Raw genomic sequence first — 71747 nt, 5'->3', positions numbered from 1 at the left:
TCTGACCCTTAGTTGATGATAACCCGACCTTAAGTCGATCTTGGAGAAGTAGCTTGCTCCTTGCAGCTGATCGAATAGATCATCGATCCTTGGTAAAGGATATCTATTCTTTATGGTAACTTTGTTCAGCTCACGGTAATCAATGCACAACCGCATTGATCCGTCTTTCTTCTTTACAAACAGAACTGGTGCTCCCCAGGGAGATGAACTAGGTCTGATGAAACCTTTCGCCAGCAGTTCATCCAACTGGGTCCTTAGTTCTTTCATTTCCGTTGGCGCTAATCTGTAAGGTGCTCTGGCTATCGGAGCTGCTCCAGGGATGATGTCAATTCTGAACTCCACTTGTCTATCTGGTGGCAAACCAGGTAGTTCTTCAGGAAAAACCTCGGGGTATTCAGAAATGACAGGAAGATCCTCGATCTTCGGCTTTGGTTCTTCAATTATCACTTGAGCCATGTAAATTACACAGCCTCTGTTCAAACACCTTGAAGCTTTAAGCATAGATACGTCTTCGGGCAATCCGTAATGCGTATCACCTCGAATGGTAAGAGATTCACCACTCGGAGTTTTTAAAACTATTTGCCTTTTACCGCAAATGATTTGGGCCTGGTTATGGGATAACCAGTCCATGCCTAGCACGATGTCAAAACCCGCAAGTTTGAAAGGAAGTAGAGATAAAGGAAAAGAATGGTTCCTAATGGATATTTCACATCCTTCTAGAACAGTAGAGACGGTTTCTATCGTGCCGTCTGCTAACTCTACTTCGTATTTCACGTCAAGGGTTTTGATTGGCATATTTAGTAGTTGGCAAAATTTCTGGTCTACAAAGGACTTGTCAGCGCCAGAATCGAACAGTACTCTAGCAAATATATTATTTACGAGAAAAGTACCTGTAAGCACATTGTCGTCCTTGACTGCTTCCTTTGCATCCAAGCGAAAAACTCTCGCATTTGTCTTCTTAGTCTCTTCTGCCTTCTTGGCATACTTCGGGCAATTACTCTTTATGTGCCCCTTTTCATTACAATTAAAGCAGGTTGCATCCTTTATCTTTTTGCACTCCACTGTCTTGTGATCCTTGGACTTGCATAGTCCACAGGGTGGAGTCCTTTGTTGCGACTGTGAACCAGACGCAAACCTACACTTCCCGGAGTGAGGTTTCTTGCAGACCTTGCAGTGAGGTCTTCCATCAGTTTGCCCCTCCTTCTTTGCCTCCGACCCTCTCTTGCCTTCACCGTTTCCACGGTGCTTTTTCCCAGACTTTCGTGAGGTATCATCCTCACGCTTTCGCTTTTCAGCCTCCTTGCTCCTTTGTGCCCTCAGACGGACAGCATCAAGTGTAAGAGACAAGGAGAGGTCAGTAACTGACCTGAAGGTCGTTGGCCTAGAGGCCTTTACGCTGGCCTTGATCGCCGGCTCTAAGCCCCCAATGAATCGGGCAATCCTTCTAGGTTCTGGTGTCACAAGATATGGCACCAGGCGTGACATAGTGTTAAAGCTTGTCAGATAAGCTTGACAATCCAGGTTTGTCATCACTAGTGAGACAAAATCAGCCTCAATCTTCTCAACCTCGTGCTGAGGGCAGTAGTTTTCTTTTATGAGGGTAATAAACTCCCCCCATGACATTTTGTACAAGGCAGACTTACCTGAAGCCTGCACCAGAGCTCTCCACCACGCCAGGGCCTCGCCCTTGAATGACTGGGACACAAACTTAACCACGTCCCTCTCAGCGCACCCGCTGATGTCCACAATCGTGTCCATCTCGTCCAGCCAGGTGATACAGTCAACCGCGCCTTTCTCCCCTGTAAATTCACGGGGCTTACATGATACAAAGTATTTGTAGGTGCAACCCTTAGCACTAGACGCATCAGTATATTCTCTATCGCGGTGAACGCTGTGCTCAGTAGACGAATGCTTGTCGTCATCTTTCTTGGGTTCAGAGGGTGGTTTGGAGTGTGTCTTTGGTTTAGAGGGTGGTTTTGACACAGATCTGCCTTGAGACTCAGTATTTTGACGATCAATAGCTGCCTGGACAGCATTGTTGATCAGAGCCTTTAGCTGTGCGCCTGTCAAATGTACTGACGCATTGTCGTAGTCATCTTCGTTTGTGTGGCTGTTCTCTCCATTGGGATCCGCCATTGTAACTTGAATCTGTTACAGAAGATAACAAAATTTTAATTTAGGAGATTATTATATGATTGTCTTTTATGACAATTTGTCAACCATGGTACAAAGACCATATTTGGTTAACTTATTATTTCATTATATATTAGGATCTGAATATCTCCTATTTCAACTATATAAATAGTATTGGCGGCATAAAGCCTAATCATGATGATGTTTTATAATATTAGCCGAGATTTCATAGAATCAAAGGCATAGAGAGTTGAACCGTAGTTCTTTTATCTCTTTCTGACAGAGAGTCATAGACTACCACTGCCTTTTGTCTTTATAAGACAATTATTATGGCCCATAGGCACTACACCTCTAATGGATGTCTTAATATGGTTGGCCCGTAGGCACTACATCACTAATGGATGTTTTAATAATATTAGCCCGTAGGCATTGCATCACTAATGGATGTTTTAATAATACTGGCCCGTAGGCACTGCATCACTAATGGATGTCTTTATAATATTGGCCCGTAGGCACTGCATCACTAATGGATGTCTTTATAATACTGGCCCGTAGGCATTGCATCGCTAAATGGATGTCTTTATAATACTGGCCCGTAGGCATTGCATCACTAAATGGATGTCTTTATAATATTGATCACCTTCATTGGTGATTTAACCCACGATCTATATATCATTTAGTTGGGTTTTGAAATCCTCAAAGGATTATTGTATAAGAATGACGTGCGTGATTATAACGAATCACATCTGCCATGAATGTTAACATGCGTACAGGTTAACAGGGAATCAGAATCCTTTCAGTTAGGTCGTACCATCTTGACCAGATCTTAACAGACCCCAAGCTAGGTTTTACCTTGTAAGATTCTTTATTTAGGCAGATCAATATAAAAGGAATGGTTTTGATTTATTATTTTTTTTTTATTAAAACAAAACTCATAACATACATTCCAAAATTTTCAAATACAATTACATATTGCCCTAAACGGGTCTTTTAAATCGTACATACCTCCAGAGAGGTTTTAAAATAAGTGACAAGTCCACGCAGGGACTAATACAAGATAGGTGTCCATGCAAGGACTAAATATAGGTTCACGTAGGGACTGAAATATGATAAGTTGTCCACACAGGGACTTATTTTAAAGTAGAAATTACAGTAGTACAACTATTAAGGGCTAATGGTCACGTTTCTTCTTTTTGCCCTTTAGTAGGTTCGCCAAGCCCTTGAGAAATCCTCGGTGGCTTTTCTTCTCTTCCTCGAACTCTCTCTCCACACGATCTAGTCGATGGAGTATTTCTTCCTGTTCAGGAGGAGAAAATCGTGGTTGTGGCGCTTGATGCGGAACTGGAGGTCTGGGAGGTATTGGATACCCATGAGCTGAGTAGTCCGGTGGTCCCATGTTTCCATGTGCTCCGTCAGGGTAGCGCGCATTATATCTTGCCGACACCACATATGGGTCGCGCTCATAGCCGTAGTTGTATTGGGCTTGTGACGGTTCAAACGGGTTGTAAGCCGTTGGACCCGTATAAGCAGGTATGGGTTGGTCATACCCAAATGGTGGCGAATTTCGTGCAGTAGGTGCGGAGTTCGCTTCTTGTATAGGACTTGAAGGTCCTTCTTCTTGTAGCGGCGGATAGTGGCTACTACTAGAATGTCGAGGAGTGCTGAAGTGCATACCTCCTCCTCCTCGTGTAGACATACGAGCATTTGTCCTCCTACGCCTCGGCGGATCAGGTATTACTGGTTGTGCCGGCGGCGGAGGTGGTGGCGTAACTGCCTCAAAGCGTGAATCCTCAGAGGGATCCTGTGGATGTCTCGGTTGCGATGTCTGATGAGATGGTGTGTTGTACCACTCATGTCGGTCAAACAAGGCCATAAAGCTGTCTGGGCCTTGATACTGCGGACCATGATATGAAGATCCATCAGATACTTCTATCGGATGCGTGGGCGTACCACGAGCTGGTTCAGTTGGATCCTCATCTTCCTCCATGGGATCTTCAGAAAAATGGTCTTGTGGCCCTAGTGGAACAAAACCTGAAGGTTCCTGTATGTAGTCAGCCGGATTAAACTGAGCTACGTAGTATGGAGTAGGGTCGTCATAATTCCGGTGCGAAACCGAACGTTGTAGAGGTATGAAGGAAGGTTGTGGGTTGTTGGGATTATTTTCTGAATCTGGCCCAAAGGAGTGCCGGTAGGATGGCGTCGAGCTGTGCGAAGTGGAATGCCTCGCGGGTTCGTAAAGATCTCTTCGTCGTTGTGGCTCTTCGCTTCGTGTCATCGAAGGATGTCTTGTACCAGATGGTCCAGCTTCTTGATCGTGATGTGTCACGATTTCTCCTCGGCCTCTTCGTCCCCTTCCTCTTCCTCGGAATATAACAGGTGGCATTTTCCTGCTCCAAAACTTATTAAAAATCAAATCGAAAAATAAAGACAAAAGGGAGTATTAATCCGAATTTGTCCTAAGTTCTTGTCTAGACTCAAGTATGTGCAATTGTGTCACTGAGATTAAACACAATAGGATAGTGTTTAATTCACTCAATGTTGGCTCTGATACCAACCTGTCACACCCCGATTTCCTCGTGTCTCACCGGTGGGCCCGGTGGGGGATTACCGTGACGATGTTGGCAACAATATAGTCAAACCACACAATTATATAATGCACAGCGGAAGCATAAGATAAATATATAAATTTCAACCTCTGATTGTAATATCAAAATGTATTACAGGGTTGATTATATCCACAGTGGATCGTAAATAAAGGTAAAGTAATTGTTCCATCAGATACTGCAATCAAGCTTGCGAGGCTTATCCCGACGCTAGGGAGCTAATACCAGCCAATTACGTTTAGGTACCTGCACTTAATCTTTTTGGGGAAATACGTCAGTTTACACTGGTAAATACATTCAACTGACACATTTGAAAATGTTTATTAAAATTGATTTGAATGCACAAGGCACAAACTCTTTTATAACTTGGGAAAATTCATAATGATCTTGTGAACGTTTTACATGTTCTTTTATGCGTTCAGTAGCCCGGGTCGTGCCGGGTTAAAGATTTATAGACACACCACGTTTGCGTAAAACCGTAGTATGAAAACCAACGGCTACGTCTTTTAATTTTAATGTCGACACTTTATACCGGGTGTACGCCTACACCGGGATGTCGATGGTCGTGGCCATTTCGTAAAATGATGCCGAGGATATCCGGGACAACGGTCATTAAACCCCCCAAAGGATTATAAGCAACAAAACTGTTTAAATGAGCCGATCATATTTAATCAATTAACCACCTAAGCGATGGAATTATATAATGCTCAATCAAGCGGTATTAATATACCGTAACCCAAGCCCATATAGGGGAAATAAGTCAAAAGTATTTACCTTTGCAAGTATTAATCCTTAATTTAGATCAAGTCACCGATAGCTTTTACTGGGGCTCCTAATCTGGAACGAAGGTTTTAATTAACCTCTTAGAATCCTAACGGTCCTTGTATTAGCCGTAGCTTAAACCGGTTGATTCCGATATATAGATATGGTTAATTCACACGAAAAGGCGAAAACCGAGAATGGAGTATGATTTGGACCCAACAAGTTTAGTGACTTGTTTTATATGGGTTTATAGTTCATACTCTGGATTTTGGGGTTCAAATAATATAATTTGACCCATATCGGCTATTGCACGAAAACTAGTTCCATGGGCCGTACCGTGTGCGCAAATAGGCGAAACGGTTAATCATAAGGGTCGTATGTTTATTTCCTAAGTCAATATGCCTTAAAAGTATTTTGGTATCAGTAGGATACCTTCCGTAATGCCCGTAACGAGTTTAAGTTAATATTATGCCCCGTAGGGGCTTTTCGGTCATTTTAAAGACTGTAAAAGGGCTTTTCGAGTTCTACAGGAAATCTGAGTTTCCCGAACAGCTTATAAAGCTTAAAATACTTTATTTATTATTTAAAACCAGTAGCAACTGGAATCGGGTCAAAAGACCTTGTAGAACTCCCGTTTTGGCCAAAAAGGGCATATTCGGTATTTACCGAACCGTAGCCATAACCGCAGGTTATGAGCAAGATAAAAATTATTAAAGATCTTTAAAATTCCCAAAATATTATTTTACCACAGTGGGTAAAAGTTTTGGTGACGAAAACTTGGGTTAGATGGGCGTTATGCTAATTGCGCCGTTAATTACTAAATTTTCTTAAAAGTGCGCCTTTTAGCATAACTCTCATTCTAGACCTCGGATTGACGTGAAACTTTAAGGACATGCTTATAATTTAACAAGCAAGGTTTTGGTCCGTTCACGTGTCCGAAATACTCGTTTTAATTTTAAAAGGCCGTTACGGTCAACTTTTAGGCGAATGACGGAATTGCGCAAAAGACTCGGATAACTCATGAACCGACCACAGAGGCTTATACCAACATGTGACCTGGTCCTAAGAGAGTCCTAAGGTATATTTATACCTCTCTAAAACGGGTCAGAACTGAAGTCAAAGCAAAAGTCAAACTTATGCGACTTTCGGCTCCGAACCGGTTCTATATAGTAAATGATCGATTCAAACGAGCGCAAACATGTTTATATACTTATTATCATGTTTTATGATTATCAAAACAGGTTCCATAACATATACTTTACAGATTATGCATAAATCGCTAAAATAGCTTTCTGTTGACTTTTTAACCGCACGTTTGACTCGACATTTGACATAGTTAGAGTGGTGATCAGGGGGAACCTTTTTAGAGGTTTATTACCCACATAAATACCAACTTATAACCATTTTTGATTCGTCATAAGACTGAACCATTTGCAAGATATTGTAATGACAACCGTTAATTACGACGGTTGCGTTTATGAGCTATAACTATGGAAATGTGAAACCAAAATGGTTATGAACGACTTACAGAAGTTGTTTCTTGATTATAGAGCAGAAGAGAATGCTTGGGAGCTCCTTAGAATGATCAGAGGTGTATGTTTGAGTTGTGTGAATGTTATGTGCCAAACTTGGCTATTTATAGCCAATGTCAAGCAAGCATGATCATTACAAGCACTACAACAGGTCAAGGGTGATGGGTAGGTGTCCCCTGAAGCTATGGGTCAAGTGTAGGGTGCCCATGCCTCATACATTGGTGTTTGATCATTCAAAGGCTCCAAAAGTCAAGAAAACTACAACTTTCTGCATCTGGGCACTTTACGCGGCCCGCATGGGAGTTCCCATGCATTTTAATGCGGGTCGCCTAAAGGTTAAGAAATCAGGCGAATTAGTGAGGAGGCTCGCGGCCCGCCTCAACTAATCCTTAACCTTCACGCGGGTCGCCTAAGGTTAAGATTTCAGGATTTTTAAATCTTTTTGTAATGATTACAGAATCCGGTCATTAATAACGAAATCTTTCGTAATGATTCACCTGACCTTTCGGTTTTGAAGGGGTAACTTTGCGGTTTGGCCCTCGGTTATTTACCGATAGGGGCCTCGTGTTAATTACCCGCATTATAAAGTCCCCGGTTTATTTATTAATTATATTGGAAAGCCTTAACTTTCACTGTTGACGCTTTTAACCCTTCTTCTACGAATTCGATCGTAATTTTCTCGTTTCATATCGAAACTTCGCGAAATTTATATATATTATTTTAGTGAGGGTATAATACCGTTACAAAGTCTTTGGAACGTTAAAGGGTCACTCAGAGGTATTATTAAACATGTTGACACAGTTAACCCTTGTAGTTTGTAATCTCTCACTTTCTTCCGCGTTTTGTTTTTGTACGATCTATAATTTATTCGTTTAAAGGTTTAAGCATTATTTAGGGATACTATACAGTATATTTACCCTTGTGGACATTTATAACCCTCGAATTTATATACTTTCAAGGTTTGTCAAAATTAGTCCCTTATTTATTATGGACGCCACGTGTAATCAAATGACACGTGTTAACACATCATTGGACACAAAATTTCGAGGTGTTACAGATCTCCACAGCTATAGCCCAGTACGAGGCGAACTGAACTCAAGACAGTGGCGGGCAAAGCAATGCTAGACCTAATGGGAATGGAGATTCATCTGGAGGAAACGCAGCTCAGGGCTGTACCTTCAAGCAGTTTCTCGGCTGCAAACCGATGAACTACGACGGCACAGGAGGTGCAGTAGCGTTTGTACGCTGGACGGAGAAGACTGAAGGTACCATCCGTATGAGCAAGTGTACCGCCGATCAGCAAGTCACTTTCGTTACTGGGTTGTTTGTTGATGAAGCACTGACTTGGTGGAACTTGCAAGTAAAAAACCTTGGGTGATGATGCCACTTATGGCCTAACTTGGGATGAACTGAAGGAAAGAATGAGAGAGAAGTATTGCTCTCGTGCTGAACTCCAAAGACTGGAAATGGAGTTTTGGCACTTGACCATGGAAGGTGCTGACATTAATGGTTATACTCGAAGGTTCCACGATCTGTCTAGAGTGCTTCCCTACATGGTGACCCCCGAATTCAAGCGCGTTGAACGCTACATTTGGGGATTGGCCTCAGAATTTCGCAGCATGGTAACTTCGGCCAAACCTCAAACAATCACCGAGGTTGTAACTCTGGCTGTCAGCCTTACTGAAGACTGTGTTCGTATGAAGAAACTATCACTGAACCCAACTGAGAAGACCGAGACGCATGCTGAGTCATCTGGTGACAAAAAGAGAAAGCATTCAAATCTGAACCAAGCAACCCGCAACAACACCAAGGGTTCGAACAACAAGAAGCGTGACACTAACCCACCTATTGAGGCAAAAACCTTCGCGGCTGCAAGCAATGCAGGAACTAAGAAGTATCAGGGCACTCTGCCCAAATGCAACCGCTGTGACTTTCACCACGTGGGAAATTGTCGCGCTGGGAAATGCGAGAACTGCGGGAAGCCAGGCCATCGTACCGAGGATTGTTGGGGAAAAGGTATTGGAGGCCGCAATTGTGACAACCGGTAATTTACGCCCTTAATTACGTAATTAACAGGTGATTAACGTGATAATAAATGGTGTTTACGGCACAAATTAATTTATTTTAGGCCTTGGAGTGCCTAGTGTCACGACCCCCGACCCCATCCTGGCCGGAATCGGAAGCCGCGAACAGCCACGTGGTGCCGGTGATTATTTTGAAAAACATTGCAGCGGAAATTTCATCAGGACCGTGAGTTAGGAAAAATATCAGAGTTTAGAAAACACCGGATTTTTTTATTTATTAAATAGATGGAATAATTTCATATTTTACAAAGGTAGCTTTTAATAAAAACAATATTTCTTAATTTGATTTAATAGTAAAATAAGCCACTTCTTGAAGTCCTTCAGTGCCGGATCCAATCCTTACTCCATTCTATTGTAATTACCTGAAACGCGTTTTAAAAAGGTTTTGTCAGCAGGAAATACTGAGTGAATCATTCATTTTACTTAAAACGACGCATTTGTTATAATTTACAGTATTAAGAGAGATTACAATGTTTCTGATATCAAACCAACTACCCACAGTATTTGTCACTCGACTCGCTTCGGTGACTGTGGTCATATCCCCCATTGGATGCCCCAATGGTGACGGGTATCACTAATTAGGTTCGCCCACCTAAAGTGATAAAAACTATAGTACTGTGCACAATACCCCACATACCGGCTGTAATTTGGTGATTACATAAACTTAATCACTGTAATTATAAACTTTGAAAATAATTTGGAGCTTTGTAAAACAGTTGATAAAAAGAGAATGACTCACTATATAAGCATGCAGTATTGATCTAACAAACTTCTTGATTCTACTCCTTCTGATAATTAAGCATATACTTTATTATTTTGGATCTTCTGATGATTAAGCATCCATTTTGATTGTAAGCGTATAGTTGGGAGTATTCTGATGGTTAAACATATAGTTTAACAGAATGTAATACGTATATGTGTAAAACCATATCAAACCTAACGATGATCACGAGATTTGAACCTTAACGAATTTCACAAAGTATAGTCTTATTCAGACAGTACTTTGGTATCCATTTAATGAACTCACAAAGTATAACACTTCGGATTCTGTTTACCGAAATTCACAAAGTACAACACTCTGGCATTCGTTTAATGAACTCACAAAGTATAGCACTTTGGTATTCGTTAGTTGGTTCCTGAATCGATCGGACAGAATATCGTATCGGTGATTATTGGTTAGAACACCAACGTATAGAGAGAAGAAGAAACGAAATGAGCAATGAAAAATGAAATCCTAGGTTCCTATTTATAGCAAGCAAGCACCTCAACAAATCTTCTGATCGATGTGGGATACAATTGACATGCCTACCTACCTGCTTGACATGCTAGCTAGCTTGCTTATATATATTAATTCAGCTGCTTCACTCGTTTTTCTCGTATAACTTTTAAAATATGACGTTTTATAAAACGACAAATATGTCTTTAGAACGAGCATATTTTTATCTATGTTTTAACCTAAGTTTCATTAAAAACGGAGTAAGGCCAAAAAAAATATATTTAATTATTAATATTAAACGTTCTCATACGTCCCCATATATATCTATTTTTAATAAATCTTACTTAGCTTAATTAATCTTGTTAGCTTAATTAATATTGATTAACTGATTAATTAATCATACTTAACTTAATTAACAAATTAATTAATCTACTTAGCTAACTTAACTGCTAAGTTTATTTAACTTATTAAGTTTACTTAGCTTTTAAGTATTCTAGCAACTCCCTGCGTACGAGTTCTAATTTCTAGATACAAGGGAACTCATATTAGTGTATTAACTCAATTCAACTTTAACGATAATGACGAGATAAAACCCTCACAACGAATGACAAAGTGCAATCACTTAAACATCCATCGGATTCACAACGAATGACAGAGTATTCTCCAAGTTCGGGTGGTACTCAAACATCCTGTCGGAATCACGACTAATGACAAAGGATAGTACTTAAACATCATGTCGGATAGTTTCAATCGATCGGATAGAGTATCGTACCAGTGATTAGAGTTATTACTCTAATAACGGGCAGAGTTTCGGGATTTAGAATATAATACCCGAGCTGTTGCTATAATAGAAGCTGAAGGAAAGAAAAGAATTGAACCATTTGAAACGTAGCTGTGATCGAGTTATTACCCTGTTATCGCGGCAGCGTTTCGTGTGGTGTGTGTTTTGAACGAGAAAGTGAATAACTCAGTGTAGGAAACGAATTTGAACGTCGTTCAATTGCAGAAATCTCAGTCCCACACCCTTCTATTTATAGCTGGAAAATGGTCTCCCCCGCGTGTCGCGACAGGAAGACCTGTCTCCTTCGCGTGGCGCGACGGAACACCTTTCACCGTAGGGTTGCCACGTTCATGGGTAGGCTAGCTGAGTCGACAGAATTGATAAATTCGAATTTAGACAGCAAGATATGTGGATAACCGTTGAGTAGGGAATATCCCCCCTGAGTTTTAGGGGCCCTGATCCTGATTCTAATTGTTCTGAAAATTTTAGGGATTATGCAAGATTACTTGGGTTTCTCAATTAGGGTTTCCTTACTGGAGAATTAATATAATAAGTATTAATTTTAGTGGGAGTTGTTACATCCTCCCCACCTTGTTTTAAATCTCGTCCTCGAGATTTGGACTATGAAATCTTCTTGGGTTTACATCAAAACAATATATAATGGTGTCTCGGATGGAATCAAAAGATCAATACCATAGGGTAGTTGGAATTCAATGGTTTTAAAGTTTTAGTTTCAGGAATCGATGTTAACCAAAGGAGATGAAATAATATCATTAACAAGTTTGACTAAGTTTCATGAATCAAGAGATATTGGATAGGCGTGAAATTTGAAATAAAATGACTTGTAGAAACAATAGGATTTAATGTCAGAAAAGAACTTATTTTGATCCGTTGAGGGGGATTCTGAATTGATAAATCTCTATTTTGTGAATAAAAAAAAATGATTTATCAATAATCAACCCGAAAATCAATATCGTTTACTTAAATGGTAAGGATACACTGGACAATAGAATTTAGTGTATCATGGTCTGAGTACATAACTGTATCAGGACTATTAAAATGACAAATCAAACGAAATGACGTATGAATAAGGTTTATTATTTAGCACAGGCTACAAATTTATACGAACACTGCAAAGTGTTGTAAGAATTCAATAATTATGGTGACCGAATGAATTCCTCGTTTTTCGAAATTAACTGAGAGTTTCAAGGAAGCGAATCTGGATATTTCAGAAGATGAGATGTTCAAATGAATGAGATGAAATGATATAATTTCCAAGGTGATTAGGTTCAAGCCAAAAGATATATGATTAATGGATATGGATATGAATGTTTGTGAATGATTTGCCAAAGGAAACTTATTTCGATTGTCAACTGAGAAAGAATCAGAATCAACAAGCTTGAATGAAATAAAAATACGAAAATGATTTGTCAACTAGGAAAAATCAATGGGTTGACATTTATTGAATTACAAGGATACACCGGAATATAAAAGAGTTTAGTGTATCTTTGTCTTAACACATAGTTGTATTAAGACTATTTTCAAGGATGAGTCAAGCGAAAGAAATACATGATTTTTGGAATGATTTGTATGCTTATAATTAGCCCAAGCTACAAATTTATACCGACGCCACAAGGTGTCGGAGTGATTGAAATAATAATAGCGGTGATTGAATAAGTTCACCATGTTTGAAACCAAATGAAAGTTTAATGAAGTAAGTTCGAAAGTTTGTTTCAAACAATTGAATAAATGTTTTTCGATTGAAAATGAATAAGAAATAAAGATTACGAAATGCTCGATTGATGTTGTAAGAATCATTAAGAGATACACTGAAATATGACAAGAATTTGTGTATCATTATCTTAGCACACGATTGTGTTAAGATGGCTTTTATAGGATAAACCAACAAATCGGATTCAGTACAAATTAAATCCGTATATAATGTGTGAAAAGTATAAATAGTTCCGCATGAAATGATTGATAGTAATTTAGCACAATTTGCAAGTTCATATCAATACCACAATAAATAATTAAGTAATTAAATCCGAGCATGATGTGAGCAACATGATTAGCGCAAGCTTCAAACTTTGTGAAAATGTCACCACAAGATGATCGTGATCAAAGAAATGATTTGATGAATTCTAAGACTAAACAAGCATGTTATGGTTTAAGAGAATTGAAGTGCTTGTTGGGACTATTTTGAATATGATGGCTTCAATCCATCATATGGGACTTTGAATTGAATACGTAATGCGAGCAAGTTCAAACAATTGAACTTGGTGTAAACAAAACGAGTTCATGTATCAATAAGAAATTTTGGACATGGTCACAACAAAAACCATGTATGCCAAAGGAAATTGAGTTTTTTTTTTCAAGAAACTTATTGACTCGATATCAAAGAGTCATCGTTTTGCAATAAACGTGGTTTATAAATGCAAAGATCAAGTATAGTGAAACAATATTTGAACTTTTGATAAAAACAACAGATTGGAATGAAGCCTCCAGTGGTCTTCATAAATCAAACGAACCACATGCGCAACAAACAGTGCATGTGTAACGTGTGGATTTACCAAGAAATTAAATAGATCAATATTTGTTATTATGAAAGAAATCCTCATGGTATGATGACCGTTAGGGGAAGTAGAAACGCGAAAGTCAATTCATTATATGCAGAAGTCAAGATTTCCAACGAAAGAAATATAAGAACTTTACCTAGAATTCCGTGTGATAACTGGTGTTAAGTGATATTACTAGAGAATGTCGAATAAAATAAAAGTGAGGATTGTAAAGGTATATGACTTCTTTTGCAGTGCCAATAGTTATGACTTTGATTAGACTATGCACCGATTGTTGTGAAATCCGGTTCTATCGTATCTCAGCAAGATTCATGTCATTTGTAGGATCACATGGCCAAGTGCTGCTTTTTTATTAGTAGTTCTTCCACTGACGGGATTTGCTTTGGTGTCGTCATGCCCAATTATATTTTTCCAAAGGTCTTGCCTCAAAAGTCGTGTGTGATATACTTCGACGCCTGTGGACGTAAAATTTTAAGTTCGTGTGTTTTCTTTGTGCACTAGCACAATTTTACATGTTTCTTACTTGCGGTAATAATTTATGGTGACGCATTGGAAATTCTTATACTTTTGATGGTGTCCCAACTTAATGGATTTTCAGTATTATTTTGTCGTACAAGTTACGAGGTAGATGATCAAACGAAAGAATGTTTGACATTGAAATTATACATATATGCAAGAGATTCCTGATAAAGAAATCTAGATTTTATTATTGACACATATGCTTGTGCTTTATTCTTAATTGACTTTTTGGAATTCCTTATAGATATACATATCTATATAATTATATATTTCACATGCTGTAATATACATACCTTTCGTAAGGTTAAATGTATATAATAGATTCATATTTCCAAAATAAGTCAGATATCTGCTCATGATATTATTTAGGGAAATCTTGTCACTTGTTTGACATACTATGTACCCCGTCTTATCCGGTTCGCGCCAGAGAGGTAATCTCAATATATCCAGACAAGCTGGAGAGTCTGCTACTCTATACCCAGTTTTGCCGGAGAAAATTTTCTATTTCCTATAAATAGTATCTTTCCAAAATTTTAAAAGTGCCTCTTTTATTAGGGCTTTTATCTAGAATCAAGGAAATTTGTGTTTCCATAACATATCTTTATTCTAGACCAAGCAATATCAAATAAGCAAGGATTAATATTAATTAAGTGTTATTGCTTATTTATCATATCTGGCAATATTCTACTCACCCTTCTTATGGTATACCAATATTCATTACATTATACTTATATAAGTAATTTATCTTGAAACTTATATTAGGGCCAAAATTTCTTAAGTTCAAGTCTAAATATCATCCTGAGGGTTACCAGACAATATTCAGTTCCTAACTCTCCGTTTAAACTTAAGTCTTATTACAACACCTAATTGCTTAAACAAGTGGCTTAGCTTATACTAAGGCATCTTTTCTTATGTTCAAGTTTAAATGCTATCAGATGTGCTACCAGTTAATAGCAATCTCCTAACTCTTTTATTTAAGCTTAAGTATTATTATCACAACACTTATAGGCTTAAAGTAGTGGCTCTGATACCACCTTCTGTCACGACCCCCGACCCCATCCTGGCCGGAATCGGAAGCCGCGAACAGCCACGTGGTACCGGTGATTATTTTGAAAAACATTGCAGCGGAAATTTCATCAGGACCGTGAGTTAGGAAAAATATCAGAGTTTAGAAAACACCGGATTTTTTTTATTTATTAAATAGATGGAATAATTTCATATTTTACAAAGGTAGCTTTTAATAAAAACAATATTTCTTAATTTGATTTAATAGTAAAATAAGCCACTTCTTGAAGTCCTTCAGTGCCGGATCCAATCCTTACTCCATTCTATTGTAATTACCTGAAACGCGTTTTAAAAAGGTTTTGTCAGCGAGAAATACTGAGTGAATCATTCATTTTACTTAAAACGACGCATTTGTTATAATTTACAGTATTAAGAGAGATTACAATGTTTTTGATATCAAACCAACTACCCACAGTATTTGTCACTCGACTCGCTTCGGTGACTGTGGTCATATCCCCCATTGGCTGCCCCAATGGTGACGGGTATCACTAATTAGGTTCGCCCACCTAAAGTGATGAAAACTATAGTACTGTGCACAATACCCCACATACCGGCTGTAATTTGGTGATTACATAAACTTAATCACTGTAATTATAACTTTGAAAATAATTTGGAGCTTTGTAAAACAGTTGATAAAAAGAGAATGACTCACTATATAAGCATGCAGTATTGATCTAACAAACTTCTTGATTCTACTCCTTCTGATAATTAAGCATATACTTTATTATTTTGGATCTTATGATGATTAAGCATCCATTTTGATTGTAAGCGTATAGTTGGGAGTATTCTGATGGTTAAACATATAGTTTCACAGAATGGAATACGTATATGTGTAAAACCATATCAAACCTAACGATGATCACGAGATTTGAACCTTAACGAATTTCACAAAGTATAGTCTTATTCAGACAGTACTTTGGTATCCATTTAATGAACTCACAAAGTATAACACTTTGGATTCCGTTTACCGAAATTCACAATGTACAACACTCTGGCATCCGTTTAATGAACTCACAAAGTATAGCACTTTGGTATTCGTTACTTGGTTCCTGAATCGATCAGACAGAATATCGTATCGGTGATTATTGGTTAGAACACCAACGTATAGAGAAAAGAAGAAAAGAAATGAGCAATGAAAAATGAAATCCTAGGTTCCTATTTATAGCAAGCAAGCACCTCAACAAATCTTTGATCGATGTGGGATACAATTGACATGCCTACCTACCTGCTTGACATGCTAGCTAGCTTGCTTATATATATTAATTCAGCTGCTTCACTCGTTTTTCTCGTATAACTTTTAAAATATGACGTTTTATAAAACGACAAATATGTCTTTAGAACGAGCATATTTTTATCTATGTTTTAACCTAAGTTTCATTAAAAACGGAGTAAGGTCAAAACAAATAATATATTTAATTATTAATATTAAACGTTCTCATACGTCCCCATATATATCTATTTTTAATAAATCTTACTTAGCTTAATTAATCTTGTTAGCTTAATTAATATTGATTAACTGATTAATTAATCATACTTAACTTAATTAACAAATTAATTAATCTACTCAGCTAACTTAACTGCTAAGTTTATTTAACTTATTAAGTTTACTTAGCTTTTAAGTATTCTAGCAGCTGCCTGCGTACGAGTTCTAATTTCTAGATACAAGGGAACTCGTATTGGTGTATTAACTCAATTCAACTTTAACGATAATCACGAGATAAAACCCTCACAATGAATGACAAAGTGCAATCACTTAAACATCCATCGGATTCACAACGAATGACAGAGTATTCTCCAAGTTCGGGTGGTACTCAAACATCCTGTTGGAATCACGACTAATGACAAAGGATAGTACTTAAACATCCTGTCGGATTGTTTCAATCGATCGGATAGAGTATCGTACCAGTTATTAGAGTTATTACTCTAATAACGGGCAGAGTTTTGGGATTTAGAATATAATACCCGAGCTATTGCTATAATAGAAGCTGAAGGAAAGAAAAGAATTGAACCGTTTGAAACGTAGCTGTGATCGAGTTATTACCCTGTTATCGCTGTAGCGTTTCGTGTGGTGTGTGTTTTGAACGAGAAAGTGAATAACTCAGTGTAGGAAACGAATTTGAACGTCGTTCAATTGCAGAATTCTCAGTCCCACACCCTTCTATTTATAGCTGGAAAATGGTCTCCCCCGCGTGTCGCGACAGGAAGACCTGTCTCCTTCGCGTGGCGCGACGGAACACCTTTCACCGTAGGGTTGCCACGTTCATGGGTAGGCTAGCTGAGTCGACAGAATTGATAAATTCGAATTTAGACAGCAAGATATGTGGATAATCGTTGAGTAGGGAATATCCCCCCTGAGTTTTAGGGGCCCTGATCCTGATTCTGATTGTTCTGAAAATTTTAGAGATTGTGCAGGATTACTTGGGTTTCTCAATTAGGGTTTCCTTACTGGAGAATTAATATAATAAGTATTAATTTTAGTGAGAGTTGTTACACCTAGGAACGTCTACGACATTATAGGGCGAGAACGGTGGTTTACGAAAGAGTTTGCCGAATATTAAGCGACAACGAATTGAAACCGAACAGAATACGGACAACGCTGACAGATATGGATTTTCTACGAATTTTTTATGTCTATGAAATTAATTTTGTGAATTTATTGGGCTTCCGTGCGACACAAATGCAAACGTGAACTAAAAACGCGATGGAAGGAAACGCATCGGCAACGAAACGGAAGCGACGGAGACGCCTGTCACCTTCGAAACTTACATTTTACACAATATTTAGCTCCGTAATAAAATTTTAGTAATTACAGTCGAAATCGGAACGAAAAACGAATTAGAGACGGCAACGATATAACTTTTCGCGATTATTACCGTAATCGACAAACGAAAGCGCCCAGCGCGACTACTGGCGCTATTTTCGTAATTTGCTTCTAAGAAGTTTAATTATGATATTTTTACGCTAATCGGGTGCGCTAACGGGCTCGTAGAAATTATCGGGCTACACATGACACGCAACTTTGGGCTTGTGGGCCTTGGCCCAAGCCCAAAGCCCTTTTCACATGACCCTACTATATAAGGGGGTGCATACCCTTGTTATTCTTTCATTTTAAAACAACAGACCAAACCAAACAACACGCACACCACGACTTCCTCTCTCTTCTCCGGCGAACTGGGCGGCGGCGATCCGGCGAACTGATCAGGCCAAACACCCCCTCCCTCCTCCGACCTTCCTGCCTTTCCGACAATCCACACACACCGAACCCCTCCCCTACTCATCTCCAACCGGTACCCCCCACCCCCTTTCCGACTCAGAAACAAACCACCACCACCACTGTTCGGTGGTGGTGCGGCGGTGCGACAGAAGAGAGAGAGAGACGAGAAGGAGATAGAGAGAGAGAGAGAACCGGCGACCGGCGGTCGGAGACACGGGTCGGCGGTCGGTTTATTATCCGGCGGTCCTTGTCTCGGACCGGCGGTTCTTGCTTCGGACCTTCGAGTTCCGCGTTGATGCTGAATATGATGATGTTTTGCGGCACGGCGGCGACGGCATCGGCAGGAGTGACGACGGCGGGGTGGTGGTCCAGCGGCCGGAGACTCGGACCGGCGATCCTTGTCTCGGTCCGACGTGTATTCCGGTAAAACCCCTCCTGTTGCTTTTATTTTCTTTTAGAATTGATATGGATAATGATGCTGATGATGATATTGTTGCTGTTGATAATGAGGATGATGGTGTTACGGTGACGGAGGTGCGACTCCGGTGGGTGTCACGACAGTAGAGTGGTTATGCTGTTTCGGCCATCTCAGATTTCGGTTCGGGTGTTGAGTCAACTCAGTCTTGGTTCGGGTCAACCCAGTCAACACTTCGGGTTGACTGGTCAACTCTGGTCAGCGGCTCAGTCAACGGGTCAGCATTGTTCGGGTCTCAGTTTCGACTCAGTCAACCTGAGTCAACTCAGTTGACTCGGTCAACTCAGCGAGTCGACTCGGTCAGCTCAATCAACTTTTCCGCAAAACGACATGAGAGATGGTAAAGGTTTAACGACAAGATTAATTTCGTTATATTATGGTTTTATTGATTTCGTTAAACGAGCTTCAAAACCGAATTGATTAAGGAAACATTATAAAGAAATTTAATGGATTCATATATTAGTCGTACTTATTTTATTTCATACATACACATATATTGTTGAAATGGTTTTGTTGAATCTTGAAAATAACGACAACTTATGTTGGCGGGGACGTCCAAAAACAGAGGAAACTCTACCCGTTTTTGGAGAAAAATCATGAACAAAATGCATTTTATAATAAAGCGAACTTTACGAATCCGAATTTAATTACGAAACAAATATGTCTAGCACGAATGTTTTTAAACAAAAAAGCGATACGTATATTGTTCACAACGATAAATATAGATATTACATTTATTCTAAACTTTGAAATGTCGATGATTATTTTATGAAACCAATATAATTATTTGTATTGTTTCAAACGCCGAACACGCCTTCGATTTAGAAAATAAATATAGTTTTTATATTTATTTCAGATATCGTACAACACGAATTCGATTTATAAAACGCATATAGTTTATGCATATATTTCAAATGTCAAACAACATGAATTCATTTTACAAAAATAAATATAGTTTGTATATTTATTAAACAATACGAATTCTTTTATGAAAATAAATATAGTTTATATTTATTTCGAACTTCAAACAAACTCGATGATACTTCTATAAAATAAATATAACTTTTTATATTTATTTCGAACGCCTTAACGACATACGATATAATGCGAGGTTATTATATAATCTTTAAATAAAACGTTCGTTACATACACAAACGAATTCTCGGGGTGACAAAGTATAACTTAATCATTTTTATTAAGTTAACAACTTATCGTCAACGATTCGGTAGAGCTCGGTAACACGAAGATTTGTTACCGCATTAATTAGAAACTTATAAGATATTTCGTGTTAGGAATATTGTAGAATGCACGCTAGCGAGTCAAGTCTTGGAAATGACATCACAAAGTCGTATTTAGCTAGCTTTGCACAGGAATATTCAGGTGGGTTTATAACCCCACCTTTTACGGTTTTACATTTTTCTAAATGTTTTCGGGGTGGAAAGACATGCACTTTTTGCAAAGCATACAAGAATTACATATTTATAAACCATTTTACAAGCAAGATTTATCTGACACAAATGGTTTACGAAAAACTTATGTTTTATACCGGTTTTTCAAACAAGCGTTTACACACGAATTCTAGTTTTCTAAACTACGAGAAAATACAAATACAAGAGTATACAAACACATGAGAATTGGTACTTGACATAAAGAATACAAGAACTGAAAAATTGATACTTGATATGATGAATACATAAACAATAAGCACTCTTGGTGATAACTTGTACCAAGTATGATGCGTTTGAGGAATGATACGAGAAATAGTGTCACGAATAGGGTACCATAAGCACCATTAATCGTGTACATACTTAGACCGCAGAACAAAAGGTTAGATCTAACAGGTGTCAGGGCTGCCCCACTCTTGGTGACAACTAGTACCGAGTAGTGTTTTTGTGTCTCAGTCGTGAATCGACTACTAGAAAAAAATGCCTATGGTTTGGTGACTTCCTATGTCGTGTCACATGTTAATGGCCTTGCAACCCATTAACAACATGATACATACAAGAATACTTGATTTATACAAGAATACATGATACATAAAAGAATACTTGATTTATACCAGAAAACATGATACATACAAGAATACTTGATTTATACAAGATACATACTATGTTTTCATACAAAGTTTCCATATGACTGGACAAGAAAATGATTTTAAATTCGTTTTCTCAACAATACTTCAAAAACCGGTTACTCAAAAAGATTTATTTCAAATCTTTTACAAACAAACTATGAACTCGCTCAACTTTATGTTGATTTTTCGCATGTTTCTTTCTCATGTTGCATTTCTAAGACAAGGCACGGTTGGAATAGGAGAACCATGTGGAGTCGAGTACTTAGTGGCGTTAAATTTCTAGAAAGTCTTTGCTTAATTGCTTCCGCTGTGCAATGAAGATACCAGTCCAGTCACGCCAATGCTCTGATATTCAGGGTGTGACAGCAATGGTAATGGTAATGGAAACAATGGTGGGAACTGCAACGGTAACCGAAATGGTAATAGAGCTGGGCGTAACCAAAGATGCTTCAGTTGTGGAAGCAATGAACATTTCATGAAAGACTGCCCAAAGGGACACAATGCTCAGGCTCGAGCATTTGTGATAGGAGCAAAGAACGCACGCAAGGACCCTAATGTGGTCACCGGTATGTTTCTCATTAACAATCACTTTGCATCCATATTATTTGACATTGGCGCCGATTATAGCTTCATGTCTGTGGAATTTAAACGTATGCTTAGAATAGAATCGAGTAGATTAGATATTCCTTATTCCATAGAACTAGCCAATGGTAAACTTGTTGAATCAGGCGAAGTTGTTAGAGGCTGCACATTAGAACTTGGTGAACGAAGGTTTAGCATCGATCTCTTACCTATTCAATTGGGTAGCTTCGACGTAGTGGTCGGAATGGACTGGTTGTCCAAGAAAAAAGCTAAAGTTATTTGTCATGAGAAAATCATTCGCATCCCATTGGCGAATGATGAAACTCTCATCGTACACGGAGAAAAACGAGACGCGCCTCTACGAATCATCAGTTGTATGAAGGCACAGAAGTGCTTAAAGAAGAGATGTGTTGCTTTCCTCGCACACGTTGTAGATAAGAGGGCTGTGGAGCCGAAACTAGAAGACATTCCTGTGGTGAAGGAATTCCCTGATGTTTTTCCCGAAGATCTGCCAGGACTAGCTCTGCAACGACAAGTCGAATTTCGTATAGACTTGGTTCCAGGAGCCACTCCTGTAGCCGAGGCACCCTATCGGCTTGCACCATCCGAAATGCAAGAATTATTTACACAACTCCAGGAGTTGTTGGATAAAGGATTCATTAGGCCAAGCCTCTCACCCTGGGGAGCTCCAGTATTGTTCGTAAAGAAGAAGGATGGAACTCTGCGGATGTGTATCGATTACAGAGAACTGAACAAGCTCACAATCAAGAATCGGTACCCGCTACTGAGGATTGATGACTTATTTGATCAATTACAAGGATCAAGCTACTATTCCAAGATCGACCTTCGATCTGGATACCATCAGTTAAGGATTCAAGAGGAAAGTGTACCAAAGACTGCATTCAGAACACGCTATGGGCATTACGAATTCCTTGTGATGCCATTCGGGTTGACGAACGCACCAGCGGTCTTTATGGATCTGATGAACCGCGTTTGCAAACCATATCTCGATAAATTCGTGATTGTGTTTATCAATGATATCCTGATCTACTCACGAACGAAAGAAGAGCACGAGCAACATCTCAGAACCATCTTGGAACTACTGAAGAAAGAGAAACTTTATGCGAAATTCTCGAAGTGCGAGTTCTGGATTCGCAAAGTACAATTCCTTGGTCATGTTGTAAACGAGAAGGGCATTCATGAGACCCATCCAAGATTGAAGCAATAAAGAATTGGGAAGCCCCCAAAACCCCAACTGAAGTTCGACAATTTTTGGGCTTAGCGGGCTATTATCGACGGTTTCTTGAGAATTTCTCAAAGATAGCTCAACCGCTAACTACCCTTACGCAGAAAGACAAGAAGTACGACTGGGGTGACAAGCAGGAAGAAGCCTTCCAGCTACTTAAAAACAAGCTATGCGATGCACCGATACTATCCTTACCCGAAGGCACTGAAGACTTCGTGGTATACTGCGACGCTTCACGACAAGGTTTGGGTTGCGTGCTCATGCAACGCCAGAAAGTCATCGCTTACGCTTCAAGACAATTGAAGGTGCATGAAAGAAACTATACCACGCACGACTTGGAACTAGGTGTGGTGGTATTCGCCTTGAAGATCTGGCGACACTATTTATATGGTACTCGATGTACAATCTTCACGGATCACAAAAGCTTACAACACATATTCGATCAGAAAGAATTAAACATGCGTCAGCGTCGATGGGTCGAACTGCTGAACGACTATGACTGTGAGATTAAGTACCATCCTGGAAAGGCAAACGTTGTAGCAGACGCGCTAAGTCAAAAAGAAAGGGTTAAGACCCTAAGGGTTCGAGCATTGGAAATGACTATTCGAACGAACCTCACTACGCGCATTCGTGACACACAAAAAGAAGCTCTCAAGGGAGAAAACCGAAAAGCTGAATACCTCCGGGGTACATTGAAATATATGGTGCCAAATGAAGAGGGAACCTTGTACTTTAAGAAGCGCATTTGGGTTCCGCTCTATGGTGGCATACGAGAAGTCATCCTTGATGAAGCACACAAGTCAAGATACTCGATCCATCCAGGATCGGACAAGATGTATCAAGACTTAAAAGAATACTACTGGTGGCCAAGACTCACAAGCGATGTTGCTGTCTATGTTGGAAAGTGCCTAACATGTGCCAAGGTTAAGGCTGAATATCAGAAACCGTCCGGCCTACTGCAACAACCAGAGATACCCATGTGGAAGTGGGAACAAATCTCGATGGACTTCATAAAAAAATTACCCAAGACCCCTAGAGGGCACGATATGATATGGGTGATAGTCGATCGGTAAACAAATTCTGCGCACTTCTTACCGATTCGAGAAAAAGACAGCACTGGAAAGCTTGCTAAGATATACTTAAAAGAAATCATGGCACGTCATGGAGTGCCAATCTCAATTATTTCAGACAGAGATGGACGCTTTGTCTCAAGAATCTGGCAATTCTTTCAGGAAGCCTTTGGATCTCAGCTAGATCTAAGCACGGCATTCCATCCACAAACAGACGGCCAGAGCGAACGGACTATACAAACATTAGAAGATATGCTTCGTGCATGTGTCATGGATCCAGGCAGCAGCTGGGATACTCATCTACCTTTAGTTGAGTTTTCCTATAATAACAGTTATCATACAAGCATAAAAGCCGCACCATTCGAAGCTCTGTATGGCTGCAAGTGCCGATCGCCCTTGTGTTGGGCAGATGCTGGAGATAAACGTATGGTTGGTCCTGAACTTGTACAAGAGACAACCGACAAAATCATGTAGATCCGAGAGCGCATTAAGGCAGCTCGAGATCGACAAAAGAGCTACGCTGATCGATGACGAAAACTATTACAGTTCAAGGTTGGAGACAAAGTTTTGTTGAAGGTCTCACCTTGGAAGGGCGTAGTCAGATTTGGAAAACGTGGAAAGCTGAATCCACGATACATCGGACCATTCAAGATTCTAGAAAGAATTGGTACCGTGGCATACAAGTTGGAATTACCGGAAGAACTAAATGGAGTACATGATAAATTTCATGTATCCAACCTCAAGAAGAGTCCAACACAAGAAAACGTGATCATCCCTGCGGATGAAGTGCATATTGATGACGCCCTCCGATTTACAGAACAACCCGTTGAGGTTACCGACTAGAAAGTCAACAAGACCAGGAGGAGCACTGTTAAACTTGTCAAAGTACGTTGGAACTCTAAGCACGGACCCGAGTACACATGGGAACGTGAAGACCAGTTTAAAGAAAAGTACCCCCACATGTTCAAGAAGACTCCTGCGAGAGTTAGTTCAGCCTGAATTTCGGGACGAAATTCTTTTAACGGGGGGAGACTGTGACAACTGGCACAATACCGGTAATTTCTGTACACTTTAATTATTACTTAACGACTGCAATTATGTGCTTAAACGTCAACATTGTCCGATTTCATACTACACAAGTGAATTCATGCACGTTTTCTACTACAAAATATTGTTTTATGCATTAACAAGAGCGTTGCGTCAGAAATACTAGTAAACTCACCGGTAAGACACATTGTGTCAACAAACCTGCAGAAAGCAGTTAGACAATAGAATTGGAGCCTAGGTGTAGGTCCAACAACAAGAATACATTAAAACCCAAGAGTACATACAAGGGTTCACATATAGGCTCTCCGGAGACTAAAATACACACTAAAAAGCACCCGAAACGCACTTTAAGTGCAGAATTTTATTAAATTCAGCTATAACCAGCTTTTAAACATATAAATATCATGCAGAAATTATGTTTATCGTCCAGAATATTTCCCTAAGTGTCGGGAATTGAAAGGGTTACAAAAGGGTACATAAAAAGCACTAAACGGTGCAATTTAACACTTAACGAACCGGTATTTAACCGAACAACCGGACATTACCCGGGACACCAAATTTTTGCCAAGCACACTGTCTATTTATTTCTTGGCTAGTCGTGATCCCCGAACACCCTAACACCTACTAAAAAGCAACTAACTAACATAAGGAAGTTCATACTTGAAATCTAACTAACCATTGCTATTTAGTTACAAAAGTTTGCAACCAACCCCCCCCCCCTAAACCGATTTCGGTCCCAATGGACCCACCAAATCACCTTCACCATGCCCTCATATCTTGTGCTAGATTTCATCCATTTGTTTATTAGATATTTGCTTGAAGATCTTGCCAAGATATATGTTCATATCTATTTAAGTATGGTTCCATAATACTTCATCATTTCACAAGATTCACACTCTCTCCTTCACTCTCTCCTCTCCCTCCCTCACGGCTGCCCACAACCGCCACCATCACCACCACTACACCACCCCATTCATCCATCTTCAAGCTTCATTCAAGTATCTAAGGTGATTCAAGGAAGTGAAAACTTGTGGAGCTTCTAAAGGGCTTTGTTCTTGCTTGTTCATCATCATTCCTCATCATCCTCTTCACTAGATTCTACCCTAGCCTTGTGCTAGTAGTAAGTCTCGGTTTACTCTCGTTCATGTCCACTTTGTGTAAGTAGAAGTTGTATTATGTTGAGATCTATAAGAGCACTACAAGAATCTAAACAAGAAACTTGAATCTAAAAGTTACTTAAACCTTTACATAATGTTTACATAAGAATGAGACATGAAGATGAAATCTTGTTGGATGAGGGTTGGTTAAATCATGCATGATATTTGGTCGTTGGTTTCTTGATAAACCCGTTGTTCGGACATTTGTTAATACGATTTAGTAACGTTTAAACTATAAAGAAACATGCTGATTTACATTTTCAGCCAACTTCAAATGGCTGTAAACAGACCAAAATGAATCGAAAAACAGAATTTCTGAAGCCTAAATTATGTATTTTCGAAAAACTGATCAAATGGAACTGGAATCGTAATTTTTCGAAGTCGTTTACTATTTTTAAAGGCCTGTTTTTGGACAGCAGCTCAAGCTGCATTTTTACTGCCAAAAACATGTGTTATATTCTTCATCATAACTTGAAACCTGAGTAGAACAAGCCCCTAAATTTATACCGTACATGATCACTGATGTCATTGTGACCCTCCAACTGGAATTTCGTAAATCGGACTTACGATGAATTTTAAACGAATTATTCCGTAGGCTGCGATCAGAAAATAATAAATTTGATCGCAGTTTGGTAAATGATTTTCTATAAAATATTGATAATGAACTGGACCCCGATATTATTACAAAATAATATTTGATTCGTATAAGACATTCTGTAAAAATTTGGGAATTTTTGGAATAAGTTAACCATTTTATTAAAATATCCGAAAACATTCCAGTTTTATATATATTAAAACTGAAACGACAAAAGTAGTATCATGCATGTCAGAATGTCAGGTTGATTATTTGAGAACAATCTAAGGTGTTATATGTTAAAGAAAATGATATGCTACTTAGCATGGACACCTCCATTTACAAAGGAGACTATGGCGAAATTTTCTGAAAATCCTAACACTTAATAAATATTTTCTAGACAAATGTTTGCTAGTGTGTTCTAAACTATGCTTTTCGAATATAAACCTCGCCATAATTTTTGTAACAAAAATACACATACAACATACAAGATACATAATTCGAGTGCAAAATACAAGAAACTTATATTTATTTTTGAGAAAATAATATAAGTAAGACATTTAGTTAAAAATATGAAATATTTTTAACACAAGAAAACTTATACAAAAGATAGTGACTTGTACTTGTGCGATACAAGTCTAGTGACTAACGTTAAGAAAACACGTATAGGTCACGACGTTAATTAAGCAAATCCGGTGAAGTTTACGACGCAAGGAACGCAAAGTTGTGAGTTCATGCTCCCCCTTTTCCTTTAACTGTTTTTGGTTTTATAACTTCGGGGGTGAAATACATGTTACATATGTACAATGTTTATGATGAGTACAAAGACATTCAAGTGAAACATTCTAGATCATGCCTCGAATAGGGTACCATAAGCACCATTAATCAACGTATACATTCAGACCACGGAACAAAAGGTTAGATCTAATGGGTTTCAGGCAACCCCACTCTTGGCCTACTTCTACCAATGAGTGCTTCTGTGTCTCAGTCAAAGTCGACAAAAATGCCTAGGTTTGGTGGCTTCCTATGTCGTGACACATGTTAGTGGCCTTGCAAACCACTAGCGATCTCACACATTCAAACATTCATAGTACGGAGTTAAAAATACATTCAAACATTCGTAGTACAGTTACAGATACGTTTTACAAGTTACATTCAAACATTCATACATTCTACAAGTTACATACCATGATTTCATTCAAGTATTTAAACATTCAAATCAATTCACACCAACATTATGTTGACGTTTTTCCAAAACTCACATGTATTTCAGGTAACAAAAAAGATGTGCGCGCGGTCTTACTCATGCTCGTGGATGTCGTTTATGTTTATCATTGAATAAAGTTGTAACTTTTCAGACAAAATGTTGTCTTGTGATGTAAACACTAAAACTATGCTTTCCATTATGTAATGGAAATGGTGTTTGAAGTTATTTTTGAGCATGTAGTATGTTTACCAATCGTATGCAATGAAAATCTTTCATGATCACACCTCGTGCTTCCGCCGCAGAAAGGGGTGTGACAGAGAACCACCCAGATCACACCTCGTGCTTGTGCCTTTGAAAGGGTTGTGACATTTGATGTCACACCCGCTCATAGGCGGAAACGTAAGGTGTGAATTTGATTAGATTTATGTGACATTTGTGCCTTTACAACCGTTATACAAATATGAATCCAATGAAATCTTGTGTTTCATTCTCAGGATTTGTACACTTGCACATGACATTACATATATCCAATCTAGTATGATTTCGAACTCTCGAGAAGCTTTTCTGGAAGTTTTACGTAAACTATTACGCAAATGTAATCAATTTAACGAAACGTACACTCCGGAATAGTGAAATAAGCTTAACATACCTTAAATAACCTTTACATAACTTAGAAATAAGTTTTGAAGGGTTTGGTATGGCAAAAACAAGTTTATTCAATCACAGGGACTATTTGCGACAAACTGCAAAAGTCTGCCGATTCGTATAGGAACGTACACTCTGGAACAAGATCATAAGCTAAACATATCCTAAATATCCTTTACATAGCTTAGAAATAAGCTTTGAAGGGTTTGGTAAGCGAAAAATACGCTTATTTGATCATCAGGGACTAAAAGCGTAAAAAACTGCATAAGTTTGCATTTACGCGCATATCTTACGTTCTGACCACATCCGGACATCCAAAAATTTTTGCAATCATTAAAATATTTTATTTTAGTGATTGGAATGCAAAAATACCATTCGTCGCATAATTTGGATCGTTTTCGCATCCGTTCGAGTTCTCGTCGTAATTAACCGAATAACGCGATCGTACGGCCAAACAAACCGACATCCATGATATTTTCAAGCATATTTCATGTTCCCTATACTTTAACACCCTTGTAGAGCCTTGAAATTGGGTTAACTGGGGTTAAACGCGTCGAAAAACAAGTTTGGAGCATGCAGGGACATGTTCTGCCAAAACATGAAACTTCTGTCTGGCCTCCCTCATGCCACGCAACAGACCCAGGTGTAACATTTCGTATTTCTGAACTTTCTATTTTTAGTAAGTCGTATCGTACTTTCCCAAATTAATCAATTGTACTCTCGTTGCACTTTATTTCGTTCCAAATTATAAACCGAGACTTGAATCATAATGAAAAATGCATTGTTTTGATCATATGTCGTATCTATGCACGATTAAATAAATAAAATTGATATCAATGCGAAGTATTAAATGTTTGGTTTGCAATTTATATATGAATGTGAGTGTATATATAACAATGCATGGAGTATGTGAATATGTTTGTGTGTATAAGTGATCGACATTGTTATTATTATTATTATACTAAAGTCCAGCCGCACAATTAGAGAAGTCGTACACTTCTCCTTTACTCGCACACCCCTTTAATTGGGCCTAAAAACCCAATGAGCCCAGCTTAATTGGACTGTACACCCCCTTGTATTGGACCAGCCCATGTCACATACCCCTTTGATTAAACAGACCGCACACCTGGGATTGTGTTTGTGTGCGAGCCGTTTTAACAGCTGGAAGGCACCAACAGGTGTGTGGCATCTAGGGCAGGCCTATATAAACATTCCTTGTCCTAAACCCTAAATTCGATTACTGGACTCGAATACGAATCAACTCAAATTCGAACATTTTAAAAGAATTCGAATCGAGTCGAATTTTGAATTTTTTGAATTCGAATCGATTTCTGAACACCCCTAGACTAGTCGTTGGGAAAAAAATCGTCACAGATGAACTTTAGAAGTACTTGTACATTTGTATCAATAAACATAGGACAAATAATAGTGGATTTGTTTTCTTTGTCTTTGATTTTGTTTTGCTTTTTATGTGTTCTCTTTACATTATGTTTAACTTTTTTGTGAAGCTTTATTGCTATTGCTGTATTTTTAGGTTCTTCATTTTGTTTTTTCTCCGGTGTTCATAGAGCTTAAATCCATGCAATCTTTGATGCAAAACGATCATTTGGCCTTTACCAAACAATGGGAATCAGGTTGAACTCGCTTTGTGAACACCCCTAACCCCGACTTTATAAATAACATCCTTACCTTTAAAGGTTAGGTAAGTGTGCTCAAGATAATCTCATCCTAACTTAAACCCACGTACTATTTCAAATTCGATAAATGTTGATTGATCGTATATTTCATTAGAGTTCTATGATTCAGAGTATCCATATTTTGAAACAATACTAAAGAAAATAACTACTCTATCTCTGAAAGTTCTCTTGTCTTCACAAAAGGCACACAAGAATAGATCAAATAAAATTCTCACTTCTGTTATCGGCCAAGAAAGAACACCACACAACGTCCTCTTTATTTGTTGTAGTTTCTTGCGTACAAAAGGGGTGAACAAATTAACCGCCATAACCGAAACGATTTTAAACAATAACTGACATAACCGATGGTTATGGTTATTAAATTTGTATAACCGATCGAGTGGTTATGGTTATGAAACTTTGGTTAACTGGTATAACCAAAACCGAACTGAACTTATAACGTTAATTCTATATAATAGATTTTCATTTAACACTAACCATGCAAATGTTTTTTACTAAGATAAAAGTATATTTGTAACAAAATGATTTTGATATAGGTGTCATTTATTTTGATAAAGAATCGTACTTCTAATCAAAGGCTTAAGTAAGTTTTTTTTGTTGAGAAATATCTTATTAAAAGGGATCCCACATTGGTAGTTGTACCAAAAAGTGTAGTCTTAGTTGTCTTATGAAAAAACCAAAGCTAAATCCAACATGGTTGGTTCGATTTTTTATTTTGTACACCAATTGGCTTAAAAGTTTTGAACTTTGACCGAAAGTTAGTTTTTACTTGAAGTTTTTTGTTAATAACCGAAATATTCATAACTGATTAACCATAACCAAAGTTTCATTATGGTTATGGTTATGGAAATTTCATAACCAAACTAATGATTATGATTATGGTAAATGGTAAAAACCAAACTAAACTGACTCATACACATCATTCCTGGTACAGTAGTAAAAAGCCACAACAAGAAAATCCCTTTTCTTGATTTTCTTGTGCTTCGGACTCGGCCCAAACAAAATCACTGTGTATTGTTTCCTTTTGTTTTTGCTGTGTCGGTGACCACATGGCCCAAACATAGCACACCACTAATTAACCATAAGTCGGCAACAAATAGGAAGTATACACGTACGTACAAAGGAAGATTAACGTATAATATTACTTAACGTGATACGTATGATACAAAATCACTCATGTTATAAAACTCAAATTATAATCACGCATGAAAAAAACAAATAATTAGGCATAAACAAAATCAGAAATCGTATAAACATAATCAAGCATTTCCAATTTACCTGCGCAAATTAGCAACATTAGCTTCAGCACACGCGCACGTTAGACACATCCTCCACTTTTGTGCAACAACCCTCGCTCAAAATATCCAGTGGGTGTTTGGGATTCCTTATTTCCCATCAACTTCTACTTATTGACTTATTAAAAGTCCTTTTTTTCAAAAATAGTGTTTGGCAATGACAAAAGGACTTCTAAAATGACTTTTAGATTGCACTTGTTAAAAGGGAATTTGAGAAGTAAGAATTTGTTACTTCTGAAAACCTAAAAGTCCTTTTGGGGGAGAATTTCCCATTCAACCCCTGCTGCCATCTCTTGCCCAACAATCCCAACTGCTTTCTCGCCCAACTGCCATATCTCCACATCGCTCATCATCATCAATCCTCTCCTCAGCATTAATCGACCCATCTGCCTCGCCATTAATCGCCCAGCTGCCAATCTCTGTTGTCATCAGCTTCATTAATGGCCCCTGTCATCTGCCAATTCTCCTCGTCACTGTCATCAAACCACTTCATTAATCGCCCCCATCTACTTGCTTCATTAATCCTCCAACTACCTTCATCTGCCCCCTTATTTTTATACCAATCGCCCCCATCAAACCAGCGGCATCTCATCAACAGCTGAAGAAGCAATTCACGGCAGTAAGGTAACATCTCTAATTGACAAGTATATTTGCACTTTTGGCCGATTTGTAGTGTGGGTAGGTTAACCGATTTTGATATAGGTCGTGTTTAGGTTAGGTTTTCTTTTGTTAATCGCTGATGACCTTTAATTTTGTTAACCATCTGTTCTTGAATATTCCATACAAGTGTTTAATTTTGATAATAATGCAGATGACAGACTAGGTCTGCATCTCCTTCTCGTGTTTATTCCATACAAGTGTTTAATTTTGTTTGTCTATTTTGATAATAATGCATATGACAGACTAGGTCTTGAATATTCCATACAAGTGTTCTTGAATATTCCATACAAGTGTTTAATTTTGTTTGTTTATTCTCTGTGTTTATTCAAGGTCTGCATCTCCTTCTCGTTCAGGATTAGAGCCTCGTCCACCAGCAAGGTATGTATCCCAAGTTAATGTTTTTGCTTTCCTGTAAACTGTGTCGTAGTTTCACACCCTTATTCTCTTATTTATATTACGAATTAAAGTTGATTGAAGCATATGACAGACTATCAGTTCCTTTTTATTTTTGTCATCTACAAGTTATGAATCCTTGGTTATTCTGATTCGCATTTAGAGTATTGTTAGCTATTTGACTATTTTACAGTTTTTGCATTCAGAAAATGGATGAAAACCATCCAAATGTTGTTTGTTGTGAAACACCACCTAACAAGGTTAGATCAAAATTTAAGTGGGATGATATTACGTTCAAGGAGTTTATCAATGCATGCGTGCTTGAAGTTGAAAGAGGGAATAAACCCACTACGTCCTTTACTAAGGCTGGGTGGGCGAATATATTACAAACCATGAACGAAAAAACAGGTAAAACCCTTGATAAAAAACAAATGACAAACAAATGGGATAGCATGAAAAAAGAATGGAATATTAACTGGCCATCCTAGACGGTGTTATGAAATATTTAGGTTGCACGTGCCAGTTTTTAGACAGTTATGCAGAGATCTTGTTACGAATTACGGATTGAAACAAACCCGTAATGTGTCTGTCGAGGAGTCGGTCGGAATCTTCTTGATGACTTTGGCTCATGGGTGTACAAATAGGTTTGTCCAAGAATCTTTTAATCATTCTAGAGAAACCATTCATAGACATTTCCATGCAGTGTTGGCGGCCGTGCTAAAGATGAGTGCTGACATCATCAAGCCATCCGCAAACTATAATGATGATGTACCTGCTTATATATTAAATAATCCTCGGTATTATCCAATATTCAAGGATTGCATTTGGGCTATTGATGGGACTCACGTGAGGGCATCAGTTCGATCGAAGGACCAACCGAAATACATTGGTCGAAAAGGATATGCGACACAAAATATAATGGCTGTTTGTGATTTTAACATGTGCTTTACATTCGTATGGGCTGGATGGGAGGGTAGTGCACATGACACCCGAATCTTCAATGAAGCCTTACGGAGGCCGGAGCTTAATTTCCCACATCCAATGGGTGGTTAGTATAATGCAATTTTTATGTTTTTAATACTTGTTTGAAATGACAAACAACTGTTTTTTATATTTGTAGGCAAATATTACGTTGTTGATGCCGGATACCCAAATATTAATGGGTATCTTGCTCCATACAAAGGTCAAAGCATTCGTTATCATATACCAGAATTTCGACGTGGACAGAGTAGTGCTATGCGTGCTCCTCGCGGACCAAAAGAGACATTTAACTATCACCACTCGTCATTGCGGAATATTATTGAGCGGACCTTTGGAGTGTGGAAAGCTAGGTGGGCGTTATTGAGAGATATGCATGTTAATTACACATACGAGCACCAAGTGAGTATTGTGATAGCATCGATGGCGGTCCATAACTTTATTAGAAAGACCAGTAGCTTTGATGAAGCATTTAACACGGCCCAACAAGAATCTTACATTCCTCGTGGTACTAGTAATGCACTTCATGAAGAAGTTCCGTCAACAAATCGTACGAATGATGGTTGTACGTATATGCAAGCGAGAAGAGATTGTATTGCGCTAGATATAATGGAATCACGGACATGAGCATATTATGATATTAGTGTGTCATTATGTGGATTTTTATGTTTTTTATGAATCGGAATGTAATATTATTATGGTCTAATCAGGAAATTATAAAATATGTAATGGAATTTTATGTTACATGTTTCGTAAAATGTTTTCCAATAACCTAGAGAGGAAAAAATAATTAGCTAAACCAAACAATTTTTAAAGAAATGCCCTTTTTGGTCATTTTACATAAATAAGTTAAACCAAACACTCTTTAAAAAAGCTACTTATTAACTTATTGCCTTAAAAGCTAACCCAAACACTTTTTTACAAAAGTCCTTTTTAACAGAAGTCCTTTTGTAAAAGTCCTTTTCTTCAAAATAAGCTAACCCAAACACCCTCCCAGTTGAAGAAACGTCAGGGCAAAAGTCTTCTGACAAACAACGATGACGGAGGCAGCGATAAGGAACAAGCCAGGTATGGCGAGCGTCAAAGACATGCCTCTCCTCCAAGACGGTCCTCCTCCCGGTGGTTTCGCTCCGGTCCGGTATGCTCGCCGGATTCCGTCCAAAGGTCCCAGCGCCGTCGCCATATTCCTCGCTGCTTTTGGCGCTTTCTCTTGGGGAATGTACCAGGTCGGCAAGGGGAATAAGATCCGTAGGTAAGTTTTTTTCTGATTATAGAAACCCTAGGTCTTGTTACAGGATTGTTTTAGTTTGTGATTGAACGTTTGTTTGATGATTGAAGTGAAAATTGTACATGTTTTGAGATCTGAAGTGAAGTTAGATCGTTTTTAGGTTTAGATTAGACCTAGATCGGTGGATGTATCCAGATGTTTATCGTTGGTAGAGTGAGGTTTGTGATTGGTTAATCACTTAATCTGATTTTTTTAGAGAAATTGATGACTGTATGTTGGTGTAATGACTGCTGCCAACTGTAAATTTTGGTTGATTTAGTTTGGGATTGAAAGTTGGAGTATGCTGTTTGATGATCGACTGGAGTATTGGTAAGTGTGAATTGTTATATGTTTGAGATTTGGTATGAATGTAAGAAGTGGAATTGGATTGTTTTTAGGTTTAGATTAGACCTAGATAGATATCTGCCGCGATTAGGATCCCTTCATTTCATGTCTTGCTGGTGTTGACATTCATGATTGAAATATCTGATTCTCTAGGGAAAAATAAATGCGTATTGATATAGGGACTTTTCTAGAGAGTGGTGGATTTTGGTCCTAGCATATACCTAGAGAAATTGATAACTGCGTATCGATAATTTGATACTGATTTGCTAGAGAAATTTTGGTATTTTGGCGACAAATTTGTAACAAAGGATCAGAGATTGGAGTTAAGCACTTTTTGGAATTCAAGCAACATGTTATTGTTAATTAAAATAGCAATATGGGGAAATGAAATGGGATATATATTTGAATTATGGTGATTTTTGTGGCTTGGAAGTTAGAATCGACTTTTGGATGGCTAGGTTTTTAGGTAATACTTATTTTGTTACTTTCGGGCCGTCAAGAAGAGAGCACTTTTAGTTTGTTAACTTCCCGATGTATTAACATTTTCGGAGATCTTGTAGGCGCTGCTCTCTAGCTTCTTGCTAGAATCGTTTTAACTTGATAAAATTCTTACCGCCTTTAAAAAAAGTAGAAAAGAGTAATGAATGCTTTTTGGCCCTAGCTTATTCTTCTATTTGCATTTGGTAGTCTGGAAATAGTTGTTTGTTTTCACCTACACGTTGATGCACCAAATTCACTTGATGAGTGGTAGTCTACTGTTATCATTGACATCACAGTTATTGATAGCGAATAGCGGATGATAGCGACAAGCTACGTAGCGATAGCGATGAAATAGCGGGTGCTATTTTATGTTTAGCGACACACTAGGAGAAAATTTCAGAAATATTTTGTATGTATATTATATCCAACTAAGCTGTTATATATGTATGCTTAACAAAAAACCTAAAATCCTGCAATTTTATACCTATTAAATCCTGCTATTTACATAAAAGCTGGAAAATACAAAAAAAACCTAAATCCTGCTATTTGCCTGCCATGGAGGCGCCAAAATCAAATAGCGACACATGAGTGCTACGCTATTCGCTATAGCGCTCGCTATGAGCGGTTGAGCGCTATTAATAACTATGATTGACATCTTTGTTGTGAACCTGAATTTATAATGTTGACATATGTTGGCAAGTAGTAGTAGCAGAAAACGAGTGTGAGTAGAATGATATTAAGGTTATGCTTAATGATTATATCTTTGGTCTGCAGTCTGTAGGCTATTCCTGTATTTGCATTTTGTAGTCTGGAAATTGTTGTTTGTCTTCACGAGTTCACGTACACATCGATGCACTGAATTCACTTGATGAGCGGGAACCTAATGTTATTACTTATCATTGACGTCTTTGTTGGGAACCTGAAATAATAAACTGTTCGTAGTTGACATATGCTGGCAAGTATCAGTTGCAGAAACGAGTGTGAGTAGAATGATATTAGGACTTTGCTTATTGTTTCTAAGTTGATGAGGAAAATAAAACATTAAACTTGGGAACATGCGGACAAAGGGATGTTGATATGAGTATTAGGGGCTATTTGGCAACATCTGAATGGTTAAGTGATGAACCAGTAAGAGGTCTGAACCATTAAGTGCTGAACCAGTAAGAGGTCTGAACCATTAAGAGCCTGTATAATGCTTAACCGTTCAGAGGCAAATGTCTGACCAATTCAGATTAGAGGTCTTAACCATTCAGACTCTGTATAATGCTTAACCATTCACAGGCAAATGTCTGAACCATTCAGGGGCTGTTTGCAACATCTGAATGGTTAAGTGCTGAACCAGTAAGAGGTCTAGGTCTGAACCATTAAGAGCCTGTATAATGCTTAACCGTTCAGAGACAAATGTCTGATCAATTCAGATTAGAGGTCTTAACCATTCAGACTTTGTATAAATCTTAACCATTCAGAGGTAAATGTCTGAACCATTCAGACATCTGCTAACGAAACAAACAGTCTAAATCATTAAGTGCTGAACCAGTAAGAGGTAAAAAAAAGCCCCTCAGACATCTGCTCGTGAAACAAACAGTCTGAACCATTAAGTGCTGAACCAGTAAGAGGTCTGAACCAGTAAGAGCCTCATTAAGAGCTAAACAAACAGCCCCTTTACATTCTAAAGGCGTTAATATGTGAAATTATCACAAATACATAACTTGGTTCTTCCTGAAATCCTCTGATTATGACATGCTATTGACATTTGCAAATACATGGTTGCCACTCACATGGCCACTAGTTGCCGCTCGCTAAAACTGGTAGCAAGCAAACTAAAAAATCATTCATTTCCACAAGTCTGGCCTTTGTTTCTTATCTTGTTATAATGTTATTCTTTTTTTTTTTTAGATTAGAAGCAGTTTATGGTGTTACGTTTTATTTTGCTAAGAAGGTTTGGACTTTGGATGGCTGTAGCAGTTCTAAAAAAATGATATGGTCCTAGTGGCTAGAATTTGGTATATGTTTTGAGGGCAACATCTCTATATCATTATTGTTTGTAATCACTAGGCAGGGAAAAAAGACATAAAAATGAGCTTAGAGACTGTAAATGGAGTTGTAAAGATATAAAAAATGAGCTCCTTTATTTTTGTTTCATAGGAATTAGAAAGTTAATTTTCTTTTTATCAAATTAGCTGTGACAAACAGTAAAATGGTTAATCCTTTCAGAAGTGTACAAAGTATGAAGTTAGTTTTTGAAAGGACAACTGGTCTTAACTGCAACTCAATCTCCTGGCTTATGGTTGGTCTTCAGTTGTTGTCCCAATCAGTCTGGACTGGGTTCTTTTCCTTTTGGGTGTGGTCCTTTTGCCTTAACGATCTTCTATTCAGGTTGCTAGATAGATGTGACTTTTATAGTAACTTTATAACTAACTGTATACTGGGCATCTGTTTGATTTAGGGCAATAAAGGAGGAGAAGTATGCTGCCCGGAGGGCTATTCTGCCCATGCTTCAAGCAGAAGAGGATGAAAGGTAATAAGCACAAATGCCTTGTTTTTTTTCCTGGTTTTGCTGTGAAATAATTTTGTGGAGTTTGTGTTTTAGATTTGTGAAAGAATGGAGAAAATATCTTGAGGAAGAGGCCCGGATAATGAAAGATGTGCCTGGGTGGAAAGTTGGCGAGAGCGTCTATCACTCTGGAAGATGGATGCCTCCTGCAACGGGTGAAATGCGACCTGACGTCTGGTAAATCTGTGCTAGTGTTGTTAATTTTTATGACCCCGGTGGTTGATTTCATGTCGACTCACAATTGTATCACAAGTGATGGTATACTTGTAAAATAAATCCCAATCAATTCGTGGTACTTTCAGATGTTTGATAAACAGGCGGTTGCCCCTTTGTGCTGTGGCACCAGATGAGATTTTTTCTCTATGCATTTACATTGAAGTTGTGTTCTCGGGTGTTCTATTAAACGTTGCAATAGTCAGCCATGTGTGGGCATAGGGGTGTAAACAAGCCGAGCCTCGGCTTGGTTTGTTTCGAGTTTTATTTCTAAAGTTTGAGTTGGGCTCAAGAATGGTTTTTCTACCTCGAGTTTGACTAGTTTATTCTTTAATTATTCCTGTCATATACATTTACAAAATATTTATATTTTTATGATTATTATTTTGTATCTATATATATTTTTACAATAATAAATAAAACTTTATTAAATAATAGGGTTTGTTTATGCACATGTGCTAGTCAAGCTCAATAAGTGAAAGTTGGGCTTGAGCATGTATATATAGTAAGTTTCAATAGAGGTTCATGCACTTGGGTTTGTTTAAGCTCGGATTTGATTCAAGCTTTTACTGAATTGATCCAAGTGTTTTTGCGGCCTGACCGAACCGGCCGGCCAGACCGGTCGGACCGGCAACCGCAACTTCATCCAGCCTGGTTCAAGGTATCAGACCACTTTTACACTTGGCCGGCCGGTTGCGCCGGGGGCCGGGGTCGGACCGGGAAACCGGTGAAAAATGGTTGAGACTGGGTATGCAATTTTTGACAGAGATGATGTATGAAGAAAGTTGAAGTGTTGCACTGTAACTTACAACATCCAGAGATCATGATTTACGATTGTTCGTTTTTTTTATCAAAACAATGTCTTTATTACCAGATTCCATTGCTGAGATCTTTGCGTTTGGTTCAATTTTCTTTGAGATGTAGATCTGAGTTTTTGTTCTATGAGTGAGACTGTATAAAGTAGAAGCACAACTACAGAGGAGATTAAGCCAAAAGGGACGAAAGTTGTAAATGAGATTTACACTGTGTTCCAGAGATCTACTTAACAGGGGGAGGGGAGGGGAGGGGAGGGGAGGGAAAATGGTGTTCCAGAGATCCACTTAACATGGGGAGGGGAGGGAAAATGGGGTTTTTTTTTGCCTGAAAATAGTCTTTCCAATTTGGAAAGACATGGAGGGGAGGGGAGGGGAGGGGAGGGAAGGAGAGGGATTTTTAACTCGGGAAACATTAACTTCTTTGTTTATCATCAGACTTCTGCTTATCGTAAAACTTCACATGTAGATGAGCGATCATATGGTACGAAATGTGTTACAGCTTCTGGATTATTTCTATCAAATATGCTTCTGGATTATTTCTATCAAATATTACAATTTTAACATTTTTTATCTTAAACTTTAATACAACATATAGAGAAAATTAATTTAATAGTAACTTTCCACTGTTAACCCATGTCAACAATCTTTTTTTTGCAAACATTTGTATAAAAAGACTATTTTGGCCGAAGTTCGATGCCTTCCACAATAAACCCACTTATAAAGCCTTCATACTCCTCAAATGCCATCTCGACTTCACCTTCATTTTCACCGTCGTAGTAAAATTCACCTAATTTGACCTCTTTCCATCCGTCCTTCCTTTGTGCCCGTTTGCGAAGGCTCGTGCGAAGGGTTAAATGGAAGAACATATCGGGCCATTAAGAAAAGTAATTGTTTAATATTTGGCCGACGATCACATTTAAATTGTAGGTTATAGTTAGTTTTTACGTATTATTAACTAGGTTATAACCCTGTGTATTACACGGGTCGAATAAATGAATTTTATATACTAAATAATAAAACAATATATCTTTAAAAACCTCTTTTATTGCACGGGCTGAATAAATATAATTTTATATATTAAATAATAAAAAGTTATATCTATAAGAACCATATTATACGGGTTGAATAAATAATTTTATATATCAAATAAAAAAGTTATATCTTTAAAACCGCTTATTTTACACGAGTTGAATAAATGTAATATTGTTTACCAAATAATAAAATAACACATCTTTAAGAAACCTCATTTATATTACACGGGTTGAATAAATGTAATTTTATATGCCAAAAAAAAAAGTTACATCTTTAAAAATATGTGTATTACACGGGTTGAATAAATGTAATTTCCGTTAGTAAATAATAAAAATATATATATCCTTAAAAAACCCCCGTGTATTGTACGAATTGAATAAATCTAATTTTATATATCAAATAATAAAAAAGTTATATCTTAAAAAACCTAATCTATTACACGGGTCGAATAAATGTAATTTTGTATAGTAAATAATAAAAAAGGTATATCTATAAAAAACCACGTGTATTACACGGGTTTAATAAATCTAATTTTATATACCAAGAATAAAAAAGTCATATCTTTCAATATACTAATGGGTAATACTCGATACGCGATGGATATGGTGATTGTGAAGATGGTTCTTGAAAAGAAGTTATATTATTCAAGAAGCAAATCAACATCTATTTAAGTGATAAAATGTTGGTACCAATTCCAACAAATTGATTTATAAATTATGTAATAAAATTGATATAATAATTTTTTTAGTAATGAAAATAAAAATATTTCATATATTAATACAAAGTTTGGTTTTCGTGATAAATAATTTGTTTTATTTAAAAATATCTTAAATTAACAATTTAAATTTTAGAATCATATTTTATTAGAAAAATAGAAGAATGGTATTCAAAATTTAAAGTAGGATGAAATTTAATATTAGATTATTATTCATTTATTTATTTAATTAGTATAAGATAAGTTTGGAAATGAGGCGAGAAAATCATAAAATAAAAAAAGACGTTGGGGTCCAAAAGTGTTAGAAAAAAAAGACGTTAAGGGCTCAGATGTTAAAAAATTTCTTTTTGGGCTAAAAGGGTAAAAGTGATATAACCACATGGGCTAAAATCATAATTTACTCCAATATCAAATTAGATAACTAAGTTTGAATTTGAAGTAAATAGATAAATATAAAAGTAATAATTAAACTAAATAATATTTAGTAGGAGGATTATCTATAATTAATTAGAAGAGATTAAATTAAAATTATAATTATCCATAACACATGGCCTAATATGATGACAAGTGTCCCAAAGTTGGTTTCTTTTATTATATGTACTAGTCTTAAGCTACCCGCGTTGCGGGCCAGTGGGCATAACAACGTGCTACCAACGTTGAGGAGATGAGGACGTAAAACCATGCTAAGTAGCATCGAACGAAGACCAAACCGGATAAAGCGTAAAAAACATGAATTTCCAACACAAAGTGACTTACGTGACGTAAAACGTAGAAGGAGTCGAATTTATAACGATGCGTATTAGAAAGTGGAGGGGGGTAAAACAAACTTAAAAGACCAAATGTGATCACCAATTACGAATGAAAAAAAAACCACGACTGGCCAAATGTGACTATCAAACACTGCGCTAAATTATTTAACCTCTGTGACACAAATTATAAAAACTAAAGTTTTGTTACAAAATGAAAAATCATAATGCCAAAAAAAAAAAGAAGACAAAAAGACAAAAAAAATATAATATTCCTCCCTATTTTATTAAAATTAAAATTGAGAGATTTAATAATAATAATAATAATAATGATAAGGATAACAAAATATTCTTTATATATAATATTAAAATTGAAATTAAGAGATTTATAGATGATAATAATAATAATAAGGATAAGGATAATAAAATATTTTTAAATAAAAATATAATTGTGAAGTTGAAGGAGAAATTGCCACGTGGCATTAATTGTAGTCTTTTATTAATATTTAGATAGATTAATATTTATTTATATTTAAATTATTTGAAACAGGTAATATATAGTTATTTTTTTAATCCTATTTAACAATGTTTTCAGAACCAGACCGGACATTGAACCGGTCACTTTACTAGTTCACTGGTCGGACTAGTTGAACCTGATTAAAAAACCGAACGAAGCCATAATTAATTTGATAATTTTACTATTTGATTTATGAGCTTGAAAAAAAATTAGACGCTAAAGACTTTTATTCTATAATAATTTTTATGTGATCCAGTTTTAAAAATGTTGTTTTGATACAATATTATTTATTTGAATATATTAAGTTCAATAACTATGAAAATGTATAATTTGAAGATGGAAATTTTCATGTAACAGAAACTTTTTCACATTATATATTTAAAAATGTATATTAGTATCACATATGTCCGCTTGCGATGTGTACATATAATGTATATATGTGTAGACACTCGGTGGGCAAAAGTGAAATGGTACTAACTTTAACGTTATTTTACTAATTTTGTGAAAATAACGTTAAAAGTGGCGGATGCATGGGCGGACCTACTTTATGGGGTGGGTGGGCGGCCGCACACCTTGAAAAAAAAATTTAGTGGTATTTTTCGTGAAAAATCCCGACCGCACCCCTTGGAATTTCGTCCGCACCCCTTAGAAAAAAATGTTAGGAATTTATATAAAAAAAATTGTGAACACAGATTGAGATCAAATTATGTAAACAAGTTAGCACACTAACCCCTTTAATAAAGCTTAAATTCAATCCATCAAGCCCAATAACTTAATACCCATTCAAGCCCCATTCCAACTACTAGTTTTGTTATACAAAATCAGTCCACGTAATAAAAAAAAAACCCAAATCGTTGGTGGTTTTGTTGATTATATGATTGTTGGTTGGTAAATAACAATACTAGGGCTTGAAATTCAAAATTTTAAATTGAAAATTAAGGAACATGTGCTATGGTTGAACACTTGAAGATCCTTGTTTATTTTGTATGTGATGGGATTAGGAAAGATCAATGAGTAGGGAAGTTATGTCGCGATTTCTCAAGAGGAAAGGGGTTGAGCCACTGTTTTTCGTCGGATTCTTCTAATTGAAAACCAATGTATGTTTTAGATAAGTTATTTTTGTTCTTTTATTTAAGAGTAAATTACAAAAATCATCCTTTATGTATGCTACTTATTGCAAACTGTGTCCTTTATCTTTAATATATACAAGAAACGTACTCAATGTTTGCAAATCCTTGCATGTTATGTCCTTTAGCCCTAACTCAGTTAGTTTTCATTGTTAACTTTGACCAAATAGACCCCACATAAAGGTATTTTTGTCATTTTATCCTAAATGCTAAAATAAATAAAACAAAACAAAACCATTATCACGAATGTACAAAATCTACACCCACATCCACTCACCACTTCATCCACCCTAAGCAACTAGATACACGTCCACCATTGTTAACAATGCTCTTCACCACCACTTCAGATTCAACCATTAAACCAATACCCTTTACAATACCCTCACAAAAACTATAAGAAAAACTTTAGATTAAACCAAAATTGCAAACGAAACATGAAGAAACCGAGAATTAGATTATAAATCTAAGAAATTTGACAACAGAACTAGCTCTGCTTCCAGATCCAACCATCTCGATCGCCTTAACAGCATCCATACCTTCAATAACTTGTCCAAACGCCACATGCTCATCGTCAAGCCACTAAGCTTTAGTCGCATATATAAAAAATGAGATCCGTTCGTGTTCGGATAAGCTTACCGGAATTACAGGGTTTACGTCCGACGATCTAAGGGTGTTAATTAACCCCCGTCGATCTAAGGGCGTTAATATCCGACGATCCTGCATCCGAATCGCCGGTGGTGGTGGGGGAGGGAGGGTAAGTCTGGTGGCGAAATTTAAGTCTACAACGACTTACATGGCTGTGGAAATGGTGGGTTCTGCGATTGGGTGCGTCCGACATCTGATCGAGTTGCATACGAGCGCTGCCATGGTATGCGGCGGCGGCGATTGGTTTTCCGGCGAATATTAGGTCATTGAGAAAAGAGGGTTTAGGTGAAGTGGTGGTAGCAGAATGTTAGGTGCAAAGGGTAATAAAAGGGTTTCTATAATTATTATAATATTTTTAAACAAATGAATAAAAAGACTAAAATACCCTTATGTTATCTAATTTAATGATAAAAGTTAACTGAGTTAGGGTTAAAGGACATAACATGCAAGGATTTGCAAACATCGAGTACGTTTCTTGTATATATTAAAGATAAAGGACATAGTTTGCAATAAGTAGCATACATAAAGGATGATTTTTGTAATTTACTCTTTATTTAATGATTAAGAGAAATAGAAGTACGGATGATTTGAATGTTGATGCTTTTTTGTTTGTTAATGTGATAGAAAGTTAGGAACTAGGGTTTGATTGTTTGAAAAATGAAATGGACCCGATCCGATCTGATTCGACCCGCTATGAAACTTTGTCTGTTTGTGTTTACTTGTTTTACATGACCCGACCCGACCCACTATGAACCGATTTTTTATATAGCTAGGGGTCTAAAATCTTTAAAAAATGTCCGCACCCCCAGGAAAAAAATCCTGGGTCCGCCACTGGGCGGATGGTTAATCATGCATCATGTGGTGACGTTGATAGCTGAAAGACACGGAGGTACATGCACCAATCAGTCTCTGTCTCGATTGTTTGAGTGTTATGTGTCTTAGGTCCAAGACTTGATACAAAACTACAATCGAGTCGGGGGTCTCACTGGAAGCGGTCTCTCTATTACTACGAGGTAGAGGTAAGGCTGTCTACATCTACCCTCCACAGACCCTACCTTAGCTTTGCTATTGGTGAGATGTACAAGTATGATGATGCTAATATTAGTATCACAGCATATATTTCATGTAATCATGAATTTAACATCCATCTCATGGTAGTTAAATTGGCATACGATTTACCCTTCTAAATTCCAAGTGGTCACGGGTTCTACACCTACAACCATAATCGGCCACCAAAGTAATATTCAAAGGTTTCCCACCTCTATAAGCTAGACCTAGCTCCAAGAATCAATTGCATCCGGTTCAACCACCAAACCCGTTTCCGGTTCAACCCGACCTAGCCCAGAACCGTCTGGTTCTATGCAGAAACAGTCTGATGTGCAGAACCAAACCGACAAACCTTCCGGATCCCGGTTCAACCGGTCGGACCGGCCGGTCCGGTCCGGTTTTCAAAACCTTGCTATTTAATTATATAATATTTACAATGTTATCCGGTTCCAACATCTGGTCGTCTACTAGTTCAACGCCCGGTCCAGTCTGATTCTGAAAACATTGTGATTAACTTACTTTGATTAGCTTACTAACGTATCTGCTTGTATACACCTTTAAATTTATTGAAATAATAGTAAATTACTCGATGATAAGATCAAATGTCAGTTTTTGTTTCTAATCATTAGAAATTGCCCTTTTTATTTGCTCACTTCTCATCAATGAACATTTAATTTTTAGCGATGACGTTTTCTAAATAATTATTTCCCTTGATTTAAAGAGATCCATCCCCAAAACAAAGAAGATAAAGAGTAAGGGGTTGTTTGTTTAGCTCTTAATGGTTCAGACCTCTTACTTGGTTCAGCACTTAATGGTTCAGACTGTTTCTTTTGCGAGCACATGTCTGAATGGTTCAGACATTTGCCTTTGAATGGTTAAGATTATACTGAGTCTGAATGGTTAAGACATATAATTTCAATTTGTCAGTCATTTGTCTCTGAACAGTTAAGCATTATACTGGCTTTTAATGGTTCAGACTTTTTACTGGTTCAACACACTTAGGGGCTGTTTGTTTCGATCAGGCAACTCTGACTGAACCTCTTACCCAGTCAGATATTGGTTGAAGTCTGACCGAGTCAGACTCATTTTGCCTATTTTTGCTCCATTCAGATGTGAACCAAACAGTCCGAGGTCTGACTGAATCAGAGACCAGCCTCTTAATTGACCCAGTCAGATGCAAACAAACAACCCGTTAATGGTTCAGACTACTTACTGATTCAGCACTTAACCATTCAGAAGTTGTCAAAGAGCCCCTAAATGTAACATTAGTCCTGCCACATTGACCCCCTAATGTAATTTACTCTAAAAATAGACAAGCTTCAAACCGAGCTCAGTCTTTAGCTAGTTCACTTCCCACTTAAGCATGAACAGTCTCTAGCTTAGCATAACTTGGTTTTTTAGTGAGCCGATATAGCATAGCACATGAACGACTCAGCTCGTTTACACCCTAACTCTAACTCGAATTGAAGTATATACATTCACTACATTATTTGGATAAGAATTTAGAACATATATATCTAACCTATACTGCTATTTTGGATAAAGCTACGTATAAACATGTGTGTCACATAATTTGCAACAAAACATAACATAGATCTGATAACACATCATATAAACCATAATAACTAAACTTCATTAAAATTCTACTACTACTTAATATAACTTCCAAGACAGCTGTTGAAACTACCAGAAAACCAAACATGTTTCAAACTGCCGAAAAGCAAGGACCAGTGCCACCCTTCTTGTCAGCAACATCTGGAATGCTTGAATAGCTGTAGAGGTGGTTTGACATTTTCCATCCCCAATCACGTTTCCTCAAGATCGACATTTGGGGCCATCGACCGATCCTCACATAATGCTCTCTAATCTTCCCGTCTCCCAACAAACTTGTGACTATGGTGTAACAACATTCATGGCCTCCCCACACCTTGTCATCAGGATCAGCGGTTTGACTCCCATCTGGGTGAAAATAGCGTCGCATTAGTGGGCGCGTCCCTTTCCAGTATGGATCCAAGTTGAGCCAGTATCCTGGGGCTGACTGAAGGTAATACGGTCACACATTTCACCCTTTGATTTAAATAAGACGATTTGGGTTATGTTTTATCTTAAACATGTCAAATAAAAAAAGAGTAAATTAGAGTTTTCATCCTTTAAGCTTATACCAGCTTGCAATTTTCGTCCTTAAACTTCAAAAATTAGGTATCGTGCAAGTTGAAAAACACCGAGTTGGGCTGCAAACGGACCGAATGTTCAGTGAACAGTTCATGAACCATTCGGCGGGAAGTTCATTCGTTTAATTAATGAACGAACACGAACAAGAAATTTTGTTCGTTTAGTTGAATGAACGAACATGAACAAAGGCCGCGTTTGTTCATTTATGTTCGTGAACGTTCGGTAATGTGTCCGATAATTCATTAGTGTTTTTAGCTTTTATATTTTATTTAAACTAGTATTAAGCACCCCCGCCTTGCGGCGGGGGCGTAAAACCATGCCAAACAGTATCAATGTCATACCACCGCGAGCGACCATCAACACTGAACTTGCGTCGTGTTATTACGGAGCAATTAGACCGAAACTTAAAACATAGAAAATAATAACTAAGTCGATTGAGGACCCGCACGTTATAACAAACTTATCAAACGGGAAAAAATAGACGACGTAAAAACGTTGAACCACACACGCACCTTGCGTCGTGTTAACTCGGAAAACTTAGAACGAAACGTAAAAACGTTGAACCACACACGCACTTTACCCCGTGTTGACTGGCGAAAAGAATGAAGTATAAAACGAAAAATTTGCGAAAGATGAAAAATATAGGAGACCAAAGTTGAATGTAAAAAGGTTGTAAGGTTAAATTGTAAAAGATGAAAAGTTTTGGGTTAAAAGTAAAAATGCAATTAGTTTTTGGTTAAAAGTAATTAATCAAAAACTTTAGGACTGAAGGTAAAATACTCAAATAATTTTGAAAAACTCCCAAATCTCTAGATACAACCCTTATATGCACATACATGTTAGTAATTTATAGTATTGAAATACTTCAAAATTCCAACAAATAAAATATTTGATGAGTACCAATGTGTTATATATTTTGTTCATGAACGCTTGTTTGTTTCCATTTGTTGTTCATGAACATTAGATTGTGTTCATTTATGTTCATGAACGTTTGCGTTTGTTGCCTAAAACTAACAAACGAATCAAACGAACACGAACACGTTCATTTCCTTAATGAACAAACACGAACATAAAATGTCGTTCGATAAGTGTTCATGAACAATTCGTGAACACATATATTTCCTTAACAAACGAACACAAACAAGGTCTTGTTCGTGTCTGTTTGGTTCGTTTACACTGAGGGTCTATTTTTAACGCATACCACCTCCACATTGTATTAGTCAAAGATATAGATTATCATTTTGTAATATTCTTATGTTATCATAATACATACTAGTATATAATTTTTTTTACGTAAGGTCTAAAGTGTTTACGGGTCAACACAACCAGACATCTTGCCTATTCTACTAAACGTGTACAGGATCGTAAGAATACAATAAACCAAGTTAAAAGGACTAGCCTTTTTGAAGTGGAACTCCCAAGAATGATCCCATAGGTCTTCCTTCAAGATTCGGCTCTGAAATAAAAAAAATTGAAACAAAGATAACGGAAACTCATACAAGTGAAAAGTAAGAAGGAAGACAGAAATTTACACGTTTGCCATCCATTATAGACAAGGAGTAAGCAGCCAACTTTGACAACCCCTTGATTTGAGAGATACGAGGTAGATGTGCTTTTCCGGCCCATAACTCTTCGCACTGCCGACAAGAAATCATTTGATAAGCCACTGAATATTAGGGGACACTTGGTTCATTTGAGGAATGTGAATAGGAAACAGGGCTGTTAAGATCTTGACCTTAAGGTCCTATGATTTTAAGACGTTGTTCAGTGAAAACGTGACTCAACAACATTCAAAAGAAGTATTGATTCTTCTTTGCCAAACATACACTAGAAAACACAAATAGGAAATCTAGAAATGTGGGCAACAAGTCGTCTTGGCAAGCACTCGGTAGGTATGGTATGCCTTATGGTCAAACTCAGGGTCTGTAGGAGGCTTATATGTAAAAACACCGAAGGGATGAAGAGATTATGAATGGTATACTTGATAAAAAGAGATGAGACAGGTGCAGGTTTTGCCTGTACATAAATCTTATTCTTTTGTACATAGAACAACGTCTCGGGTTCATGACCTGACTGCTAGGAGCGCCTAACGCTTTTCAAAAATCAAGGATTACGACCGTAATTTGAAGCACGGTTGGTTGGAAGAGGATAGGAATAGAACATATAAAACTAAGGAAGTGTATTAATACAGAAGTAGGCACCTCAATGGCATTGATAAATATATAGAACTACAATCCATTAGGCTCACAATCCTACATATAGTTTTTAAATTTCACTACAAAATTATGTTGGCAACCATAGTAGTCTCTAAAGCAGCCTTGCGTAGTCAAAGACACTCCTCTCGCAGCCAGATTCCGAGCAAATTCCAGTCAAAACAAGTCTCTTAAACAGGTCCGAAACATCCTAAAACATATCAAAAACCCTAAAATTGCCTGTTTATGCTGTGCGCGCCTTAGCCTGGCAACTGATACCTCAATTTCTACAAGTTTCAAAACAACACAGACACCCAACTTCCCCCTAATCTACCAACCACACCTCCATACTTGAACCAACTCTAGAACTCAAAAACAGCATACAAGAAGTACCTTTTTAGCCCAGATAGCGTCACTAGACGCCACCCCATGCCAGCTGCGAGAGACCATGAGCGATAGTGCCAAGCTGCGTGCGTCCAGATGGTTGAGTATCATCAACATCACATCCCAACCAAATACAACTAATGGGTCCTCCAATCCCCTTTTGGGTTTCTTCTTCTCCTTCAACACCCCCAGTTTGTGTCCAGGGTTTACCATGGCTCCAACAAAGGAGAGGAAGAAAAGGAAGTACATGTAACGTGTAGCAATTGGGAACTATCGAGGTGGAGGAGAACAAGGGAGCACATGGGACTACTACCTATTGAATTTTGTTTTTTTAGTTAAATGTGATAATTTGGATAGTTTAGCCTAAATGTTTCATTTTTTTTATGTGGGTTTGAAAAAGTTTCACCGTTGCTATTTTAGTCCACTGTGTTAACTTAATCCATTTTTTCTGTTAACCAGAATGACAATTCAGTCATTTTATATGTAATTCTGTCCACTAAAAAGACAATTTGGTCATATAAAATGACTGAATCGCCCTTCTCGTTAATAGAAATAATGGATGAATTATAACCAAGTGGACTAAAATGGCAACAGTAAAACCTTTTTGGATCCACACGCGAAAAATGAAACCTTTGGACTAAACTGACAAAATGACCCAAAACACAGGTACTAAACACAATTGAGTATTTATTTTTTTATTTACGGACGTGAGTTACTAAAGAAAATCAAGATTGGTTACATCAGCGCTATCTCCGAAAATCACAAAAAAAATTTTGGCCCTGTTCGAGATAAAAAAAATTAGGCCGTATTCGACTAGTCACTTGGGCTTGTTAATTGGGCCCTATATTTGTTTAGACTAGTCCCTTTTAAGCAGGTCCTTTATTAAACAAACATTCACATTTTTTTAATATATATAAAAAAATTTTTTAAATATTTCGGGCCCTATATTGGTTTGGGCCCTGATCGCAGGCACCTCCTGCACCCCTTAATAACCGGTTACATGGTATATTACCGGTAACGATTAAACGTCCGCCGCAACGCGCGAATTCCCACCAGTTGCTTTAATGTGTGGTTTTTTTACATGTTTCACAGGGGAAATAAAAAGCCTATAAACTATGCAAGTATTCAATATACGTATAACATGGCGGAGAAAGGCGGTGCGTGATAATATCACGAAGCCAAAGTTCAACGCATGGAAATCAGTTTTTTCCTACCGTCACCAGTGGCGGACCCAGGATTTTATTTCAATGGGGTCCATTTTCGGGTCGGCCCTCGTTCGGTCGAGTTAAAGTGAGGTTTGAACTAGATTTAAAAAAAAAAAAATAAGACAAATGGGCTTATCAAGGATTGAACTCATGACCTCTTGGTGGAAAAGAGGGAGATTTACCACTACACCAACTTTCTTTTTATTTCTATGGTGTCCACCTAATTGTATTTATGGGGTCCATATACAATTTAATATATCGAATCTACTATTTTTTTAAAAAGATTGGGGTCCGGGGACCCCGGTGGCACCAATGTGGGTCCGCCCCTGACCGCCACCATAACATTCACGCGTGATACAATCACGGTTTCCCGATTTTGTTATTTTTTTAACGGCGTGATGGTTTTTTTTTTGTGAGGGTAATTGTTGGTTGGGGAGAAATTGTTGGGTGTGGTGGTGAGTGATGACCACCGCCAATAAAAAAAATTGTGAGTGATGGAAAAATGGTTGATGACACGGCGAAACATGATTGGATATTATGAGTGATAGAATTCTATCGCTAGTGATCACCCCTCCCCTTAGGAGCTAAAAGCAAAGTACAAAAGCGAAGCCCTTTTCAAAATTTAATTGTAATAAACTCTCCTCCTGTGGCGTCTCATTCATTATCATAACATACTAGAATTTTGACTTGTGCCGCGCGTTGCGGCGGCAACGACTCGTTATTGACTTCGTTTCACCCGGCACGATGAGGTCATTAATGTGTAGCGTGTGCACGTGAACGTGACATTACGCGTTTTTTTTACCTTATTACACACGTTACTTCGTGACATTAAATTCATTAGACATAGATAAAAAAGAGTGTCTCGGACGCTGTAGTGAAGGGTCGTAAAAGTAATTTAGACATTAACATAGTTAGGCATAGATAAAGAAAGTTGGCTAGTGTGTCGCACGTTGTGGTGTAAAGTCGTAAAAGTAATTTGAACTTAGTCGATATTGGCTCAGTTTGTTACACGACTGGTAAGTTACCGTTACAGTGCCACCAATCGCTAGATGTACCAACCGAAAGAAAAACCTACAAAATAAAATCGTAATATACCAAAAATGAAATCTAACACGTGTTTGGTTCGTTGGTTTATTCGTTAATTAACTTAAAAAATTAAATGATTCTATTGTATGAAAAAATATTAATTTAGCAATTAAAAAAGTTTTCTGAAAGATAAAGAAACTTTCAATACTGGTGTAAGAAAACATTAGTTAAATAATGATAAAAAGTAGTATCTTAAATAATATTTTCTTAGTTAAATAATGACAAAAAGTAGTATCTTAAATAATATATATTATTGGTTTTGTTGAAAAATATCTAATGACCCATCAATGTGATACTTTTGGCTGGATGTTGGTATTGCAATTGCAAAGAAAAAAAAAAACAAAAGGATGAAGGGAATCGAACCTGTGCACTCTCACTACAATTCACACATACCAACCACCTAAGCAAGTTGCAACTTTAGTAACTTCTATGGCAGACATTTTATATATGCAGAAGATGGAGGTGGCTGTGATATGACAGCCACCGACCATTGATTTTAAGGATATGTATAATATTCAACATGATAACATAAATTCTACCACTAATTAGTCCAGTTTAAATGACATTTTTTATTTAAAAAATATCAATGTCACTCATTGGGACCAACTTTTTATCATCCGTTATGCTACGTGGGCTTCATACTCAGCTCCAACATATTCATTCAAACATTGGGCTTATCCTCTTTGTGTTTTGTGTATGTGGATGACATAATATTAACAGGGAATCATGAGCGGACTATTCAGATATTCAAGAGTAAATTACAAAGTTAGTCCTTTATGTATGTCATTTATTACAAAGTATGTCCTTTATCTTTAATAAGCTCAGAAAACATACTTAATGTTTGAAAAACCATTCAGGTTATGTCCTTTACCCTAAACCTAGTTTGTTTTCCCAGTTAAGTCAGGTCACGTGAGAAGCACATGAGGGCATTAATGTCATTCTACCTACCAATTACTGTGCCCTGCATCAGATACACCCTCTCTCTCTCTCATACTGGCCCACCTTCATCCCCCGTCATTGATGCATTCATCTCCATTTTCAACATTCAATTCAATTCAAATCTCTCCACATCTTTCTTTCATTCAAACTCCTACAATTCACGCTTTCTCCATATCTCTCTCTATTCATTACATTACTTTACAACTACAACAGCTTCTAACAACGAATTTCTGATCGCCAAAACCTAGGGTTTAGGCTTTCATAGCTTCCAAGTCATGGCTACAACCAGATCCAACTTACACCCCCTTCGGTCTGTTCCAAAATCTTCATCATCTTCATCGTTTTTAAGTTTCAACAACTCACCAGCAGTCAACCGTCAACATCAGCGGCAGTCTCTGGAGAACCGACGACGCCGTCATCGCCAAAACCGGTCACCGAGAACCTCCGCCGGTTCGTTGCCGGCATCCGAACAGCCCCTCTCTCTCTCTCCTCCCCATCACTCTTTTCTGATCTATCCGCCGCTCACCACCACCCGACAGTGGTGGTGGTGGTCCGTCTTGCTGCTCGAAGAGGGGGGGGGGGTGTTGTCGGAAACGTAAAGATCGGAGGGACGTCGGAGACCTGCTCTGGTCGCCGGTTAGAAGGGAGGGGGCTGGGTGGTTGTTTTGTGAGTGTGGGTGTAGGTTCACCGGCAGCCGGCCGGCACCTACTTGGTTGATCGGAGGGACGTCAGTAATTTGCATATACTTGTCTTGGTTGGATTGTTGCTTGATTGATGGTTTGTTGATTGATATTGTTTTGGTGTGTTTGTGGTTTTAGGGATTAGGGCGACTAATTGGGGATTAGGGTTAGGTATGTGCAGGTGATCATTGAAAGATGGAGAAGATGAGGTTTAGGGTTTTTTATAACAGGGCATAGTAATTGGTAGGTAGAATGACATTAATGCCCTCATGTGCTTCTCATGTGACCTGACTTAACTGGGAAAATAAACTAGGTTTAGGGTAAAGGACATAACCTGAATGGTTTTTCAAACATTAAGTATGTTTTCTGAGCTTATTAAAGACAAAGGACATACTTTGTAATAAATGACATACATAAAGGACGAACTTTGTAATTTACTCGATATTCAATGATAGACCTAGGTAATTTATTATTGCGTCTTGAAGTCAGTTATACAGGCTGCTAAATGAGCCGTGTTGATGGGTTGGCAGGTCCAACACAACCTGAACCTGAAAGTTTCACACGATCCGAACCTGAAAATCATTTAAGACACATGAACCTGAACACGGCACATATATTCATGAATTGACCCAAACATAACCCATTTAACATGAGTATTTTTTTTTGTTTATTAATATTTTCAAACTAAAATTTTTACAACAAAAAAAACCAAATATATATATAACAAAATTACGTTTTAATTACAGAATCTTATGTCAATTTCTTTTTTAATATATTTATTGCAAAATCCAACCCATTTAACTTTTGACAAAAAAAACACATTTTGAGTATATATATATATATTAATAGGCGCCAATCATGCCAGCATTAATTGTAATTATTGTAATATAATTATTGTATTTATCATCTCCAAAAATAGGAGATTTCCTGTAACTATTTATATGGTTGATTGTTAATGAAAGAGGCAAGAGATTAATCTCAATATTCTACATGGTATCAACCCTAAGATCCTAAACCACCTTCCTCCTTGTTCGGCCACCCTTCTGCCGCCTCTGCACCACTGCTGTCATCATCCCTCTTTCACCATCTTTCAACCGTTACTCTACCCCCTTCCCTCCAATGGCTGATAACAAATTACACCCTGCTGTCACGGTGTCAAACATCAAGAACTTTGTTTACGTTACCCTCGACAATGAAGCCGCTGATTACAACATGTGGTCAGAACTTTTCCGGATTCATTGCACGGCTTTCCTAGTAGCCGATCACCTTGAACCCCATCCAACCAAGGCTGCCTCCTCCTCCACAAACAAACAAACAACCCCTCCTTCTTCGACCGACTCATGGGAACGCCTTGATGCCATAGTTCTGCAATGGATCTATGCCACCATCTCTCCGGGTCTTCTGAAAACCATCATCAAAAAGGGCACCACTGCGTATGACGCCTGGGTGGCGATTAAAAATCTCTTTCAAGACAACAAAGCTACCCGAGCCCTCTACCTAAAACAGCAATTTGCCAACACTCGCCTTGAAAACTTCTCTTCCATGCATGAATATTGTCAACCCATCAAAGTTTTAGCCGACCAACTCAACAATGTTGATGCGACTGTCGATGAACAAGATTTGGTCCTACAAACTATCGCTGGGCTTACTGAGCAATATGAGACCGTGGGTACCATTCTCCAAAATACTAAGCCATTACCCTCCTTCGTTGAGGTTCGTTCTCAACTTTGCATGAACGAAACAACTAAAGCCAATCAAGCCCTGCACTCCGCCAACAAACCCGCCACCGCCCTTCATGTCCACAGCCCATCCTCTCCTGCTACACCCACATCTGCCTCCCAAACCCAATCGGACCCCATGCGTGGACGGCCCAAGACTCGTGGTCGCGGAAGGGGCCGTTTTTCAACTAATCAGTCCACTAGGCCCAGATCGCAAAATACCCAATATTCACAGCCCAATCATCCCTACATAATCTTTCCAAACAATAACAATTGGGCCTCAACCCAATGGGCCACCCTCCTCAACAATCAAAACCGCTTTAGCCCACAACAAACCAACCCCCCTTGTCCCTACCCGTTAACCCCACGGTCCAACACCTCCCAAGGTATTCTCGGCTCCCACCCTGCTCAGGCCCACGTGGCTACCTACAGTCCGACACCAACGGATATTGCACAGGCACTCTACACACTCTCTATGAGTCAACCCACGGATCCGATTGGATACATGGATACTGGCGCAACAGGACATATGGAGCAGCCAGGTATAACCTCTCCGTCTGTTTTTTAATTCTTGCACTAATAAACAAATAATTGTTGGAAATGGCACCTCTATTCCTGTTGTTGGACAAGGAAACAAAACCTTACCACCACCCTTTCCACCCTTTAAATTAAACAATATACTTTATGCACCTAACCTTATCAAAAACCTCATATCTGTCCGTCGTCTAACGACTGACAACCTTCTTTCGATTGAATTTGACCCTTTTGGTTTTCTTGTGAAGGACCTCAAGACCAAGGAACCCATCCTTCGATGCAATAGCTCGGGAGACCTCTACCCCCTCACCACCAACTTCATCAAGTCACCTTGCAAACCCACTGCTGTCTTGGGCACCCGGGCACTTCTTTATTGCATTCTTTAAAGTCTAGTTCTTTTATCAATTTTAATAAATCAAACAATGTACTTTGTCAATCATGTGTTTTTGGCAAAAGTGTGAGACTTCCTTTTTATGATTCTATGAATAAAACTGTTTTACCTTTTGATATCATTCACAGTGACTTATGGACCTCCCCGGTCCTAAGTACCGGTGGTCACCGTTATTACATTCTTTTTCTTGATGATAAAACTGACTTTCTTTGGACTTTTCCTTTGACAAATAAATCCCATGTCTATACCACCTTCACTCAATTTTATACTTACATTCACACTCAATTTGAACGAAAAATAAAGCAATTCCAATGTGACAATGGCACTGAGTACACGAACAATAATTTTAAACATTTCTGTCAAGTCAATGGAATGCAATTTCGTTTTTCATGCCCACACACTTCTTCCCAAAATGGCAAGGCCGAAAGAAAAATCCGAACCATTAATAACATGATTCGCACTCTTCTGGCTCAAGCTTCCCTTCCTCCCTCATTTTGGCATCATGCCCTTGAAACCGCCACCTATCTCATCAACATACTCCCCAAGAAATCTCATAAATTTCTATCTCCCACCACTCTCCTCTACAATGTCCTCCCCGACTACACACACCTTCGTGTGTTTGGCTGCCTTTGCTACCCAGTCACTCCTTCCACCACCATTCACAAACTAATAAACCGTTCCACACCGTGTGTCTTTCTCGGTTACCCAACCAATCATCGCGGGTATAAATGTTTTGATCTCTCCACCAATCGAATGTTTATTTCCCGCCATGGTGAGTTTGAAGAGTCCATCTACCCCTTTGCCATACAACAACCAACCACCACTCACTGTTACACCTTCCTCGACCCCCCGTTTCACCCTCTCCTGTGGAACACCATCGGGTCCTTCTCGGTACCCATAACCCCTACCGAACAGCCACCTCAGCCTCTAAGCCCAACTGGCCATCTCCCCACCATTCACACTACATCCGGCCCACCACCTCCCCCCGGCCCAACACACGTACCGTCCCCTCCCTGGCCCAACACCCACCCGGTCTGTGACACTCGAGGTTTTTCCGAACGAACACCTTGTAATATTTTGTGTATATAAATATTATTAAATGGAAACGTGATCTTTATTTGCTTAACGTGTGTTGTATGTATGTATTATATATATATGTATGTGAGTCGAGACCACGACTCGCAACCGCTTGGTTGCGAGTGGGCCTTTGGGCCGTAACCGGCTTGGGCCGAAACCCCAAGCCCAACCCGAAACATCCCCTTGTATATATCCCACCTTTCCCCCCACTTCTTCCATTTTACACACACATACACTTCTACTTTTTCTCTCAACTAAGAAAACCCTCAAACATCATCCCAACCTTCTCCAACTTTCGGATTCAAGCAAGGATCTCGGACAAGATCACCATACGGACACTTCATCTTCCCTCACCTTCTTCCTTTGTTTTCGGCTCCTTCTTCACAAACCGGTTAGTGTGTAATTAATGCCTTGTATGTTTGCTTGAATGATGTGTTTATGAAATAGAAAAGAAAATGTTTGGTTAGGAACATTATGCATGATTCTAGGGTGATTTGTGAAGTAAAATATATGTGAAAACCATTTATGTGTGAATACTTGTGACATGTTTAAAATGACTAGAAAATGGTAGTTTACAAGTGTTCATGGCCAATCAAACTATACTTCTTTGTTTCTTGCAAAATGATGATTGATTAACATAAGTTTCGGCTATGTATTGTATGCTCTTTGTTCTTGCAATGTTAATCTTGTTAAAATATGTGATTTTGGATCATAAATATATGGTTAGGTTGACATGAAAACCCTAGAAAAATGATGAACATAGGATGAACTTCTTGAATGTGGTTTGAAGGTTTTAAAAATGGTAAAGTTTGATCTATATGGTCTAATGGTCAAATGAGGAAAAGTGTTTGTAGAAATCTTATTGGTTATTTCCGGATTTGGGCCTGAATTCTTGGTACAAAATGGACTGATGCATCTGCATCATCACGTGTGTATGAAAGGGACAGTTTCCGACTCGCAACCACGGCTTTACGACTCGAGACCACGCCGTTGCGACTCGCAACCAAAGCATGACAAGTCGAAACCACGAGGTTGCGACTCGAAACTACGACGGTTGCGACTCGCAACCAAAACGTGACAACTCGAGACCACGGTTACGACTCGCAACCATAACGTGACAAGCCGAGACCACCTGGTTGCGACTCGAGACCAGCTGGTTGCGAGTGGGCCGTCCACTTTGGTTATTGGGCCATTATGTGACTTGGGCTATCTGTTGACTGGATTATGTGTTGCTGTTGACTGTTTAATTGTTTAGGCCGGTCCAATAACCCAATGACTGTTTACTTGTATGCATGTTACGTACCTGTATGTATTTCACGTGAATGCTTGTATACCGAACCTGACCTATACCGGTAACCATGTTAGGACGTGGTGACCAACGTGATTGACAAGTAACCTAAACCTACCGAGCAACCCAAGGTGAGTTCACAACTTAAAAGCATGCGTCCCGGTGGTTTGGGACACGAGACTAACAACCCTATCCCCTGGTAAAAGGGGATACCATTTACATACCTTCCCTAGTTATTGGGAACAAAACTTACTTTTCCTTCCCGGGTATTGGGAAACCTTTTGGTTAATCACTGTTTATACGGATTGCAACTAACGGCACTAAACGAAACTCTATCACTCAAGTCCCTACTACAAATACCGATTAGTCGCCGGGTTAGGCGAGCGAGTTATTAGTTGATAGCGCTATTTAGGTGTTTACCAGCCTCACACCGTGCCCTGGTTTGGGATCGGTCGTGAACTAATGTACTCAGAAATCCGTCAATGATGATAGAACATTGACATCGGGGCATCCTGCGGATACGCAACGGTTACCTAGTGTTCGGTATTGGAAAAACAGTTTAGTCGCTAACTTTTGGGGTAGCTCCCCAGGGCATGTATAAACGGATAAATTAACCGGTGAAACAAAGTTTTTGGTAATTAAAACTGGACAACTAGTGAACTCACTCAGCATTATTGTTGACCCCTTACTGCATGCTTTGCAGGTAACCAGTGACGATGGAGCTTGCAGCTTGGGAACGTGTAGTGTCTGTTCACCCTTGTGTTGGGTGTTACCTTATTTTGAATCATGAACTTTGTTTTAAACTACCTTACTTATGCTTCCGCTACTTATTACTGTTTTGAACTTAAAACTTTAAACTCTGAACTTAATATTTGCTAAGCTTATGAATAGTAAGTATTACTTTTGTTAACAACTTAAGTATTCGGTATAATTGGTGGCTGGATCCTGGTCAGTCACGCCCCCGAAGCGGGTGTTATCCGCAGGTGGATTTTGGGGGTGTGAGAGATTGGTATCAGAGCCATTGGTTATAGTGAACTTGGTTTTAAAAAGGAAAAATCTTTTTGGAGAAAACCAGACTATAACCCGTGACTCGTAACGACACTACGCTCCAAGTGCAAGGCTCGACACTTTTGACCTCATAGCTCGGACCAGTGTTTACTTGTTTGCTTTATGTTCCTGTTATGCTATACGTACTAGTGTGCCTAAACTAGATAGATACACCTCTCTCTTCTATCTCATTCTCGCTACACTACGACATCACACTCATACTATGTTTTCTGGTTATGAAGACAATGAGTGGACGCGGAAGAGGAAACATTAACATGACGCAGGCTCAGTTCACTAACCTGCTCAACACAGTGGCTGCGGCTTTTGCAGCTCACCCTATAGGTAAGCTCGTTGTTTTTAGGATGTTTAGATCCTACCGCCACATCGACTTTTCGCCTCTAAACCTATACGCTTCGCTTCTCACGAACAGGTCAGCATGCACCTGCGCAACCACCAGTGTGTACTTTCAAAACTTTCATGGATTGCAAGCCTCTCCCTTTCAACGGCACTGAGGGTGCCATAGGTCTTCTGCATTGGATTGAGAAAATTGAAGCTGTTTTTGCTGTTTGCGAGTGTCCGCCTGCAAATTGGGTGAAATTTGCTACTGCTACGCTTGAAGGAAGCGCGCTTTCTTGGTGGAAGGCGCAGATTCAGATGTTTGGTTTGGAAACTGCAAATGCTACGGCATGGGAGGATTTCAAGGATATGATTAAGGATGAATACTGTCACCGGGATGACATCCACAAGCTTGAGAACGAGTACTATGAACTCAAGATGGTTGGGTCGGAAATTGAAACTTACACCAAGCTGTCTAATGACTATGCTGCTCTTTGCCCGAACATGTCTCGACCAATGTACCGAAGGATCGAACTGTACATCAAGGGTTTGGCTCCAGAGATTCGAAGCCATGTAACTTCAGCCAACCACACTACCATTCAGCCGATTGTTCGACTTGCTCACAAACTTACAGATCAGGCCGTAGAAGAGGGCCGGTTGCCCAAAAGGATTAGTGCCACTGTTGGAACTTCTAGTGACAGCAAGCGTAAGTGGGAAGGAAGTCAAAGCAAGGATGCTAACCCCACTCAGGCCCCAGCACAGCAAAGGAAAACTGAAAACAGCAAAGGCACCCAGCAACAGGGTGGCTACCGGGGAAGCTACCCAAAGTGCAACAAGTGTAACAGACACCACCATGGGACGTGTAACAAGGGCCAGTGTCAGCGATGCCACAAGGTGGGGCACGAAGCCAAGGATTGTAGAAGTCAGTTCCCAGCTAGACAGAATCAGCAACAGCCCCAACAGCAACAGCAACAGCAGCAGGGAAACAACCGAGCATGTTTTAAGTGTGGAGCTGAGGGGCACTTTAAAAAGGATTGCCCTGAACTGAATCAGAACCGCAACAATAATCAGGGAGCTGGGAACAACAATCAGAACAACAATGCTGGGAATGGTGCTAGAGGACGGGCTTTCGTGATTGGAGCTGGCGAAGCAAGGAATGACCCCAATGTCGTGGCGGGTAAGTTCCTACTCGATGATCGTTATGTTTCTGTGTTATTTGATTCCGGTGCCGATGCTAGTTATGTATCCCTACGTATTAGTAAGAAGCTTAAGCGTCCGCTTTCGTTACTAAGTTCTCCTCATATCGTCGAGTTAGCTAATGGTAGAAACATCGAGGCCTCACACGTTGTCAAGGGTTGCAAACTAGAGTTGTCTGGTCAGACATTTAGTATCGATCTTTTCCCTGTTACTCTCGGAAGCTTCGACGTCGTTGTTGGTATGGATTGGTTATCCAAGCATCGCGCTGAGATCCTCTGTCAAGAGAAAGCAGTTCGTATTCCTCGCCGTTCTGGCAAACCCCTCATTGTACAAGGTGGCAAAGGCGGAGAAGTCTCAGGCGTTATCTCGTTCTTGAAGGCCCAGAAGTGTTTACGGAAAGGGCACACCGCTATCTTGGCACTTGTTACCAACACGCAGGAAAAGGAAAAGAGGATTGAAGACTTTCCAGTAGTACGCGACTATCCCGAGGTATTTCCTGAGGAATTACCTGGACTCCCTCCCCATCGTCAGGTCGAATTCCAAATCGAGCTAGCTCCCGGAGCAGCGCCTATAGCTCGTGCGCCTTATCGACTAGCCCCCGCAGAATTGAAGGAACTCTCGACGCAACTACAAGAACTATTGGATAAAGGATTTATCCGCCCTAGTTCATCACCCTGGGGAGCACCGGTACTCTTTGTTAAGAAGAAGGATGGCACGTTCCGAATGTGCATTGACTATCGTGAGTTGAACAAGGTTACCATCAAGAATCGTTACCCTCTCCCTCGAATCGACGATTTGTTTGATCAACTGCAAGGATCGAGCTACTACTCTAAGATTGACCTGCGATCCGGCTACCATCAGTTAAGGGTCCGTAACGAAGACATCTCCAAAACTGCATTCAGAACTCGTTATGGTCATTATGAATTCCTCGTTATGCCCTTCGGAATGACCAACGCCCCTGCAGTGTTCATGGATCTTATGAACCGAGTATGCAAACCCTACCTCGACAAATTCGTGATTGTGTTTATAGACGACATCTTGATCTACTCGAAAAGTCAGGAAGAGCATGAACAACACCTACGCCTTATCCTCGAACTCCTTCGCAATGAGCAACTGTATGCCAAGTTCTCGAAATGCGACTTCTGGCTTCGAGAAGTCCATTTCCTTGGGCACGTGGTTAACAAGGACGGAATCCACGTCGACCCTGCAAAGATCGACTCTATAAAGAATTGGCCTACCCCTAAGACTCCGACCGAAGTTCGCCAATTCTTGGGATTGGCAGGTTACTACCGCAGATTCATTCAGGGGTTCTCAAAGATTGCACAACCCCTCACTACGCTCACTCAGAAAGGCGTCACCTACAAATGGAGTGAAGCTCAGGAAACCGCGTTTCAGAAACTAAAGGATAACCTCTGCAGTGCTCCTATTCTCTCGTTACCTGAAGGAACGGACGACTTTGTGGTTTACTGCGATGCGTCTATTCATGGGCTCGGTTGCGTGTTGATGCAACGCGAGAAAGTTATTGCTTACGCCTCTCGACAACTTAAGATACATGAAAGGAACTACACAACGCATGATTTGGAACTGGGAGCAGTGATCTTTGCGCTTAAGATATGGAGGCATTACCTGTACGGTACCAAGTGCACCATTTACACCGATCACAGGAGCCTCGAGCATATCTTCAAGCAGAAGGAATTAAACATGCGACAACGCCGATGGGTCGAACTTCTGAATGATTATGAATGCGCCATTAAGTATCATCCGGGCAAGGCCAATGTTGTGGCAGACGCCCTCAGCCGGAAAGACACTGTACCAAGGCGCGTGCGAGCATTACAACTTACCATCCAGTCTAGTCTTCCTACCCAGATCCGAAATGCTCAGATTGAAGCTCTGAAACCGGAAAACATCAGGGCTGAGTCCCTGCGGGGATCGAGGCAGCAACTAGAACAGAAAGAAGACGGCGCCTACTATGTGGCAGGGCGCATTTGGATCCCACTTTACGGAGATCTACGAGAGCTTGTAATGGACGAAGCCCATAAGTCCCGTTATTCAGTACATCCTGGTGCAGATAAGATGTACCACGACTTGAAAACCACATACTGGTGGCCTGGCATGAAAGCCCACATAGCAGCCTATGTTGGCAAATGTTTGACCTGCGCAAGAGTCAAGATCGAGTATCAGAAACCAGCAGGCCTCCTCCAGCAACCCGAAATCCCGAAATGGAAATGGGAGCAAATTTCCATGGATTTTGTCACAGGATTACCTAGATCTCAACGCGGGAATGATACTATTTGGGTGATAATAGATCGATTAACTAAGTCTGCGCACTTCCTGGCCATTAAGGAAACAGACAAGTTCTCAACCTTAGCAGAAATCTATTTAAAGGAAGTAGTCTCCAGGCACGGGGTGCCAACTTCTATTATTTCCGACCGAGACGCTCGTTTTACTTCCGAATTGTGGCAAGCTATGCACAAATCCTTTGGCTCACGTTTGGACATGAGCACCGCTTATCACCCGCAAACGGATGGGCAGTCTGAACGCACCATCCAAACCCTGGAAGACATGCTTAGAGCATGTGTGATCGATTTTGGCAAGAACTGGGAGAAGCATCTACCGCTGGTGGAATTCTCCTACAACAACAGCTATCACACTAGTATTCAGGCGGCACCTTTTGAGGCATTGTACGGTCGTAAATGCCGATCACCTCTCTGCTGGGCGGAAGTAGGTGACAGTCAACTCACAGGCCCAGAACTAGTGGTAGATACAACGGAAAAGATTTCACAGATCAGACAACGCATGGCGGCAGCTCGTGACCGTCAGAAAAGCTACGCTGACAAGCGTAGGAAACCGTTAGAATTCCAGGTCGGGGACCGGGTTCTACTTAAAGTCTCACCCTGGAAGGGTGTGGTCCGTTTCGGTAAACGGGGCAAGCTGAATCCACGGTATGTTGGACCATTCGAAATTACCGAGAAAATCGGTAAGGTTGCTTATAGATTAAACCTGCCTGCAGAGCTGAGTGCAGTGCACAACGTTTTTCACGTATCTAACTTGAAGAAGTGTTTGTCGGATGAAACACTTGTGATTCCTTTTAAGGAACTGACGATTGATGAGCAGCTACACTTTACTGAGGAACCGATTGAGATCACGGATCGAGAAATTAAAACCCTCAAACGTAGCCAGATACCCCTTGTACGAGTTCGTTGGAACTCACGGCGCGGCCCAGAGTTTACCTGGGAGCGGGAGGACCAGATGAAGTCCAAGTATCCCCAGTTGTTCCCAAACGAAAACCCCAGCACTGAAGCTACAACCGAATTTCGGGACGAAATTCCAAACTAACGGGGGGATGATGTGACACCCCGTTGAAACACGCTAGCTTGGCAGTGGCTGCTTCAACTTTCGGGACGAAAGTTCTTAAAACTTGGGGATAATGTGACACTCGAGGTTTTTCCGAACGAACACCTTGTAATATTTTGTGTATATAAATATTATTAAATGGAAACGTGATCTTTATTTGCTTAACGTGTGTTGTATGTATGTATTATATATATATGTATGTGAGTCGAGACCACGACTCGCAACCGCTTGGTTGCGAGTGGGCCTTTGGGCCGTAACCGGCTTGGGCCGAAACCCCAAGCCCAACCCGAAACATCCCCTTGTATATATCCCACCTTTCCCCCCACTTCTTCCATTTTACACACACATACACTTCTACTTTTTCTCTCAACTAAGAAAACCCTCAAACATCATCCCAACCTTCTCCAACTTTCGGATTCAAGCAAGGATCTCGGACAAGATCACCATACGGACACTTCATCTTCCCTCACCTTCTTCCTTTGTTTTCGGCTCCTTCTTCACAAACCGGTTAGTGTGTAATTAATGCCTTGTATGTTTGCTTGAATGATGTGTTTATGAAATAGAAAAGAAAATGTTTGGTTAGGAACATTATGCATGATTCTAGGGTGATTTGTGAAGTAAAATATATGTGAAAACCATTTATGTGTGAATACTTGTGACATGTTTAAAATGACTAGAAAATGGTAGTTTACAAGTGTTCATGGCCAATCAAACTATACTTCTTTGTTTCTTGCAAAATGATGATTGATTAACATAAGTTTCGGCTATGTATTGTATGCTCTTTGTTCTTGCAATGTTAATCTTGTTAAAATATGTGATTTTGGATCATAAATATATGGTTAGGTTGACATGAAAACCCTAGAAAAATGATGAACATAGGATGAACTTCTTGAATGTGGTTTGAAGGTTTTAAAAATGGTAAAGTTTGATCTATATGGTCTAATGGTCAAATGAGGAAAAGTGTTTGTAGAAATCTTATTGGTTATTTCCGGATTTGGGCCTGAATTCTTGGTACAAAATGGACTGATGCATCTGCATCATCACGTGTGTATGAAAGGGACAGTTTCCGACTCGCAACCACGGCTTTACGACTCGAGACCACGCCGTTGCGACTCGCAACCAAAGCATGACAAGTCGAAACCACGAGGTTGCGACTCGAAACTACGACGGTTGCGACTCGCAACCAAAACGTGACAACTCGAGACCACGGTTACGACTCGCAACCATAACGTGACAAGCCGAGACCACCTGGTTGCGACTCGAGACCAGCTGGTTGCGAGTGGGCCGTCCACTTTGGTTATTGGGCCATTATGTGACTTGGGCTATCTGTTGACTGGATTATGTGTTGCTGTTGACTGTTTAATTGTTTAGGCCGGTCCAATAACCCAATGACTGTTTACTTGTATGCATGTTACGTACCTGTATGTATTTCACGTGAATGCTTGTATACCGAACCTGACCTATACCGGTAACCATGTTAGGACGTGGTGACCAACGTGATTGACAAGTAACCTAAACCTACCGAGCAACCCAAGGTGAGTTCACAACTTAAAAGCATGCGTCCCGGTGGTTTGGGACACGAGACTAACAACCCTATCCCCTGGTAAAAGGGGATACCATTTACATACCTTCCCTAGTTATTGGGAACAAAACTTACTTTTCCTTCCCGGGTATTGGGAAACCTTTTGGTTAATCACTGTTTATACGGATTGCAACTAACGGCACTAAACGAAACTCTATCACTCAAGTCCCTACTACAAATACCGATTAGTCGCCGGGTTAGGCGAGCGAGTTATTAGTTGATAGCGCTATTTAGGTGTTTACCAGCCTCACACCGTGCCCTGGTTTGGGATCGGTCGTGAACTAATGTACTCAGAAATCCGTCAATGATGATAGAACATTGACATCGGGGCATCCTGCGGATACGCAACGGTTACCTAGTGTTCGGTATTGGAAAAACAGTTTAGTCGCTAACTTTTGGGGTAGCTCCCCAGGGCATGTATAAACGGATAAATTAACCGGTGAAACAAAGTTTTTGGTAATTAAAACTGGACAACTAGTGAACTCACTCAGCATTATTGTTGACCCCTTACTGCATGCTTTGCAGGTAACCAGTGACGATGGAGCTTGCAGCTTGGGAACGTGTAGTGTCTGTTCACCCTTGTGTTGGGTGTTACCTTATTTTGAATCATGAACTTTGTTTTAAACTACCTTACTTATGCTTCCGCTACTTATTACTGTTTTGAACTTAAAACTTTAAACTCTGAACTTAATATTTGCTAAGCTTATGAATAGTAAGTATTACTTTTGTTAACAACTTAAGTATTCGGTATAATTGGTGGCTGGATCCTGGTCAGTCACGCCCCCGAAGCGGGTGTTATCCGCAGGTGGATTTTGGGGGTGTGACACGGTCCACCCACAACAACAAACAAACTACCCCACAGCCCCACCGACTAAACCCGGCCCAACAACCACCCCATTCGCCTCTCCTACGAACCACCAACCGAACACACCGCCTATATCTCCTAACCCCTCTCCGCAAACCAATCGCTCTCCACCGCCACCCGCTCCAACACAAGGTCGCACCAAGCGCACTAGAGCAATGGACGACATCCACAAACCTAAACAACTCTTCAACCTTAACACTACTTCCATTGTCCCTATTCCCAAAACTCCTCACCTTGCCTTGTCCACACCCGAATGGTCCAATGCCATGCACAACGAGTTTAGTGCACTTATTAAAAATGAGACTTGGGAGTTAGTACCTCGTCGCCCTAACATGAACATCATCCGTTGCATGTGGCTATTTAAACACAAATTTCGTTCTGATGGCACTTTAGAAAGATATAAAGCAAGGTTGGTGTGTGATGGTCGTAGCCAACAGGTTGGCATTTATTGTGGTGAAACATTCAGTCCAGTGGTCAAGCCCACTACCATTCGGACTGTTCTTACCTTGGCTCTCTCTCAGTCTTGGCCAATCCATCAATTGGATGTCACCAATGCTTTCTTACACAGTCACTTACAGGAAACCGTCTATATGCATCAACCCATGGGGTTTCGTCACCATGACTACCCTGACCATGTTTGCCGCCTCAAAAAGTCCCTCTATGGCCTCAAACAAGCTCCAAGGGCCTGGTATCAATGGTTTACTGACTTTGTTGTTCAACATGGGTTCACACAGTGCCAGTCGGATAATTCTTTGTTTATCTATCACCATGGGACGGATGTCGCCTACCTTCTTATCTATGTTGACGACATCATCCTCACCACCTCCTCTGATCATTTGCGTCAGAAGCTTATGACCATCTTGGCCGGCGAGTTTGCAATGAAAGACTTGGGGCCTCTCTCTTATTTTTTGGGCATCTCGGTTGTTCGGACGGGTAACACTTTATTTCTTTCTCAGCAGTCCTACACTAAGGACATTATTCACCGTGCAGGGATGGACGCATGCAAACCTGCGGCTACCCCTGTGGACACCCAGAGTAAATTATCCAGTGTCCCAGACTCCCCTCACGATGATCCCACTACTTACAGGGGTCTAGCTGGTGCTTTGCAGTACCTTACATTCACCCGACCTGACATCACTTACGCAGTACAGCAGATTTGTATGCATATGCACTCTCCCTGTCTGGCTCATTGGAACGCTCTCAAACATATCATTCGCTACTTACAGGGTACCGTGGACTATGGTCTTCACTTGTCATCCTCGTCTGCCCTTCCTATCCGAGCCTACACAGATGCAGACTGGGTCGGTTGCCCTGGGATGTCACACCCCGACCACGTGGAACAACAAAACGTGGCGGAAACGTCGGGGAGTGTTGTAACAGAATCATTGTTTCATAACACATGGAAATTGAAATATTGTTTTATTGAATAAAAGAGTTACAATGTCTTGACAATCAAAGAAGTATAACATAAATAACTAGTCTTGCATCTTTTATTGTCACTAAGGCCCAAGTCCGCCTAAGTGTATCTTGATAAATCCTATGCATCATATCCTGAAACACATGTGAAAATAGGTACGTCAGCAAAAAAATGCCTGTGAGATACATAGGTTTTGTGAAAATAGAATTCATGACTTATGTTTAAGAAAATGTTTAGTCATGAACCTTGTAATTTGCTTTGTCTTGTAAATCATTTGAAAAGCAATAAGATCAGATGATATGTATAAATAAGAGAATAATGTATGGTTAAATGAATAACCAAGTAAAATGAGTTTGTATAAGATAAGTTGTTTTGTAAAACAATGTCTTGTGAAAAGTATGTTATTTGTATAAAATGTTATATGTCTAAATTGAAATGATTCAAATAACGCTACGACATGTAATACCATACAAACGCTTATATATAGGAAGTACCAGCGGCGTATCCACCATGCTTGTATCATATTACACACGCCTCGTTACTTAAATCACTTACTCAAACCAAACCATCAAAGTAAAATGTTTATGTATAATCAAATATCAGAATGTTTATGTGAAAACCATGTCTAATGTCTATGTCTAATGTTTATGTCTAATGTAAATCATGAATTGTGTATGTAAATGTCAAAATGTTTATGTATGGTAAGTGAAATATATCAACTAAACCATATGTAAAATGCACAAAAACAAGATATTGAAGTAAAACATGGTTTAAATCAAAGTTATGTTTTGTGTAATAAATGCATGCTATACTGATACAAACATCTATGTGGTATTGTGAAAATGCATACATTCAAGCCTTTGTGACTGTGGTGATAGACCCCTAAACGAATTTAAAGGTCTATCTTGTTATTATGTTTATCGAATTCGGTCATTCATTCCAATCCAAACAAAACCCGAGATTTCAGGAATGGGAGTTGTCAAGTCCTATGGTACCATTACCTACTAACAGGCGGCATGATCGTTGTTAATGAATGTACATTGTATAATTTAAACAAACCAAATGTCATACCAAAATGTAAGCATGTGATGAATAAATATACTAAGTACGCACACAATGGGCATACATAGCATAAAATGTAATGTAAAACAATGTACTAAGTACGCACACAATGGGCATACATAGCATAAAATGTAGTGTAAAACAATGTACTAATTACGCACACAATGGGCATACATAGCATAGAATGTAATGAAATCATGTACTATAAATGTACTAATGAACATAGCAAGTATATGATGTGAAAACAGGAAAGCATGAAAGTAACAAGTAGGCACATGTGTTTCACCCCAAAATGTTTGGAAAGCAGTAAAAGAGGGGTCTATGTACTCACCGGAGATTTCTTAGAAGTCCTTGTGTAATAATCACACAATGCTAGAGATCACGGAATATCAAACGGTACCTAGTAGGTAGCTATATTAATATACCGGACCTAAATCGGAAGATTGGATAGAATGAGGGTTCGTAAACCAAACGAGTATAGAGACTCGTGTAATATGGTTTAACAAAGCCTACATTCTAAAATGAAACATAACCTAAGTGCTTACGACCCATTACGACCCGTTTAGGTAGCTTATGCTACTTTAACGCGTCGTTCGCGTAAAACGCGTTCGGAACGCCTAACTAGCCCTATGATAAGTAAAATATGCCTTAATATGTCTAATATTATTGCCAAATCAGTTTAGATACCAAAAGTTATGTTACATATGCTTAAAATGAATTTTGGCGTAAAAAGGGTATTTTGGTAATTTACCTAAGGCATATAAATTACCTATCACACAACTACTTAAACGAAGCGACCATAAGGTATAACCTCGAAAGGTTATTCCCTATGCATAAACACATAGTCACATAACCACAAAATTGTTTAACTTGATTTGTTATCATTTTGTTAATTTGTTCTGCTAACTATGCACATGTATTCAAAGCACACCAGGTATCCAATCAGTGGATCTTAATTGGTGCTTAAAATATTTCTAAGAATCTAACTATAAAGATAGAAAGATCTTAAAGAGAAAATTCGATTTCGATTCTAAGGAACCGAAATGTTCGAATTAAGGTACACAAGGAATCCAATTAAGGACTCTGATTTGTATGATAATCATCCACAAGGGTCTAATTGTGGAGATAAAAAGATCCCATATGGATTTTAGAAGTTGAAGATGTTTCGAAACCTTGCACTGGACGTGTTTAAGTCAAAACATGAAGTAAAATGCTTATGAGGTTGAGATGCTCAATATGCCAAGGCAACATATGAAGCGGAATTTGAAAGTTAAGTCAATGTATGAGGATAAATATTTTTGAAAACGATGCATGAGGTTCTTAAAAAAATGTGTTCAATGTTTTTGAAACCTTATGTATAATACTTTTGAAATCATAAAGTAGGTGTACTAGGTAAGTATATTTATAAAAATGTTTTAAAATCATGCGAGATGAATTTTGAAATTATGTATAAGGTTTTTGAAAACATGAATGATGTTTTTGAAAACACGCACTTGATATATTACTTAAAATTGTTTTCAAACTATATGAAATATTTTGAAATCATGAGGGTTGTTTTTGAAAACATAGACAAAGCTTTGTGCATTTGTCATGTTAAGTAAACACACTATATTAAAAATGTTTTCGAACTATATTTAGAATGTTTTGAAATCATATAGGTTGTTTTGAAAACTTATGTTATGCATGTTGAAGAAATCAGAACGTAATGGGTATGAGATTTGAAAATATCCTTGGTTATCTAACCAAGGATTCAAAGGCATAGAAGCACGATTACTCATAATGTCCCTTTATTTCATGTACTTCGTTCTTTAGAATAAAACGAGTACTTAGAATTTACCAAGGAAATCATGAGTAAACGCAAAAATGGGAAAAATTTTCACAAAAGCAGTTTGCAAGGAACATAGTTCCTTAATGTAGGCATCATAGGGGAATGCCATACATACATGTAACTATACTTGCATATCAGAATTGCGAACAACAACTTTTATTTATGAACGGGACAGATTGTTTCACATTACAAGTAAATAGAAGAAACAAAAGCATAAGACAACAGCATCTTCTAAACAGCCAACTGCTCATCCGCGGGTTAGATTTGCCTTAGCAAACTTCGGGCATTTATTCATGAAATGACC

General features: G+C 38.9%; 4 protein-coding genes across 4 annotated transcripts; 3 read left to right on the top strand and 1 right to left on the bottom strand.

The window, feature by feature from the left end:
• The first annotated feature begins 31515 nt into the window (after window positions 1–31515).
• On the top strand, window positions 31516–38619 carry LOC110865854 (NADH dehydrogenase [ubiquinone] 1 alpha subcomplex subunit 13-A). The gene is made up of 4 exons (XM_022115180.2): window positions 31516–31623; window positions 34579–34837; window positions 38124–38195; window positions 38268–38619. The coding sequence occupies exons 2-4, from the start codon at window positions 34623–34625 to the stop codon at window positions 38410–38412; spliced, it is 432 nt and encodes a 143-aa protein (XP_021970872.1). The 5' UTR covers window positions 31516–31623; window positions 34579–34622; the 3' UTR covers window positions 38413–38619.
• On the top strand, window positions 33287–34329 carry LOC110865853 (putative nuclease HARBI1). Its single transcript, XM_022115178.2, has 2 exons — window positions 33287–33655; window positions 33728–34329. Exons 1-2 carry the CDS (start codon window positions 33331–33333, stop codon window positions 34210–34212), a joined length of 810 nt encoding a protein of 269 aa, XP_021970870.2. The 5' UTR covers window positions 33287–33330; the 3' UTR covers window positions 34213–34329.
• Window positions 38620–46634: 8015 nt separating the features above from the next.
• On the bottom strand, window positions 46635–50145 carry LOC110865851. The gene is made up of 4 exons (XM_022115177.2): window positions 49846–50145; window positions 48793–48897; window positions 48660–48716; window positions 46635–47126 (listed from the first exon to the last, which is right to left on the bottom strand). Exons 1-4 carry the CDS (start codon window positions 50083–50085, stop codon window positions 46794–46796), a joined length of 735 nt encoding a protein of 244 aa, XP_021970869.1. The 5' UTR covers window positions 50086–50145; the 3' UTR covers window positions 46635–46793.
• A 4721-nt stretch (window positions 50146–54866) lies between these two features.
• Window positions 54867–56033, top strand: LOC110945005. The gene has a single exon (XM_022186644.1). The coding sequence runs from the start codon at window positions 54867–54869 to the stop codon at window positions 56031–56033; it is 1167 nt and encodes a 388-aa protein (XP_022042336.1).
• The last annotated feature ends 15714 nt before the right edge of the window (window positions 56034–71747 follow it).

Source organism: Helianthus annuus, chromosome 6, assembly GCF_002127325.2.
Source record: "Helianthus annuus cultivar XRQ/B chromosome 6, HanXRQr2.0-SUNRISE, whole genome shotgun sequence".
Lineage (NCBI taxonomy): Eukaryota > Viridiplantae > Streptophyta > Magnoliopsida > Asterales > Asteraceae > Helianthus > Helianthus annuus.
This window is presented reverse-complemented; position numbering and strand designations above follow the sequence as displayed.

Coding starts and splice junctions, on each gene's coding strand:
- LOC110865854 (XM_022115180.2), top strand. CDS start 34,623: ATGACGGAGGCAGCGATAAGGAACAAGCCAGGTATGGCGAGCGTCAAA. Junction 34,838..38,123: donor AAGGGGAATAAGATCCGTAG/GTAAGTTTTTTT, acceptor TGTTTGATTTAG/GGCAATAAAGGAGGAGAAGT. Junction 38,196..38,267: donor CAAGCAGAAGAGGATGAAAG/GTAATAAGCACA, acceptor TTTGTGTTTTAG/ATTTGTGAAAGAATGGAGAA.
- LOC110865851 (XM_022115177.2), bottom strand. CDS start 50,085: ATGTACTTCCTTTTCTTCCTCTCCTTTGTTGGAGCCATGGTAAACCCT. Junction 48,898..49,845: donor ACGCTATCTGGGCTAAAAAG/GTACTTCTTGTA, acceptor TCTTGTCGGCAG/TGCGAAGAGTTATGGGCCGG. Junction 47,127..48,659: donor GGGAGTTCCACTTCAAAAAG/GCTAGTCCTTTT, acceptor TATTACCTTCAG/TCAGCCCCAGGATACTGGCT.
- LOC110865853 (XM_022115178.2), top strand. CDS start 33,331: ATGAGTGCTGACATCATCAAGCCATCCGCAAACTATAATGATGATGTA. Junction 33,656..33,727: donor TTTCCCACATCCAATGGGTG/GTTAGTATAATG, acceptor TTATATTTGTAG/GCAAATATTACGTTGTTGAT.
- LOC110945005 (XM_022186644.1), top strand. CDS start 54,867: ATGGCTGATAACAAATTACACCCTGCTGTCACGGTGTCAAACATCAAG.